Genomic DNA, 72,089 nt, shown 5'->3' on the forward strand with positions numbered 1-72,089 from the left:
GGGAAGGGAAGGGACCTGAGATATTATTTTGTGTCAGAATTACTGCAATCTACTACGAAAATATAAATATATATAATATATATAATATGTATATAAATATATATAAATCCTTCTGCATCCGTTCACCACTATTAAAAAGGTGGCCAGTGCCAGAAAAGTAGTAAGATGAGATGTAGATTCATTGTACTTATGCAATGTTTTGAACATGATCCTATAAAGCATCACTTTTTGGCATAGATCGAGGAAGGCATTGATGCGTGCTCATGGCTATGTGACATTGAAACCATCTTATTTCGTGTCCGAAACTTTTCACATGCTTGCAATTACACATGTCCTCATTTGCTTTGCTGAATTAGGACCATTTACACGAAAAGTCAAACTACCTGTTTGCCTTGCCTGATCAAGGGAAAAGTAATGTGCTAGATCTGTATAATAAAATTTGGATGTAAAAAATCTAGATTCCAGATATGATAGTAGATGGATTCCTCAGGAGCAGGGACTAGTCCTAAGAGAGAATTTAAAGTATCATTCTTCTGATCTTATACCATTTTAAAAGAGCAACCATTTATTCCTGATATGTGCTCTCTGCCTTCCTGCTAAACTTTTATCATCCATTTCTCACTCTCTAATCCTCTATTTTCTTAATAACTTCTTGTGAGAAACTTTGCCTTGTCTAAATGCCATCTTTTTCATCTGCACAATTAAGATTTTATTACCAGATTTAATCACATATTACTCCCATTAGGCAGATTTGGATATCATTTACAGGAATCACAATCAAATCTAAAAACCCTACCAAAAGCAATGGACTTAGGATTTTTGTGTGCGATAACAGATGAGGCCACAGGCAATACTGATGGTGTGGAACAGCAGTAGGCATTGGCTGGCACTGTCTTTCCTGATGCATTCAGCTTCTGACCTTGTTCATCCCACTGCATTTTGACTAGCTGGCCAAATCAGGGCTTCTGCAATTAATGAGGCTATTAAATAGTAGGAGGTTGCTGGAAAAGCTGATGAATTTTCAGAATTTCAGACTTCAGAAAAATACTTTTCTAAATTTAAGAGACAGCTTAAGCTTCTGGGAAAAGATTTGTAACCAGCAAAACTTGGGTTGAGCCATGATCTGCACAACTCATTCTCTTTGTGACCTCTTTGAATTTCATCACTAGAATTACAGGAAGAGAGGTTTCATTGAATTCTGCTGCTCATAACAAATGGTTTTAAAGGCACAGAAATCACACTGAGAGAATTCCACTCTTAGATCTATAAATGTAATGAGAAAATCAAATCAGTAAAAAGTTTCTAATCTTAGCTGTTAGATCTGAGGACTGACTTTTTGCCCCTCTATTTCCTCCTCAAAGACTGAAAAACACTGAAAACAATTTTCCTGCATCTTCAAAGGACTGAGTTTGTTCACTTCTTAATCTTTCTTGTGTAACTGAAGAATAAACTTCATTTGCTGTATCAAGCTTTCGCATCTTAAAGAAAAGCAGCTAGATTTTCAAAAGGAGACTTATAAATACCATGTCTAAATTTATTTCTCAAGTTTTAATTTCCCCTTTTGAAATAAAATCAGTAATGACATCATTACTGTACTGTTGGACAAAAAGTGTTTCATCTTTTATACTGGTAGCATGGTGCACCAATGTGTCAATCTAAAATTAAGGACAAAGCAATTCCAAAGCATTTTATCCACACTTTCCTCCCTGCAGAGATTAGGAGAAAACAACATCGAATACGAACCCTACTTGGCCATTATAAATCCTTATTACATTTTAACATTTTTGTGTACATTTATTACAATTATACAGTTACAGTACTGACAGAAATGCAAGTCTGGTATCTGGTGAGATTATCCTCACCAGTCTTGAGCAATTTATACACAGTGCATTTTACGGCCTTTGAGGTACTAAATCCAACCTGAATTTCGGTTCTAGTTAGATTTGACGCATCACAGCAGACCAGCTGGCAGCAAAACACTACCTTAAACTATGTTTTTAGCAGTTTCACTTGCTGAAACAGTGTGAGATCAGATTTTTATTCTAAATTTATACACTCTCATCATTGTACTGTAGTCTGCGGTTAAAGGCTTAGTTTATGTATTTTATCTTCACTTCAATACAACAGCTTCCATCAGATTCAGAGGACAGGAATTCTTGCCCGCTAAGAGCAAAGCCTTTAGCTCTCAGATGAACTGGGAAATAGACCAAAAGGTAGCAGAGCTCTGCAATTATATCACCATGCCAGTAACAACTGACTACAATAAAACAAAGCTGAATTTTCAATTCATCGTCTCAGAAAGTCTATACAAGTTGACTATTCTTTTGTATTTTCTTTGAATTTTCATATTCTTAAAGAACGCTTTTCTGTACATTTTTTTCTAACATTGACAAGTCATGAGCTACTGGAAGCATCTCACGTTATATTCTCATGAAATTTCCATCTCAGTTTCCAATCTAAGTAATTTTGGATGAGTTCAAATGTATTAGCTTAGATATGACACAGCATACAAGTAGGTTGTTTAACCTTCTGATTGAAATGACTTAGACCTCCTCAAGACACAAATTAAAAATTTGATAAAACTATCACAGTTTGTCTTCCTGACCAAGCTCTTTTCTTCTGCTGTGTAAACTGTCTGGCTTTTTATGAAGTACTGTTCAAAATTCAAGATCCTTTCCAGTTCTCAGAGACATAAAATATTCTTTCATGTTTATTAAACACATCAAGAGTGCAAAAATATTGTTTGCCAGCTTTGTCCTTCCCCTCCAGCAAGCTCTATAAATTGACTGTTCATGTTTTGCCTTCACTGCTGCATCCTCCAATTCATTCCTACCAGAATGGATTTCTTAACTAACTTTACCAGAAGCAATACTGAGTCTTTGCGATGCAAGTATGTGATATGTGATTTGGCATTTGAGGTGCGACTGTATACACAAGTTCCCCCCACTCAAGACATATCAAATACAGAACTTTATGGAAGTTTGCTCCAAAAGTAATGCCTCCTTTCTACTTCCATGGAAACTACAACAGATACAAAGAACACAATACCACTATTTGAAAGAGCAGATTTTTGGCTACAAAACACTATTTTCCAACAGTCATCACTTTTAACTATGCATTTTTAAGTGCAAAGAAAAATAACCTGCATGCTGCGCTCATAAAAATAGAATCATAGAATCACCAAGGCTGGATCATCCAATCCAACTGTCCACCTACTACCCATACTTTCCCACTTAAACCATGTCCCTCAGCACAATGTTCAAATGTTTCTTGAATACCTCCAGGTATTCAAGTTGGTGATTCCACCACCTCCCTTGGCAGCTCATTCAGGCATCTAACCACTCTTTCAGAGAAGAAATTTTTCCAGATGTCCAACCTGAATCCCCCATAGTGCACCTTGAGGCCATTCCCTCTAGTCCTACTACTAGTTATGCAGAAGAGGTTGACCCCAACCTCAGCACAACCTCCCTTCATGTAGTTGTAGAGAGTAATACGGTCTCTCCTGAGACTCTTTCAGACAATCTGCACCAGTGAAGGTAACCCACTGTTTCACAGCATCGTTGCAAGGAAAACATTGCCCATTCAGTCCATCTTTCATTCTCAGAAGATGAGAACCAAAAGGCACCAAATCTGGTCGGTATGGTGGGTGTGATAGGACAATCCGGCCAAGATTGGCAATGTGCTCCATAGTCTTCAAATTGGTAGGGAGCCTGGCATGGTAGCAGTCAGAGCTGACAGTTTGTACAGGTTCCAGGAAACATCACCAAACTCCAACCCCCCCTGCCACAGGCAGGACCACCAATCTCCATATTTAATACTAGACCAGGCTGCCCAGGGCCCAACCAATCTGGCTTCAAATACCTCCAGGGACAGGTCATCCACAACCTCTCTGGGCAGCCTGTTCCAGCCCCTCGCCATATCGTTCCTTTCCTGTCTCTAAAGGCATTACACATCATCAAACTGAGAGATCAAATAGAAAAAAAGAAAATAAAGTTGTTTGAACTTTTCAATATTTACATCAAAACTAAATGGGCCATGCAATATAAAGAGAAATAATGCATGTGAGCATGTGTCAAAAAGTCTTTGAAGTGTTTCTAGTAAACCCCTGCAAAGGATATCAATACAAAGGAGTAGCAAGGATGGAGTTTTTAGTTTTATGAAAGATTTAAGTTGATAATCCATTTGTAGGTAAAGCATGTTTAAACTTCTAATTACGTAGCCCTCCTCTCCTGCTGTGTAGGACTGAGGGAGCAGCTGCCCATACCTTGAATGGACAGAAAACCTCGTATACTCCTGCGCGCTCAGGATTCTTGGAAATTTGTATTCTGCAAGTCAGACTTTTCTGTACTGCTTCAAATATATCCTTATAGAAGATACACTTCAGGGCTTGGGGATTTCATTTAAGAACACTGCAGTATTCTTTACAAAGAATTTTTTCCTCCAGGCCCTGGTGTAAATTTCCCCCATTTTAGAAGATGCTAGAAGCCAAAGCAGCAGAGGGCTTTCATGTTTGCACATGGCTAGAAAATTCAGATTGCAAGACTTCAGTGCTTTTCTGCCATTTCTGCTTACTGTTGCAGTTTAATGAGCATAAATACCCAGCCAGCCAGCTGGCAGAACTTTTCAATTTCTACCAGAATACCATGCTTTTTTCCTTCCTGCCTGGCTTTTCTTGAAAGTCACAGGGCCTCACTGAACTTTAATCCTTCACAAGTCTCTGTTTCTAAGCAGCCTGGCTGCCTTTCTCCCTTTGCCTATCCTACGCTGCAACAGTGGATGCACACGTTTCCTAGTGCAGCCTTCATTTTCATTGCTTCTGCCTGACTAGCCACCTTTCTCAGCACAGATCTTTTCTTTAACAAAACATATTACATTTATCTAGCTTCTTCCTTACAAAAAAGCCTGTAAGCAATCTGGCTGGGAATTTTTCTGTCAAGACTTTCCACCGCAAACACACAGACACAAAAGGAAATCATAGCTCTTTGAAAATTTCAGTTCCACTGGGATTTAGGATAAGCCAAACAGAACAAAACATTTTGCTCCTGTTTTCACAAAGGAAAATTGAAACAAAATTTATGATCTTCCTAAAATTGAAACATATTTGTTTTTCCTACCAAAGTGAGCAGTCTTGTCTGTCATTAAATCCGTGCTTATCCTCCTTTCTCTAGAGTTATTCCTCTTCCCAAGAGCAGCAGGTTGGTTGTCCAGGGCAAGCAGTCCTTGCCTTAGGTGGGACTTCCTATTTGGGCTGTGGCTTCTAATATAAATAGCATTGTCCTGTCTGCCCTTTGCAGTCAGTCAAATATTTTAACTGTAAAATTATTTAAACGCATTCATAACTATATTCAGTCCAACAAAACACTGAAAGATATCATTATCACAGCTTAGACACTAAATAGCAGGGGAGAAGCCTGTTTTTAAACTGTTATGCCAGCATGGTTACAGCCTACAATTATTATGCTTCTCCTGCATATAGTTAGGAAGGATACAGATATTTTTTGAGAGTAAAATGTCATTATTTCAAAAAATTTCCTATAAATCTCATGTCTGTAGGACAGGCTTTGAATGTCTTCTTGGGCAATTAGCTGGTCATCCCACCAAAGGAGATCTAAATTAACAGGAATTGAAGATCTGATTAATCACATTGCAGTTGTGATTTCTTTACTTCTAAATTACATAAATTTCTGATTATATTTTAATATTGACTGTCATATTTTTCCTGGTATTCACGTGAAAGTAACTATCAGTGAGCCCATGCAGAAATGAAGTATTTTTTGTTCCGCAGAAGTACATTATCCAAATACACGTGTTATCTTAAGATTCACAATAAAGTCTTGTAGTTTACACTCTTCAGGATAACTTTAGCTCAGCACAGTGCACAGGGCACTCCATGTGGACTTCCCAGATGTCTCCACCACCCCATATTTTTGAGCCAAGATGTGCCTGAATGCTTGACCTCCCTCATAGAGATTCTTTGAGCTAGCTAAGGCATTCATACACTCGTTTGCAACACAAATAGTGGAAGCAGTCTCACTGAGAGTGCTAATTCCTCCTGAGCATATTAGTCCTTTTCAACATAACAGTATAGACAAATTTAAAGATACTTAAAGCTCCACCAGAATTAGAATCCTTCCATAGAGTTCTACCTACAGAGAAGCTATGGTAGCTTTCAGTCTGTAGAAACACTGGGTTTGCTCAGGAGAGGCCAGTTCATGCAGCTATGCTGAGCCTGCTGAGATCAAATGCATTAGAGAATTCCATGGTGAAACATTGCTTCCCACTGCTCCATACAGCGGTTATGGTTATGAAACACCACAGAAAACAAATTGATTATTTATAAAGATGTCACCAATCTACTGAGCTTACCATTATTTAAGAGATAAAAACAATATGCTTATTTGCAACATGAATGACAATAATACAAACAACACTTTGTGAATATTTATTCACTAGGCTATCCACAAATGTACTTGACATCTTTTGGATGGAGCTACCATTAGCTGGGTGGTATAAAATATTCTGGTAATTTTTGTAGGGAAAATTCTATTTACAGTCAATCAGACTGTGTTGAAATAAATTTCAAATAAAGAATCTTCAAGGTAGGTAATCACTAATCAATTAACACTAGGAAAGAGTATCAATCTGATGCACTGAGGACCATCTCTAAAAGGCAACTTGTACTCTGTTGTAATCACAATTATACAACAGGTGTACAATTTAATGTACTTCCATCCAACTTCATGCATTCTTTTAAATCGTAAGATGTTTTTGATTGTCTTTCAAAAAATCTAACCAGACACCCATGTTAGCCAAACAAAAGGAAAATCACTAAATTATAGTAATTCCAAATTATGTATAAACATAGCACAAGATACTTTACACATAAGGGGCTGTGACTTCCCACTGTGGATCATATTTTCAGGGCTAAAAAAAATCCTTCACCTTAGCCAGGCAACTACATTGAGTGACAGCTGGAAACAGAGCTGGGTGACACATAACTGTTTCTCCTCCACTTGCTTAGAAATTCCTAATTTCCATTTCTACAACCATGGTGAGATTGCTCTGATTTCATGCAAGCCATGTCAAAGAAAGATTGGTCATTCTTCACATTCACCTGTCATATTTTGTGCCAACACAAGGCAAAGATGGAGTTCAGGTGGGAATGAGGTATCATCAAGAAACACCAACATTTATGACCAACACTGAAAAATATGCCAGATGCAAATCTGGTTTGGATTCTGCTTAAGACTCAACAGGCCTTTATATTAATGTACCTTCAGCATAGAGACAATTGTTAATATTTCACATTCTGGTTCCATTCCACTCTCTCACAGAAATTCATTTTCAAGCAAATACTGCAGGGTTTTATTTAAGTTGTACAGGTACATATATGTAGGCAGAGTGCAAATGCACTCACAAGAACTTTAAAAACACTGTCATGCATGAACATCTTCTGAATTGAAAGGAATGTATAGTAAAGGAATTAAAGATCCCCATTTGCTTCCTTTCACATTTACAAGCACAAAAATTAGAAGGTGGGCAAAATAATTTTCTCTTTTTTTTTTTCAGGAGTGGGATAAAAAACTGGATGACAGAACTCTCCCAGATAAACACTTACTAGCTAGGGCAAACCCTGACCTTGTGGAAAATCTGAATTCAGCTCTCACAGTATAGTGAAGCTGTTTAAGTGTTCATTATCCACTTTCCAAGAGGCTATTTTGTCCAATAACCTGTGGGATACGATAATTGTTTTTCAGTCTCCTGATGGACATTAAATGTATATGTCAACGTGAGAAAGAATGTCTCTCTCCGTCAGCTTGGTTAGTCTGCATTGCACGGGTAAGAACATTGGTTTTGGGGTTTTTGTCAAGAGGGGGAAGGATAAGCTTCAGTGAGGCAGAATGAGAGAAGGGCAATCTCCCCTCAGTGCCCTACATCCTCTTCCAGGAAATACAGGCTCAAAGCCTGTAAGGAAATGTGAACAGTGAAGCAAGGAGTCTTGCATAAATGATGAGAAATTGGTTGGCATAAAGGGACAAAGACAAGTACTGGATTCAAGCCCCTTGCTGCCTTCTTTACAAGAACATAGAAATATAGTAAACATTCCAATTCATATGAAATCATGGACTTTGACAAAACACAAAGTTAGCAACATTTTGTCCCTGCAAGAAAAACTGAAAACTATTGTATTTGATTTAATCATAACCGATTGTTCTAAGTTTTTTATTTTGGGCAGCTGAACAAACAAATCAATTATTGTTTTCTGTTTCGTGCAGTATGCTGCTGCACCACTCTGTCTTCTAACTTATGGCCCTCAGTTCCTAAGGTAGGTTTCCAAAAACTGGTTGTATTTTCCTTTCTAGGTCAATAAAATCCCAAGGGAAAGCAAGAATGCTTTACGTGACAGAAATTCCCAGACTGAAATCCCCAAACTTTTCCATGTTTTATCAACCAAGCAGAATTTATGAGGTGTCTAAATTGGAAATGAGATGTTGATCTTAATAGTCTGTCCCCTCCAGTAAGCAAATGAATAAATAAATAAATCACACGGCTATTGTGGACAAAAAGCAAAGTTATTTGCATCTTTCTATTTAAGCTTTAAACACTTGCAAATCATGACGTGAACACAATGTATAGAAGGATGATAGAAAATATGTGATATGCTCATGATGCTGTCTGCAAAAAAAAAAAAAAAGCAGTTGATAAAATAGAAAGCAATAAAGATCATTACATGAAAGAAACACACTTCCACTAACAAAATACGCATTTTAGAGACTCCTGTGTCTAAAGAAACAGAAAATATTACATAGCAGGTATAGAATCCTGCATATCTTCCACATTGCAACAGCAGAGTGATTCATTATTGTCATGGGAGTGCCAGGTCAAAATGTCTTGGTACATTAAGATTTTTATGAAAATAATTAATGAACGAAGTTAGAATTGAAATCCTGGGTTTACAGCAATGTGCAGATGACCTATTCAAAGAAAAAAAGATTGCAGGGATCTGGAGCAGGAAACTATTTCACACTTATATCCCCATAACTCAGAAGAATAAAGACGTCTCCTACTTTTACTGTGGTTACTATTCCAAAAGATTTGCTTTTTTGACTAGTGCTGACTTTGCATGACCTGAAGGTTTATTACTGTAGTTGACCAAAATGTAAATACATTTCTATAACTAGACTGATTGGAACCTGCTAAAAATCGACCTCCAACCTCTGCTTATGAAAACCGGACATGCTTGATTGCTCCACACCAACACAGAGCATGTTCAATTAATGCTTACATTATAACGATTGTGCTAACAACACAAATGGAAATTAAATCTTTTCACTATCCATCTGCATCTGAACATTTATAAATTGAAATAAGTACAGAATTGCTGCACTCAACCAACTTCAGCTCAAGCCCCAACCTGATTATGTTATAATGTCAATATACATATATTCTCTTAATTAAATATGGTTCAGCTAACATTAATAGTAGGAAAAAGGAGACTATAGTCTGCTTATTGCTACCCAAAATTTCACCTGGAAAATAATATAAATAATGGGGAAAATACCAGCTAAAGACAAACATATTATGTTATTTTAAGGCTCTCCTATGCTAAGAACCAAAGCAGGTAACTAAAACATCGTTATTTTTCCCTTGATGACCAACTGGGGTGTTTAACAACTGCACAGAAAAGTATAACATCTTCAAGGAAAATCAAACACTACACTTAACTGTTTATCACCAGTCATTTGCAGTTGCAGGCAACAGGAAGGTGCCTGCTAAACTGCAATTTAAGAAAGACAGAATAGCATTTGAACTTCAGGCTTCCTTCCACCTCTCAGCTGTCTCCATTTTATGTCAGCCCACTGTGGTTTTTAAACAACACAGCAGGTTTTGTGTTTTAGCTTGTTTTTAATTTTTTGCTTTCGTTCTTCTCCTCTTTTTCCAGTTTCCTGACCCCTCTCTACGTCTTCCCTACCCAGCCTGACAGAAACCATTCCGTAGCAGTTGTTGCCACACACAACATGTAAAAGGTTCCTACAGGGGAAAATATTCACCAATATGGTTTGATAAAAGAGGATCCCACACAAAGATCAAGTTTGCAAGGCTGCAAACTGCTGATAATGATGTCAGAGGGCATTAATTTTCTCATAAAAATAGCTTTTTACTCAGGGTACTGAAGGCCTTGGAGGAAAAAACATGATGGACTGGGACAGTCACAGAGCACTGACATAGAGACAGAATCATGATGAGAAAATATGCTCAGCTGGTGTGTGTTATTTCTACAGAACCTTTCCCTTCTTTTTCAGAGTCAGGCTATGGATTACACAGCATTTATGATTCAGAAGGAATAAAATATCCTCCAGAGTGCTAATGAGTATGTGTTGCAGTGCACAGATGGGATTTAGACGATCTCAAAAATCTATTCCCAACATTGCTGGATTCATGTGGTAGACAGCCTCTCATTTTAGACTACAGTGACGAGCTAATAAATTTTGGACCTGGGAATAATACTAAGAAAGAGACTAATTAAGTTCACCTTCATGTACAAAAGCAAATTAAAACAAACAAATCAAACATGTTGAAACAAGCTATTTGAAGCAGTTTACACTGGAACACAATCTGACAAATCTGAGCGTAGCACTAACAGTATCAAGTTTGCAGTGAGAAATAGAGTGACCTATTCTCCATGTCAACTGGCAGATAGCTTGCCAAATCCAAATAACTCTCTCTACCTCTTTTCCACCTGGGCTCCTGCCATCTAAAATCCATCAAGTCCAAAGAGATAGAGAGGTTTCTATTGAATGCATCTTTTGAAGCATTTTCTCATTTAGCTCCTCCCTTTTCCTCTGTTCATGAATGGTGTGCAGTCTACAATTGTTTCATATGTATTTGCTCAATAATTTCTGAAAATATTTATAGATTTGAGATTTTTCACATGTAGCGTGATTTTAACTGAATATCAAAGAACTAGAAACTATTTGCTTCTGAATGAAACTCAGAAAGATGGTCCCAGACTCAATTGGACAGAGGTGCAAAAGCCAATTCATGGCTAAGAAAACACAACATTGTCTCTAAAAGAAAAGCCACAGGCAGAAGAAAGTGAATGAGTAAAGCTTAGAGTTTACTTCTTTGCAATACAGAACTGTTGTGAAATGAAAGCTCGAGCAAATAAATGGGAAAATTAAAAAAAATTAAGCTATCATGGGAAAAGTTTCCCATTTACTTTAGCAATGACTGATCATTTTTACTCTGGTAGCATAAGGTAAGGACTAAAGGAGAAAGTTTCTATTTTCACCAGTTCAAATTTGACTGAACTCCTTTAATAAAGCATGTCAAGACATGCAGATACACAAACTGAGATTTGATAAATTCTGTCTTGACTAATTTGGCTTACTGTGGTAAAAAGCAAAACAAAACAAAACCAAAAACCAATGCTGGGCCTTCAATCTTACTTCTCTGAATTAGAGGAATGTTATGCAATGCTTACATATAACTAAAGTCCACGTCTGTACACTGTCCCTTTACCTGCACTGGGGAAAATATCAATGAAAAATTATCTCAGTTTTCACCAGTATCTCCCTTGTACAGGAATGTCACACATCTCTGAAGATTTCACAATGATCTATTTTTCCAGCAGCCCAATTCCTCACTGTAATATGGTATTTATTTTAATTTTCTTTCAAGGACTCACTGGGTGGATAGTTAGAGAGAGTTGTAAAGGTAGTAATGGAGACAGTCAAGGTCATTGTGTTGTTTACTAGTTCAGCAGGGTCTGTATTCTCACATTTCGGGTTATCTCAGTGTTTCTGGGTCAGGAAAGCAGCCTTATATGTACCTGCCTCACTGTACCATCATTGCTTTGGTATTGCCAGAGGCAAAATAATCATCAGCAAATAGAAGGTCTGCTCTGAAAGTAATGCCTCCTACTTTATGTTGGTCTATGACATCAAAAGCAGATGATGGTGTTATGGCAATAGAGGTTGAACCTTCCCACCAATATTCTGTTACATTTTGTTGTTGTGGCAGATGTCAGCAAAGGGGCACTCTGACAACACAGCGAGGCAGTGGGTGGTGTATTTCAGTAGTGATGACAGTGACAAAATGACAAAGATGAAAGACAACCACGTTCCAGATGGCCATACACAGCTGTCACACCAAGAAATGAAGTATGTCTCAATTAGCTAATCTGCGTGAATTGACTAATGGCAACAGTTGAAACCTGTGCCTTATAGTTGAGAATTTATCAAATAGTGTTACTGTGCTCTTTGCACACGTTGTAGTTTCCGTGGAACTAAAATAGAAGGCATTATTTTCAGAGAGATCTAGTATTAAGTATTTACCTCACACTAGCACTAGCTAAGAAGGCCATTTATTCAATTTTCAGTACTCAAATAAACACCTGATACATACAACTTGTCCCCACATCCTCAGGCAACAAAGTCATTTTTAACATTTTTCAATTTTAGAATTTTAGCATTTTTAGGTCACGTGCTCTCACCTAGTTTTCCTGCTCCATTCTTCATAATAAAATCTAAAACATCTACGTCTCAATCCCCTAAAACTGCCTACCTTTTCACACAAGATAAATCTCTTCCAAGGGCAGTTTATTAAGGGTAATATGTATGGTACTTCAGCCTTTGCTGATGTTGCCAACCAGGATGCTAATTAAAGCTATTTCTGGTGATAGCTTTTTTTTTTTTTTTTTTTTTTTTTTTTTTAATTTTCACTGCTTTTCCTTTCTTTCTTTCTTCCAGTCAGTCAGAGTCAACATTTAGTCACATAAAACCCAGACTAAAAGCAAACATTCTTAATCCAATGCTAATATAGAGGTCCTCTTCCACAGCAGCTTTTCAGGGACTCTGAATAGTAGGCAAGTTCCTAGAATTTTAATAGCTGCCATGGTAGTGCCTTTTCCAAAAACTTTCCCCACTTCCTCTGAGAGCTCTGCATGCACAGTACTCTCAGTATAATCAATGACTACTGTGATAATTGTAAAAATGTCAAGCTAGAACAGGAATGGTCATTTTTCCTTATTTTTAAAAGCAAGAAACTGTGCTTTTCCATTGACCTTTCCAGGTTAATCCAAACTCCCTGTTTGCAAGAACATTTGGAGGAAATTAAATGCAATAACAAATCTTGCTAAACGGTTTGAACTGAGGCTTCCATAAAATTCCTATTTCATTTATGATCCTAGATTTCCCCCCCCTTCTTTCCACTTTTTCACTGATTTAGGAACAATAAAAGATATTACTCACATTTATCAAAAGACTCTTAAGAACTTAAGAAATAGTATAAGTCTACCCTAGCCTGGTCTACATCGGTGAAGCAAAAAATCCTTAAGAAAATATCACATGTGACTTATATTCATAAACTGTTAGATTTTAATGCTCCAGATTGGCTCTGTGCCACACAGTCATATAAAGATCCTTTCACACAACCATCTCAACCTCATTCACATTATTTTTCTCTCCTACCATTTTTCTTACAGTTCTTCACGTGTATCAGTGAGCTCACTCATGACTTTCTCATCAGTTCAGTCTCCCATCCATCCTTTAATGTTTGTCTGCCTCAACTCATTTGCTCATTACGTCCAACCCTTTAGTGTTCTCATAGCCCAATTGTATTAAAAGGTTTGAAATTTAACCTAAAATAAGTGAAGTCCAATATTAAATGTATAGTGCTTCAACATCTACATTCCTGCTCATGTATTTACCTAAATTTGCAAATAAAACCTAAAAATTTAGAAACACAATTCATATAACAATCTAGAAGCAGTAATTTTTGTTCAATTTTTTTCTTCTTTAGCTTTGTGTGAGACACATTACAAAAACTATACACATAGGAACAAAGTTTGCATTTTGTCATTTGAAAAATTTGCCATTTCTTCCCGAGATAACAAATTCAGTATCTCTACTAGAACATTAGAGTAATTACCTATATTTCCCTTTCCCCCTCAGCCATCTTCCCTCAACACAGCATCTACAAGCTCCACCTGCAGTGTACAGGGAGGGTATTAGAATATGACAGATCAAGAACATCTCAATATTATAAATTTCTTATTTACTGGTTGATAGTGAAGCAGATGTCTGCAACTGATGGTTTCATATTTTGTCTTTAAGGGCCACTGAAGTGATAACCACAGAAAAACAGCCTTGCCGCTGTATTTTCATACACGTCATGTCATCTGGAACACAAGTCTGTTAATTTTATCCTTGGATAATACTCCCCAATGGCAATCTAATAAAAAAAATAGATAAATTACAATTATACACTTGTGCTAAAAGTCTATTAAAGGGATCTGATAGCTAAAATCAATCAAAAACAAAATACAAAATTTTGTGCGACACAATCACAAAGATCTTTCCATCCTTTCGCAAAAACATCTCAACCTTGCTCAAATTATTTTTTTCTCCTGCCATAAGTTTTTTTTCACAGTTCCTCACATGTACCAGTGAACTTGCTCATAACTCTCCCATTAGTTCAGTGTCTCAGTGGGAGAACAAGAGAAAGAAAATGTGGGAAAAAGTGGGAAAAGGGAAGAAATCATGGAGAAACCTGGGAAAACAAAATACAAAATTTTGCTTTGAATGACTAAGTTGCAAATCTCATTGTTCGCAATTAAAGGACAATTTTCAGGTTTCCCTTTTCTCCCACTTCAATATTACTAAGGATAAGGCCAAATACTTGAGCCTGAAGCTTCTATTTCCAGTGTGAGTCATGTGAATTTCCTGTTTTCATGACAGCAAGCTACATGCTTATCTGTAGACATGTGCACTGATGCACGTGTTCATGCTTACATGGAGAATTTCAGTCATAGTCTTCTATGAACAAGTTGAAGTAAATCCGTATCTTCATCAATGTTTCAAAAGTTCTTACAGTCTTTTCTCTGAAACATACTGCTAGCACAGCACATATTTCTGAGTAGGTAATATTCCTATTGGAAAAAGATAGCAGTACTGTCTAGGCAGGGTAGCACCTAATGGACTTCTTTGTTGTTGTCAAAACCAGTTTTTCACCAAATGAGTCCAGTTGGTATCATCCCAAAATAAAAGCTCTTTCAGATACATTTTCCACTCAAAATTTCCTCAATTTTAGAGAATGGTATTTAAAAATATTCACAGAATCACAGAATTGTAGGGGTTGGAAGGGACCTCCAGAGATCATCGAGTCCAACCCCCGTTATATTTTTAAATCAATGTGTTAATATAACACAATGCACGAGTATATATACAGTAAAAAATGTATGATGAAGTTGAAAAATATAAACATATTAAAATCCTTATGTCATGCTACCTAGTACAAACAGAAACATTTTATCTTCTTTTCCGCAACAAAATTTGCTTTCTTCGGTACTAGGAAAAATTTGTCAGTTTGATACATTCACAATATTGCCACAAAAAAGTGTAAACTAGATGAACATTTTATCTGAAATTTCAAAGCATATATGTATCTGCTACAAATAAACTTCTCAGACTGTCAAAGATGCTTGTTTGCTAGCATTTTAACACTGAGTTTAACCATTCCTATAAAAAATACACTGAGTAAGAAAATGTAACATGATTTGTTCCAGTGAAAGTCCCTTCCTACCCTTTACTAGAGATTAGTATGGGCTGGAGATTAAAGTAAATATTAACTTGACTTTTTAAATGTCTTAGTTACAATAGTTCCATAAATGTTATTACCAATTCTTCTCATATTTTATTTGATTTTGGCCTCAATATTGTCACACCACAATCTTAGAGCTTTCTTGTATTGCCTTTATGGAATGATTTGTACACTTATTGAAACATGTTTATTTTGTCTCTAAATTTTCTGTTAAAGTTCTGATAACATTTGCATTTCAAGCATGTCATTTTTTAGGCTGATGGTCTAAGATTAGGACAGGAGGTAGAAACAAGAAAGCCAGCAGACATACATGAGATGTTATAGTCATGTATTCAGAAATGGATGGTCGCATTTTTGCTTTCTAAGACACACGGTTATACACTGAGAGTCTTCCTGAAGGGAAATATCAGTTTCACTTTTACATAATCAGTAAATATCAAATATGACAAAACTACATAATTCTGTAATTCTTTGAGTTTCATGGAAGTACCTGCTCTTTCCAAAGCTAGCAAGGACTTAAGTTCTACTTCTTAATACTTTAAAGAAGTTTTATCTCAATATATAAGAACTGCTTATGTAACATCTGCCACCATGGGAACAAAAACCCTGTGCAATTTCAATGCATTTCAATCTGAACTGAATTTAAATCCAAAATTAATCACAGTTTCTTTCCCCCCCCCCTCCTGAAAATATGTGCTTGAATAATCTTTCTTCATTTTGTAACACAAGCTGAAGCTCACTGAAATACAGCAGTACTGGAAAAAGAAAATATTTCAAACCTGAAAGAGTGAATTTTGTTACATATTGGGCACATAACTTAAAATTTCTGAAACCTTCCTTTATCTATAGTGCTTCAACAGGAAGAAGGCTTTAAGATTGTACATCACAATGTAATTTTTTGAAGAAATGGGGTGAGGACACAAATACACGCAGAGAATGTACAGTTAAAATTTGAGAGACAATGCCATCAATGTGTGCGTGTGGAATATTTAGATTCAGAAAGAGTTTAGAAGCCTTTCCTTACTTTTGATGCAGAAAAGCGTTTATCACATCTCATGACTTCTTTAATTAGTGTACTGCAAACTTATGTTACATTTTGATAGGAAAAATCCAAGCCAGAAATAACTTGAATGGAGTAAAACACTGCATTCTCCAGCTTTTCTGATACAAATCATCCATCATGCTCCAATAAATTCATAATAACCCAGTTTTCAGAACACGTTGCAGATTTTGTGGGGTCTTTTTTTTCCCAGACCTATTTATTATCATTAATAAATAGCTTATTGGGTATCAGAATTGCAATACCATGTTTATCGTCCCAGTACTAAATGGAGTAGAGCCTGGCAAATCTGTGAGCTATTATTTGTGAAAAGGCTGCAGTGAAACCCCCATCTCCAAAGCTTGAACAAATAAACAGAGCAAATAAAAAGTGGTTTTCTTGCTCCTCTGTGCACTCAGTGGAAATAAACTATCAAACTTTTGCACCCCAGTGCTCCAAGATGCATTAAAAATCTCCCTCTCAGTTGAGAGCAAAATGTGTCACCCACCATTGCTATTCTGGCTCAATTTAAGGGGAAAGAAATCTATTTTTGTAAAAGCTGTCAGTAAAAAATTTTCATCTAAACATTCATTCATGCTAGAGAGTGGCCATGTATTTCATGCTTAGTGGGCCAGCCTTGATACTGATAGCTAGCACTGACCCATGCTGTGTGCTGAGAAAAGGTACACTCACATGGCACATTTCTTCTACTAACACAAGAGTGCAACTTAATTTAGGGCATCTTCCAAACAGCTTTGGTTTTCTCTGCTCAACAGCTGTAGGGAGTGAGTACACAGTACTTGTCATATCAGATCAGATCACAGAAACCAGTGAGATCAGGGCTTTTCTAGGCTATTACTGGAGATTTCTGGAAGAGTTGCAAACTCCCAGTACTCAAAAAAGATCTCTCTGCAGGCCCAACAAAGCATACATGATGGACATGGGAATGGAAGGGGGGAAAGTGAGAGGCTAGATCTCCCCTGCAGTAATCAATTTACACTGGATTGAGAAGTTCCCTTTCTGCTGCTGCAGCACATAGCACTTACCTTTGTCACTCATGAGCCTCCAAATCCCCAAATCCCAGCCTAGACAGAAGCCTCATAGAGTTTCTCAATGATTACTGTCCCTACACGTGATGACTACATCTCAGATAATTTAGATGCAACAGGTAGGAATGATCATTAATATTTGAGAGAAAGATGATGGTAAAGAGAAATGAAGGAATGGAAGAAATGTAAGACTTCTGAAAAGAGCAAAGAGCAAAGCAAGTACCACATTGCCTCTATTTGTGTGGGCTGAGACAAAATCTGTTCCTTTTCGGATAACTCTTCTTTCTTCTGTTATAGTAATATACTGAAGATGAGCACTTGTGAGTAATATTTTGTGAGAAACTATGTTATTAATTTTGAGCAATAAACTAATAAGAAACACTGCCTGGGAGTACAGTAAATACTTATACATTCTCATCTAACCTTTTCCTACAAACCTTCAGTAGCAGTGGAAAGTGAATATTATGATTTCAGTCTAATGCCAATCTAAATGTTTTCTTGGTAAGAGTACTACATACAGGTTGCTTTTTTTCTTTTTTTCTCTGCCTCTCCACCCCCTCACCCCCACAGATATCGGCTTTTGTTGTGAGGTTAAAATAACGAGTCAAAGTTAAGGAACAAACCAACAGAATAGACATTTTGAGACCATAAACAGAAGTTAATAGACATTTTGAGACCATAAACAGAAGTTAATTTTGTACTCTTATCTATTCTTGTTGCTAGCTTACTTGGAACATTAAGTGGAGAACTTCCTTTGCTTTTAGAATTCATTCATTTTACAATATGATTGTGATAAGACATTCTGTTCTATCAGACAGAATTCAGTGATTTACATTTTAAATGAGAGTGACAAATTTACACTGATTTGCACAGCACATGCCAAAAGCTAGGGAATTAATTTTATTTGTCATTTAATCATTCTATTTCTAGTATTCAGGAAAGCAATATATGCTGGAGGATATTGCCTGCAAACAAGTGTATTTCAGAATGCCATTACCGTTAAACCAAAGCTCATCTGGGTTTGCAGTTGGAACACTGACACTTCTCATCATAATGACCTGAAATAAACATACAGAGAAATGTCCCTCAGCATTAAAGTGAAGTACAATCTGGACACTATATTAAAAATTGCCTAGGGATTATTCAATTCTATTAAAAAAAAAAAAAAGTAGTGTCCTTATTTTGTTTTCCTACATTTCTATTTTTGTGCACGTAGCCTCTCCTTCCCTGTTTGTTTGATTTCAACCTTTTAAATTTTTTATTTTCACCACCTGCCCCTTGCACTTTCTTCTTTGTCATAATCAAAAGATAATAACCCTGTTTTCAAGTGCCATTCATCCAAGCAACCACTTTTTATAGACACCAACAACATTGGCCTGCAGACTCCTGTTGAAGAGCTCTTCCCTGTAACCAATTGCATGTGAGACAGCATGCTAAGGGACTATTTGTTACCAGCAGTGCACTGTCCCTGCAGCTTTCCCTACCTTTTCCTTTTACTGTTCACCAAAATACCTGCGTCTAACCCAGTGCCCATCTGTTAAACCCTCAAACAAATGCCACTCAGTTTTCTCACAGACTGTCCTTAACATTCAGAGCAAACTCCTTAATAATGGTTTGTCAAGGTGAATTAGCTCATCGTTAACACGACCTAATATTCTGGGGACTCAATCCAGCTAATTACAGCTAACTTTATACATCATATGAATTAGAGAGATACCCAAGCAATGGAAAAATACCTCCAAATTCTCATGTTTATAAAAAATTTTTGTGACTTTGAATACAGAACTTGTCACCCCACTGGTCCTACTGACCATATACTATTTGTTTCTTTTGTTCCACAGATTTATTCTTCTCCTTTTTACATTTTTTTGTGTTATATGTATAGGTTGTAAAGTTCTCTAAGCTAGGAATCAGGATTACAGACTATAGAGACTGTGGGTACCGTAATACAACAAATAGTAATATAATTAAATATAGACATGTTTCCAGCAGTACGAGAAGGTAAATAGGGTAGTTAGATAGACAGGAGCGATACACATCCTTACCCAGATGATCTTTTTTTATGATCTCAATAGCTTAAATCCATAAACTCTAAGTCTACCTAAAGTCAAAAAGTGTTACTTAGAGATATCAAGCTGTCCGAATCTTCATCTGAGGAAAAATAAAGTTTTCCATACTTAAACTGCCTTGACAGATAGTCTTATGTATCATGCCATATACTTACTTATCTACTTAAATATACCCAGGGTCATCTCAGTCCCTCATATGAGTAGTGAGGGAGTCATTGATCCTTGCATCCATGCATGCAAAGAATAACAAAGTACAAATACTGAAGTAATTGTCTTCTATTTGAGATAAATACTTTTGCGTGAACACTTTCATGGCTTTAGCAGTTAATACGATGGACGCTACCAAACAAATCTTATAATTAAGCTACTTCAGCTGATTAAATAAGAGGGACAGGCATATCAGATGCAGTAACTTTAGAATGCTTTGTGGGAGCAATCACAGAAAATTATGGATGCATTAATGTTAGGGAGTAAAGATATATGAGAGCAAAGAAAAATTCCAACCTATCACACACCTAATCAGAGATTTTACATTACAGTTTGGCAACATTTCCCTTCTGAAAAATTGAATATGATTATTGGAATTGACTAAACAATTGTTTTCAGAAGAATAAAATGTCTGTGCACAGACACAACATCTCCTACATATATATGCTGCTTTGGAACTCCAAAGAAGAAACAACTTTAAAAAAGCAGCAACACTAGAAAAAATAGTATATCAGTGCACTTATCACCTCAGCAGGAAATGGAGAGTGGAAGCAGCACTACCAACAGCAAACATGTGCCTAATGGCTCAGCAGAAACATCCTCCTACGTCTGGTAGCTCTCCACACAGAGTTGCTCAGTGCCCTTTTAATATGCACTGTGTTTTCCGAACTAATTATGATGTTACCATATGGTACATTTATCAAGAAAGAAAAAGACAGACTTTTTAAAAGCACTGTCATGACCATTATGGTAGAGAAGAAGTTGGCCACTATTGCAGGATCAGAGCCAGCATTTATTTGAATCAGTGCAAAGACTTTCATTGACTACATAGTGGATTTCGGATTTGGTCCATAAATGGAGAATCTTACTGAGATTCCTGGCCTCACAGAGAGCCAGCCTCCTATAGTATCACCAAGGCCTGGATAAACAGAAACTGTTCTTATACAAAAGCCTATAAGGCATAACTAGGTGGAAAGCAAAAGGTTCCCTTGGAGTTCAAGAGGCTTCTGAAAATGAATTATGACATTCTCTCAGAATTCTAAATGAACCTGTGTTATCAATAAAGAAGTACAGATGTAGTGTAAAACTGTATTGACTAAAATTACCAAATATGATCTATAAGTACTCCCCAGTAAATGCTATGATAATTTTCCATGAAACTATAAAGATATAAAACAGCACCATCTTAAATCTTGCCTAAGTGATCCTGAGAGCAATTACAATTTGGTGCTTAATGCCATAGCAGGGGTTCAGTTTAGGGTCATTCCTGAAGCAACGTGCATTTACTGACTGGGCTGCAGTCTATTGCACACCTCTCATCTTGGTTGCCAATAGAGCTCACCTCAGAAGAGGTGCAGAGGCTGCAGAAGCCCCAAGGCTGACATCAGTTCTGGGTTTCCTCACCTCCAGCCTCTCCACTGCTGACTGCATTTTCACCCATCCTGCAAGCCTCCAACAAGGGAAACCAGTGAGCAGCAACCCCACAAGGCCATGTTTTGTCTTCCACTCTGCCAATCCTCTCTGATACTTCTGAACCCTCTGCTAGTTCTAGGCAGAGGCAAATTCATGGAAGCAAAAACACGTATTTTGTACTATTTTGGGCAATGCAGCACAGCTTGGAATGTACCTTAATACCATGCTAGAGGTGTAGTACAGATGACTTTGTTTAGGAGGAGTGGTGAATATGACACAACTCAAGCTTGTTGAGGACATCACTGAGACCAACAGCAAATATCACTGTGTACACAGCCTAAAATAGAGACCACTGATTCATTGGAGGCAAATGGAGACATTTAGAAAAAATTACTTTAACAAGTTTGCTGTCCGGGAACAAACTTCAGAAAACAGATTATGAAAGTGAATTAGCTTCTTTCTTCCTTATTTTAAATATTACAGATCAAGTCTTCAAATAAAAATATATATTATTATTCCAGGAATTTTCCACTACAACCCCAGTTTCCACTCCTAAACTGCAATTGATATGTTTCTTTTCATTCTTGGAGAGATTAAAAATGATGCAAAGTTCTACTTTCAAGTGAGTGTGTGGCTCTTGCTCTATGTAGCAACATTTTTCTGAACAGGTTTTAAGCTCTGTCATTGCAACCAAGTGTGAAAAAAAGCTGCCAGAAAAGAAAACCGTGATGGAAGCAAATCACAAGGTACCTGGGAAGTATAGGCAGTAAAAGCTGTGAAATAGCGGTAGCACCTGCTTAATCTTGTGCTGGTAGAGAGGCAGTGCAACATCACATATTCCCTAGGGTTGCTAGTACTTGCAGCATGCTTGCAACAACCTCTTAGTTTTTTTCAGAGATGCTTTTCTCCTGAAGTAAAATGATGCCTGAGAGTGTTTTGGATGAGCATAGAACATGGGAATGGCATTTATAAAATATGACCTTCTCAGAACAAGAACAAAGAAAGAAAAAAAGTAACTTTAAGAAAAAGCTGCTCTAAAACAACAAATACTTAAATATAATAACTCAAAGTGCTGTGAAATAGTAAGAATTATGAATCTTCTTCTAAACATTCATTCTGGACATTCTTATTTATATTTGATATCTATCCACATTTTTGTCACAAAATATGCTACAAAAGAAATTACAATCATTAACTGAGAACAAGAATGACAGAACAGTTTAGAAAACCAGAAGTTCATCAGCGCCAACAAATCTGACTGCACCCAGTGCAGTGCTTCTTACATCACTCAAGCATCAAGTGTTGCCAATAAAAGAATTTAGGGTACGTGGAATATATAACCTGGAATGACTGCACAGTAAAAATGAACGAGTGTTCAGAAATTTATATGGATTTCAAGAAAGCATTTGATATTGTATCAGTACAAGACGAAAGATAGAGTGGTAAAAAGACAGAAATATTATATTGACTTAAATGTTAGAAAACATATCAGCAGAAAATTGTACATGCACTGTCTATGATATTGTGTATTATCATCTTTAATGAACAAGCCAACTCTAGTGAGCAGAAAAATGAAATTCTGTCCTCTCATTCTGGGAAAATAAGCCCTGTCCTTTAGATCTGATGTGTCATCGATTACTTTAACTCTTAAATGCCTCAAAATCTTTAATGTCTTTATCCTCACACATCTTTGGAAATGAGGCTGTTCATGTTTCACAGATTATTAAGTTTCCTTAAAGGCTGAGTGCTTTTATCATCTGCTTCTGTTTAAGGAAACTGTAGGAGCTCAGGTCTCACTGATTGCAATGAGATTTAGGATCCTATTTGCATCACAAACAGTAACAATCATTTTGGGTAGTTGGCATAAAAGAGAAATGAAGCCAGACTCCCCTAATCCTAGACTAGTATCTTAACCTCTGAATGACCTTTTTTTCTATTGTTTAAATTAGGGAAGGCCCACAAGCATCCTATTAACAAGATGATAAACATTGATAACAGTGATAAACATTTAGCCAAAAGGTAAAAAGATATGGACACAGACCATATTCTTAAGAACTGAAAAAACAAAAGCTTTCTTTCTAGTTAAGCTCTCACAAGGTAATTACATGGCATATATTAGTTTGATCTAATTTTCTTGTCTTAATTTTAGAACTGGTGTTCTTTTATAACAGCGGGTTTAAGTTCTGGAGCTTAGGATTCATGTTCTCAGATATGAAGAAACACCTTCAGCTTTAATAATAATTATGAAAAGGAATACTGGAGATGATGAAAGAGAACACCCTAAGAATAAGCTCTGATATAGACAACAATGATTACACACTGCCAGTGAGACTCACATGGACCTGCATAGCCCACGCCCACCCCAAAGTCATTTCTTACTTAATTCCTATCACACCTCATCATATTCAGAGACAGCTCTGACAAGAATCAATAGCAAAGAGGTTTGATCTTTTAACTCGGCTGATTCTCTTAACTCATTAAAATTTATCACTTTGAATGAATATGCTTTATTTAGCAGGTTAATTCTTACAGCAAGTACCGTTCATATTTGAGGGGAATGAAGCAGGAAGAGACACAAATTCAGGATATACATTTTGAATAGAAAGCATGATCAACTGATCAATTGTACAGAATAAAGAGAATAAACTACATCCTATAATCCTACTCTCTTTTTCACTTTCAAAAAAATAATGAGAGAACTGAAGAAGCAGATACAGTCATAAGAATCGATTAGAGAGTCTCAGTCTTCACAGTGGTAATTCAGACGGGTTGAGTGAAGCAGAGATAATGCTGATATTCAGACATAGGATGCTGGCTGGATCATCTGCACCTTATCACCTGAACTTCCAGGACAGTATTAAGGGAAGACCTTTCTGATCTGGAAAGAAACTAGGAGAACCTAACAAAAGAAAACACTGTCTGCCTGGCCTTTCTACGCCACTGGTAACAGCGATAAAACATGCAAAGAGAGAGTGACAGCCCCTGAATAAGTCTGTAATTACTTCCATTTAAAGATGTTACAGATTTCAAGGCACAGTGCAAATGGTTCTGAAATGACTGACATTGCAGGCATCTGGCACAACAAGTGCAACGTTAGCCAGACAGAGGAGCTTAAGCTCTGAAAATGTCAATTTTGAGACTAAAATGGGTTTCAGTCTTTAATGTCAGTGATTTATTTAGATAACACCCGTGAACATTAAAAGGGCATAAAGTTATGCTCATGACTTCCCATGCGTCAAGAATGACAAGACTATCCCTCAGAGTCTGCTGAGAAGAGAAATCCATCAGAAGCAGATGGGAAATCAAATTTTCTTGAAAAACAAAAGATTCTGATCTTGCCAATAGAATCTTAAAATTACAGTACAAGCCCTATTAAAGTAAGAAAGACAATGAACAAAACCACAGTGAAAATACTCCATCATCAGGTGTGCACTTGAACTGCAGGTGGGTGGTTCACATTCCTCATCTTCTCTATGGCTGTGTCTGCACTTAAATTTATGAACCTTGCTGCCTATCACTAAAATAACTCTGTATCTCTTCTGCAAGAGGGGATTATGCTAGCGTGTGAGAGGGCTCAAGTACAGTTGGTCACATAGCACAGGCCAGGATGAATGTTGAACCTTGAATGTTTAAAAGCCAAAACATAAAGACAAGAATTATTGTACACGCTTAATTTGTGTGCACATTTGAACAGCCTCTGGTCAGCACAGCTGAATACTGTGTTGAGAGACCACCTGCACCTCTGAAATAAACAGGGAATCCTCAGGAAAGGGCAATTCCCTAAGATAAGATAAAAGAAAATTCCCCTGCACACTCACCCCACTTCAATCTTAACCAGTTCAGGATACAGTCATATCCTGATTATTGCAGATGGTAAGGTTCTTTGTGCAAGAACTCACTGCAAGATACTCTTTGCCTATTGCAAAAACACCTTCCTCCAGACTGTGCTACAGAGACTAACTTCCAAGTCATCCTAGGACTGCCTTTTCTCCCACTTTGATCAGAAAGAGGTTGTAAGACCACCTTTGAGCATTTAACCAGCTATAAGACACCATCTGTATGAAAAATACAGCTCTTTAAATTGATTAACCTCTCTTTTTATAGGACCTTGGTTTTTGTTGCTCATCAGTTTGCCAAATTTTACCTGTACTTACTGGTGAAGTGGTTAAAAAAAAATATCAGAAAATCCTCAAATAATTGTCTTTGCTATACAATTCTTTTAGAAAAGAGGAAACAGCAATAAAAGCAGATCATTTTCTAGAGGACAGATCATTTAACTTTATCCTTTCCCTTGTGCACACAAGTAGTCCCACTGAAACCAAAAGAAAATGATGGCATATTTATAAATGAATAGATTAAACATATGTACATATACTGAAGTTGTTTTCTATCAGTTGATCAGTTTATTTGCTTTCCTATCCATCTGTACCTGCTTCTGTCCTGTCCCTCAGAACTGTTCTACCAAACCTATTTTTTTTTTTAAATCATAAAATAGAAAGCACGCACAACACTGAAAAATGCATCTTCAACTCTTTCACAGGCAGTATATAGAGCAATAGTCAGCTCAACAAGCCTGCTTTGCTAACTTCTGAGTTAACAGATCCCCAGCTCACAGAGGAAGCAGAGGACTCGTTGCCTCTGAGGAAGAGCTGGAAAGGAAAATTAAATACAGTAGATTTGTATGAAAAAACAGTAGCTTTTGCATGGCCAGCTTAACTGGAATAGAAAAATCCCAATTTTGCATACGCTAGCTTTTTTCTCATCACAGCTACAGCAACACAACCACTGCTATGAAAACAGTATTACAAAGCAAAGCTCTTAGTTCCATCTATGACTAGCCTAACACAAAGAAAGAAAATGTGGTCTGTATCCAATAGCATGTTTAACCAGGCCAAGCCCTTTATAGTCTGTTTCCATACACTGGCATGAGTGTTCCTGGATTTCACCCCCATCTCTCCCACACAAAAGCAAAGTAGTTGCTGTTAGAAGAATTCATAATCTCACAGGTTGTTCACCAGTTTTTTTCTTCAAACATCATTTCTTAAGTACTACATCATGGGTTTCACTCTTTGAAACTGCTTTGCAGCTGCTGGTATGATATTACTGAGTAGATGCCATGCATGATTCAGAGCTGCTGGGAATTACCATCTGGCACAGTGGTGGGTAACAGGATAAGTATTGTCACAGACAGTTCCTAGTGTACAGAGTATAGCTTCCTTTAGTTAAAAATAAATACGTGTATTATAAACATTTATCCATCTTTGTATTTTCCATTTCCAGGATTTCTGAAACAGATCTTTATCATAGAGTCATAGAGTGGCCTGGGTTGAAAAGGATCACAGTGATCAATATTTCAACCCCCCTGCTATGTGCAGGGTTGCCTTGGTCATAAAATTCATAATTTGTCTTCTGTAAGCAATATTAGTAGACAACAACTACAGATGTTTTGCTGCTCTGTGTTTATATGCCTGACACTTCATTTGAAGTTCTGATGATCACAATGCTCAGATAGATTTGGAATTGATTGGTACAGTGTAACATATTCCAAATTCCTCCTACATTTAAAAATGCCACATGAGCTGTGCAGCATTATGTTGAATAAAGTGCAGTAATCTTGATTTCAACAGGAAGAATTTACAGTATCACAATCAGTACATATTGTCATAAAGCACTCATATTTGCTGGTTTACAAACAGTACAGATGGCAGCACAAGCTTTAATCCTGGCAAGCATGTATGAGATTAGATATTCTTTTCCTCATAATCTTTGTTAAGCTTGCCTCCTCACAGAAATAAAACTAGCAGAGGGCTATAGGAGAGTGTATGAATCAAGTCTTACAGGTAGTAAGAAATAAGGAGTTTTAAGATATAGTTTAATGCTATTCTCAGAAGACTTCTCCTCATGTCAAATTATATGTCAAATGTTTATGATATTTCTGAAGGGAGCGTTGTAGTTCTAAAAACACCATGTAATCTGGATGTACCAGCAGTGTACATGGGTCATCCAGTTTTAATAACATTTCCAACAAGACTTTGAGACTGTGAATCATGAATACCTCATAAGAAAAAAAAAAAAAAGTAGCAATAAGTCGTAGTACCATTATCTGTATGAGAAAGCCTCTTGATTAACAGTATCTCATTAGTGACTGTAGGATTTTATTAGTGAGAACAGATACTACTGTGGAAAGCTGTTTTTTGGTTTTGTTTTGTTTTTTTTTTCTTCCTTTTAAGTTGCTTGAATGTGGTTAGGAATCTAAACTCTGGATTTTCTGGCCTTTGTCGAGCTTAACTGAGAAGTTATTCAAGCAAAAGTAAAAACGGCTATTTAAACTGTAGTGGTGAGCTGATGAACATCACAGGAAGGATGCAGCACCAAGAGGATCATGCTAAGCAAAATTATGGTTAATAATAAGCAAATGCGAGCTGAAAAGCAGAAAAATATAACAAAATTATAAAGGAGGTCAGATATACACTTCATAATGACCTCATAATGAGATTTAACTAAACAGGTTGAGATGGTTTTTCTGGTATAAAAGAAAAGGAACAACACTTGTAGGAAAGCCATAATGCTTCATTTCTTCAAAATGATAGGGCAAAATCAGAGAAAAATTGGAGGTACTTAAAGAAATATGTATTGTGACATCAGGTACAGACTGTTAGTCTAGACAAATGGGTAAAAAGGATTTAAATTACTTATTCTTCATTATTGTGCTTATTCTTTTTTTTACCTTTTTTTTTTTTTTTTCTTTTCCCTTTTGCCCTACACTTGCCACAACTATCAAGCGTCTCTTAGCAAGTATAAAGGCCCTGAATTAATGCACTTATGTGTGCCTTATACTACTTCACATGCCTTAATTTGACAATTAGATGAGGGATAGTGGGGAAGAAACATTAAATTCCCCTTCGGGGCGCAGTTTTATGACAAAGCTAAATTATACTAATAGCATTTTCTGCCCATTCAGCTACCAAAACTGTCACACTAGGCAGAGTACCAGAGCCATCGCAAGTTAGGAGGAAAGAGGAGGGGGAAAGCCCTTTCCATCAGCAGCTAGTTACAGGATTTATGTGAATGTGATGTAAAATGCAGTGGTTTCTGGTGGAGGAGTGTTATTACGGTGGCTTTTTTCCTTCTCTAGATCAGCTCTATGATCTGTCACTTCTCATGGTTGTTACTGCTATTATCAGCATAAGTGGGGGAAGCAAGTAGGGTTGAGAGGAGAAATTAAATGAATGGAATGGGTGGTTTTTCAGTTCTTCTGCTTGCTGCGGAACTATCTGAAGCTCAGGAGATACCAAAGTCAGATATGGAGCAGGGAGTCTTCTCTTTTAGCAAATTCTTACAAGATATGGTTGAGAAATTTAGCTGAACAATTCACAGGTAGAACTAGTTTGCCATATTTGGTCAGGTCATTACTTAATTTAGCCTTTGCACTTCATAGTAGCTGAGTTTTCAAAGGAAAACAATTGGTCCATAATAAACTGACTAGTACTGGAAAACATTATATGCAAATATACGCATAAGAAAACTCCTGCTCCTTCAGTGGCTATTTCCCTTATTTCCCTATTTCCCAATGAAACTTGGTGCTTCAGTCATTGCCCTAGCTTACACAGCTACAAAAATTATTCCTGCCCCTATTGTTACCAAATGCAAGATTTGGCTGGCTGACCTCCTAAGGCTCTGCTTTCTGTAAGACAATATCTATCCTCTAGATAGAAAATGTATTTTCTTTTATTAGATTTACTGCCCTTTGATTTATTGCCTGTCTGCATTTTCCCACATCTCTGAGCAGGTGAAAATGAGAGGTTGATCTGTTTTCATTATTCTCATCATACTGCAATTATAAAAAAAAAAAGACAAAAACACAAAACAACATACAATAGTCAACAGAAAAAAAAACAAAAAAAACAAAAAAAACACTTTTGCTTATCTTCCATAGAGAAATTCCAAAGTCAGTTTCTCTGTGTTTAAATATATTTTAACACTAGATACATCAGTGGCAGATTTGGTTTTAATTATCAATCTCCCCAGGGCCTGCCATGCCATAAATTAAACAACACATGCTTGAAAATGCCTCCCTCAATTCTTGCCGCTAAACAATCCCACCTTCACATTTGAAATCCTGATGAAGGATCTCTCTGATGAAAACACTTGAACTATTCATTGGTAGAGATCTTCCACTTATCATACTCTCTCTCATGTCATGTGTCTTCACTTTGTATTGTAGGTAATAACAATATACTCCAGACACCAAATTACCTGATGTGCTGCATGCAGTCATATTCACTTGTTAGCTAAATTCCCTAAGATCCACAGTTCTATCTTCTGACAAATAAACAACATCACTGATCAGCATAGATGAGAGATTCTGAATCTATCACCTGTGGGGATATCAGACGTTACAAAGAAAGCAAGACAAATCTTAACTCAGCCAGACTAAATAGAATTCACCTCAGAAAAAAAAATCATTTAGCCTTCACAGACACATAATGTACTTCAATTTTAGTCAACAGAATTAGCATCCTCCTCATTTTAGTTGACACACAAAAAAAATAAAATTATTTGATGGAGTAGATCCAAGTGTATCTGTACACACTGTTCTTTAATTTGAAGCAATTTTTGATACAATAAGAACTCCAGTCACACTTTATTCCAATTCTGCACCATTAAGTAATGGATTTATTTCAGCTTGGTTTAAGCAAGAACATTGTGCTGCTGTTGGCAGAGCCATTCTTCCTCTTTTATGTCTCAAAAGCAGAATTTTTACCAGCCTAGAATGCCTCCCACAGATGAGCCAGGATATATAGTCAATAGTCTGAATTCCTCATGTTTTCCGCTCTTAAGATTGAAAGCAAGGACAATAGCCATTATTTGTTGATGCCCTTCATTCAGTAACAAAGTAATAGCTAGGATTAACAACTTTCAAAATACTGCCTTGTTTCCCATCACCTAGCTACAGAAACAGCTAGGTAAGAACACATTATTTTCTCCTGATTTCATCACTGATGAAATACAGAGTAAAAAAACAGTTTCCACTGAGCTTGGCAGAGCAACTGCCAAAAGGGAGCAAGTCAGACGTAGGTCATCTTCTGTCTTAATTACTGGAGTAGGACAGAAAGGACAGGGACAAAGTTCAGCTTTCAGCTGGAGCCAGATGCCTACAAAATGTGCTGAAATCTGCTGTAAACATGTTCATGCTTATAGGCTTTTTTGCCCTCTGTCTCTGAGTAGCTTCATTAGCGCAGCTACAAATATTTTGCAGTCTTGTGCAGGTGTGCTAAAAATGACCACCACCGTATGGGAAATATTGTAGCTTTCTATAGCTTCATGAAAACTCCTCTTACACCAACAGACATTAATAAATGAAAGTTGGTACATTTGTGTTCATTTGTTTCTATGGATTTTAATTTTCTGTTTCTTCAATTATCTAAAAAGAAAAAAGTCAACTCAGTTGTAAAAAAGATTAAGAAAAACATTCTTAAAATCAAAATTAGGGTTATTGGGAGAGTTTTGTTCTTTCCCAGCTTATGTTTGCCTGGAGATCACAACCTTCAAAAAGCATGGAAATAGATAATTAGTGCTAATGCAAATGTAACTCTGATCTCTACAACTAGCAATAGATATCATAAGGCTTTACTGAAGCTCAAGAAGGCAAAAATCCTCATTTTCCTCACCTTTCCTCCTTGTCATTCTATACCGTGCATATACACACAAGAGCAAATACATAGCTTGAGGAGACTTATGCTACTTCCTACTGAGCTCCTGAAGCAGAAACATACAGGGAGACTTCCCGTCATGGGGTTGTCAGCAACGTGGTAGAATAAGGGTTTCACAGAACATAAGTAAAATTCTGATGTTAGGTGCAATTCCACAAATGAGGACAGAGAAATTGTATTTGTAGATGGACCTTAGCACATGTGGCTGAGGTGGTATTGATGATTACCCAACATGATTTTTGTCATAATAAGAGGAAGAACTCTGGCTGCCAAAGAGCTCTATGCTTCCTTAAGTGGTGAGCATCCTGCACCATATTCAAATACATCATGCAAGTAAATGAGCGTGTTCAATCAAAGCATGTTCAATACAAAGCACTTGCTCAGAGTAGCAATAAGTTTAAGTCATTAGGTACCTCATCCAAGAGTTACAAGACTTTATTCGTGAATATTCTCTATGCGTACATTTGCTAACACAAAAAATGGCAGTCAGATAGTTCACGGTATAATTTATCACATCCACTTAGGCATATCCCATGCAGTTACTTTATAAACAAGAGCACAATGCCTACCTGAAGCACAGGTGTTCATGTAACTGAATGTAGCTATACAGTCATTCTGATTGGTTACATATGGTAACTTACAGAATTTTCAAATACCCAGAAGTTGGATTGTCCTGCATCCAGTAACATACTGAAGACAAGAAGTCCTAAAATAAACCAGTTTCTTTCTAGGAAAGCCTGACACATGCAAGGATAGGGGTAAGATAAGGCAAGGATGGCCAAGCTCACATATGGCAGGGATCCGATTCTAACAGCTTGTGAACAGACACAAATTTCTCCAAATCCTTTCAGAATAAAAATCTGTTTCTAGAACTATGAACTGGATTTTCACTACTAAATACTATATATGGGCTAGATGACATTAGAAGTCTTTTCCAACCTTAATGATTCTATAATTCTATGATATATATGTATGAATGCAGACAAACACATACAATTTATACTTCATATAATGTTAAGACTACTCATTATTCCACTGAGAATAATGTTGACAATGGAGCATTTATCACACACCACCAGTGCACAGACTTGCTCAGTTTTAACAGAAAATGCACTGGAAGGCCTGATCTTGTGTTTGCATAGTTTGCACTAGATTGCATTTAAAGAATGGCACTGTATGATCATGGATCTCTGCCCCAAGCATTCCATCAAGCTGTCTGAAAGCATGAGCTCTAGAGAAAATCCTCTGAAATGAATTGTCGCTTTGTATCCCCTGCACAAGTAGCGTCAAGGAAGAAGTAGCATCAATAATGCTGTTGCACATATCCAGAAGAAGAATATTCACTAAATTCCTCTGTTGGACACAACTGACACCACAGTCTGTATGTGGTCTGACTGCATCAGTTTGCATTAATTTTACTACCATTTAAGCATCTCTAAGTGAGCTAGCAAGAACTTACAAAACAAAGGAGGACAAACGGACAAATGGAGAGATACCAGACTCTACACATGCTGTTGCCTTCCTTCTGCTGGTGTTCATCCTCTACTATCTTCTGGTGACTTCTGAACACTCTAAAGCGTGCATACCCCCACATCCCCCAAGGGCTAAGGGGAGAAATGTCAGAGCAGGCAATACTGATTCAGAGCAGTTGTGTCCAGAACAAGAAGTTGAAACATCACTGCATGAAAACATAAAAAAGATCAACTGTCTGTTATTACAAAGGAAGTTTACCAGAGTGGTCTATGTCCTATGGAAATGAAATACTCAACATTGTAAAAGTTTTATTTTTACTAGTTTGGGAAACAGAGAAATTCTGATAGGCTCTGGACTGACCCATGGATGCATGCAAGCCTGAATCTTCATTCTCTGGATCTCCTTATGAACCTAATAGAGCGCAGCATTAGCTTGCATGCCTGTTTTTTCCTTCTTTTGAACTTAAGAACTAAGGGGAAAATTGGGTGTGTAACAGTCTTTCACTAAGGGAGAAATAGTCTTTGCCTACAGCACACACACCTGGACTAAAGTAGTGCTCCCATATGTCTCAGTTTAGCTGCAGCCTTAAGTGACCTGCCTGAAATTAGTTAGCCTGTGATAAACATAACAAACTCAGATTTTCTTTTCAGAGCATCAACTGCAAGATCACCTTTTGTTTCCAAGTATCAGCAGGCACTACATTATGATAAGCATCTTTGTGAAAATCATGGACTCAATTCATTTAAAGTCTAGCATATTTCTCATTCACAGAAATTTAACAGTTAACAAGACAGAAAAGGTTCTCTTAAGGAAGAAAACATTTCAAATAGCAGATGCCAGACTTTGGTCAGGAACTAAGAACAAAAAAGCATTAACCTCTTCTAGCAGGTCTATTAATATATGAACCAAAAAAAAAAAATGTTTATAAGATCCCAGTCAAGAAAAAGTTTTTCCTGTAGTCTTCTCCAAATGTGTTGTGGAGATGAAGTAGACTTTTTCTTCCCCCATCCCTTAGTACACATTTATGAGGTGTGCATGCAACAATTTGCCTCTCAGTGAATCGCCTTATGCTTTGTTATTTCTTTCAACTGATGCCATTCCTGGAACAAAGCTAAATGCTTTATATTCTCATATTAGCACTCTAATTTGCACACACCTAGTTTAGAGAGAAAATATTTTATTTTCTATTATTTAGTAGCAATAAGACAAAGCTCTGACTATACTCATTTGTCTTAATTAAAGACAGGAAAGTCCTGACTGCAGAATATCAAGCTCAAGCATTTTTACCAACTTGAAATACTTTTTCCCATTAGAAATGTATTTATAGCTTCTTCTAAATGACTCATTACAGAAGATTACCCATCTCCTATATTTTTTCTCTCAAATTTTTGTGTGTCATCTCCTGGAAATAAAAAAACTTTACACTCTTGCCTCATTATTACTTAATCTATCAAGTAATTCTGAATGGTTGAAGCTCCTTCAAATCAGTAGCCCTGTAAGGTCTCAAGCAAAATAAAATGCCCTGAACAGATAGTTTTCCTTTACATGCTTTGGAGGTACAATAGGAAGGCAAGACCTCGGAGATCTTTTAAATCTGGGAAACACAAATTTAAGGAGGAATGAATGTGGGGAATCACTATAAAACTGGATACATAACTTCACAATAACACAGAGTTTTGAGAGAATAGGGATGGATAAGAGTTTTTCTTTTTCTTTTTTTTTTTTTTTTTTTTTTTTGTAATACAGATGCTTAGTGTGGATAGTAAAATTGTAACTGTTTTTGGAGTTTTTTGATAGTTTACTGAGTTTTTGTGCTTCACCAATGTCTTTCTCTGCAGATAGATGTCCTGCGTAATGGGTCTAGAAAGTCCTACATCAACTAGCTGCACACATATTTCTTGTGCATCCAACACTAACAATGTTCCACAAAGTTCCTTTTCCTCTGTGAGAGAGACTACAACTTTTCTTGTTCTTGCACGCCAGCAGTTCCAGGTAAATAATGAGTTTATGTTTTGCAAAACATAAATTTACCAAAATTTAGTTTAGCAAAATCAGTTTAGCAAAACTGATTAAATTTACCAGTGTTTGGTCATCCTACTGTTTCCCTTACTGCTTTGCTTCATTGCTATCCATACTACGTCACTCTCCTCCAAATGGCTGTAGATCTATGCTAACCACACTGAGGCAATATAGATTGGAACACTACTCATTTCCCTGAAAAAAAATCTTACTTTGCATAAAATTGTCATCAGCTATGGGATCTTTATTATTCCCTCAATTTTCACCACTATATACAGAAGAAATGTGTTAATCCAGAATTAGGTCTCAAGCAATTTTATATGGAGAGCTTTCTTAATCTACTCCTACTACTGTTTTCCTGTAGCGCAATCGAGCAGCTTTTCCTAGAATCTTAGAATGGTTTAGTTTGGAACAGACCCTAAATATCATCTAGTTCCAAACCTCTGCCATGTATAGGAAAACCTTCTGATAGAACTAGTTACCTACAGCCTCATCCAATCTGGCTTTGAACATTTCCAAGAAGGGGTCAGCCTTGGCTTCCCAGGGTAGCCTGTTTCAATGCCTTCCCACCTTCTGATTAAAAAGTTCATCTAACCTACATCTCCCCTTTTTTAATTGAAATTCATAATCCCCTGTTCTAGCACTTCATTCCCTGATAAAAAGAATCTCCAGAGCTTTCTAGGCCTTCTTTAGGTACTGGAAGGCCACAGAAAGATCTCTCAGGAGCCTTCTCTTCTCCAGCCTGAACCCCAGCTCTCTCAGCCTGCCTGCATAGGAGAGGTGCTCCAGCCCTCTAATCATCTGACCTTCCTCTGAACCTGCTTCAGTAGCTCCATGCAGTTCTTATCATGGGAGCTAAACGCAGTACCGCAATTAAGGTCTCATAAGAGAGTAGGAAGCATCATCTCCCTTGACTTCCTTACAGTTCTTTTGATGCAACACAGGATACCATTGGTTTTCTGGGTTGCAGGTTCATACTGTCAGCTCTTGTTGAATTTCTCATCACCCAACATCCCAAGATCAGAGTTGCTCTCAAACCATTCTCTACTTTGGCTGTATTTGTACTTGGGATTGACCCAACCCAGGTACAGGACCTTGCATTTGGCACTTGTTGAGCTTCAAGAGGTTTACATGGGCTCATCTCTCAGGCCTGTCCAGGTCTCTCTGGATAGCACCTCTTCCCTCCAGTATGTTGAATGCAAACTTGATGAATTTGCATTCAATCCCACTGCACACATTGTCAACAAAGATGTTAAACAGATGTGAAACAACAATAGTTAAATAGATTGAAAGAGTACTTTTCCAAGCCTAAGAAAATGTCATTTCAAGTGTGAAGAAGACTAAGTGAGCCAAAAACCTTACATAGTTTACGGTTGCTAGAACTAAACACAAAAGCCTATTTCAATCCTCTGTAAATCAATAGAGAGCCAGGATGCTAATCAAGTGTTCAGAATATCTTGCATCAGACCTGTAGCTGGGAGTACAGGCTACACTAGCTGATAGTTAAAGAATGTGTACTTGTTGATGTGTGTTGACTTTGAGGTTTGTTTTGTAAGGCTTTTTTTAAAAAACAAACAAACAAACAAACAAACAAAAAAAAAACGTAATAGGTGAAGAGCACATTTAATAACACATGCATTTGTCACTTTGTTTCTGACAACACTGCTGGATAAAAAGAATATTTAGTTTGAGACTCAACAATTTAGGTGCATACTTTCAGAAAGAACACTGCATAGAGCCTTCCCACAGCTCAGCTACCTGATTCACCTATTGAGCTAGAGTGAAAACCTAACAGTGTAAATGTCACATCTGTCTAAAAATCAGGTAAGCTAATTAAGTGTTGCAGAACTAGGCAAATCTATTTATGACACTGGGTGCCAGAGCAGGCATTCTTGTTCCACAGCTTCCAGAAATCAATTCCAAGTTCAGCAGACACTCACCTAGTAGCATCAGTAAATAATTATGTTATAGGTCATTCTGTAAGAAAAATGCCTATATACAAGGTACGGAAGTGCTATTTAACACTACAGAATGGTTTCTTGTTGCATGCCAAGTCACTTATCTTGTTAATGGCAGTCCAAGGATCCAGTTGTGAAAATGAGTAGTTCTGGAGCATTTCCTAATTTCTCTAGCACATGCTATTGCGTTTTCCCTGGTGTTTTCTCTATACAAGAGTGCACAGGCTTATGACCAAGAGGTCCAAAACTTGGTATCAGAATTGGTTTTGGCAGTTTACTCAGTATCTAGAACAGGGAAGGACAATTTCTGTACACCATCTAAACTGAAGTTATTAAATTGAAGCTATAAGCTTATAAAATAAGAAAGTTAATTCTCTGTGAATTTTAAATGCAGTAGAAATTTGCAAGCGAGTGCACAAAAATTAGAACTGCTCAGGAGTCTTAAGGCAAAATGGATTTCCATCAGAAATAAATATGGAAACATGTATGTAACAGTTTTCAAAAGCTTCTGCTGAAAATCCAGGACATTTCCATTGGTAACCTGCTAGGCTTCAAACCAGCTTACACAATTTACTTAAGAAACTCAAATCTCCAAAATCTCCAACTCTTTAGCAGCTTCACTTTGTTGCCTGTCTAGCAATGAATGTTCTCAAGGTTCCCAGTCCAGAGAACAGAAGCAAGGCATGAAATTCCTAACGTTTTTAGCCTCACTACTCCAGTAGGACATTTCTCTACCCAGAAGAATGGCTGTAAGTGGCTTATTACATGTTTTGATAAAAATAAATAAATACACTTCCATACACACATACAGTAGAATAAATAGATCTGTGACTATCAGTGTGTGTAGAAGACTCCATAAGTCATTTAAAAATTATAAACAGTCAAGACTCCTGGTTGTTCTGTGAATGACAGAAAAAGCAAAACATTAAATAAGGAAATATCCCTCACAATAAAAGGGGAAATAACATGGGAAAATAAATAAGTGCTCATACATAATACAAACAACAACAAAAAAAAGCTACATTTGGTCAGATGAGAAACATATTCAACTGAACCTCTACCTTACCATAAATAGGCAGGGTAGTGAAACATTCCATTTAATGTACTAGCAGAATAAGAAATACAACCATGTCGTCCAAAATGAAAGGCAGTTTCAGAAAAATCAGCCCACCACTGATGAAAGATGGATCATGATCTATTATTGTAGCTGGAGGGATAAATACATCATTTTTGTCTGGACACAGACTGGCCTAGTTTTTGTCCAGGTATAATTAATTATCTTTAAGCTAGACCTGAAACTTACTATAGCTTCTCTTATTTGCACTCACTGTTTTGGCAGAGTAAATAATAAGCTACAATCAACATTAGAACATTTATTCCAGTATTCTTTTGGTGAAGCTTTTTTTTTTTTTTTTTTTTTTTTAAATGAATATTGGGATACACCAAACCTCAGCAAATCTTGGATTCACATAAATCAGATGTTCTCTTTCCTGGCAATCATCTAACAACAGTGTTTCCTTGACGATTATTAATCTTGATGCTAGGGAAAACTTGTTTATTCTCCTTTTTTTCCTAAGTATATTTTTTGCCCAGAAACAGGAGTTATCACTCTGGGATGAAATTTAGCAAATATCAAAAGTGGAAAATGAATTTGCTTAATTTTGTCCTGATCACACAGTTAATTGGAGATCTCCAGTTAATTTCTGGTGATGCTTTCCTCAAGCGTCTTTAATATCATTCCTTTGGAAAATATTTTTAATAAAAAGGTATTGTAAAAACCAGAAATGGAGAACGTTAGAAATGAAATCTAGAAGTGAAATCTTTTATTTCACTTTCCTATTCTGAAAAAAATAAAAAATAATTTAAAAAAATTATGTAATTAGGAATATACACAATACCTTTCATGCCAACTCAGAATTTCATAAACACAAGCTGAAGGAATATGAGAGAGGAACACGAGACATGTATCCTTACATACCACTGTATGCACTCATCAGCCAAGGCACAGAGCACCCAGATGAATTATTTTACCTATGGTTGCTCAGGAGGCAAATAGGAAACGCCAGTCTTGAATCCTTGCTTGGGTTCCACCCACACACTGCTGCCACAAGAAACAGTAGGCAAATTAACGGCTTCAGTTGCCACAGAAGTCATAGCTTTCTTTTGACAAAGGCACTGATTTCATCAGCATCTTGGGTTCCACTGTCCTCAGGAAAATAGCTGTGGCTATTATTCACCAGTTACGTGGACACTCCCTGCATGTAATTTTTTCTGCAGCGATAGCAGAGGTCACCCTCTATATCTGGCAGTGTGACAACCATAAAAGGCTACACAAAAAAAAAAAAAAAACAAAAAAAAAAACACCCAACCATTAAACGCTTTGAATAAAATTACCATCTATATTCATAGCAATGATTTTTGGCAACAAACACACCATGCTTATATTTACCAAAGCTTCCAAATATCCCTTTACAAACAAAGCATTCCAACAGTCTTCCTACCAGCTCATAAAAGAAAGAGGAAACAATGAAAGAGATTTTAAACTTAAGCTCTTAGTTTTAAGACAGTTTATGACACTTGATTGATGGCCACAGAATCCTACAGTTTGGGAGTCTGCTGATTAGAAGTTCACATCACCTTGAGCATGGAAGCGAGCAGGAAGGAGAGTGAAATGCTCCGGTGGCATGAGCAAAAGCAAGGCAGAAAAAAAAAGTTTAGAAAGAAATAAAATTTGACTACAAAATAGCATTGATTGCCACAGTTTATAAAAAAAAAAATAAAAAAAACATGAGATGGAAAACAAAGCTCCTTTGTGCAAGGCACTGTACACACAGTGAGACAGTGCCTACAGTATCATACACAGAAGCAGTATGTATGAGAAGAACAAATAAAGAGAAAATGAAGAAAAGGATTGAGATACAGAATCTCTCCTCCTAACTGGAAGCACTTAATGAATCTTCTAAATTAGGAAGCTAGGAACTTGCACTTTCTCCACATCAATGCTGAAAGCAAGAAGGTATGAAGCAGTCCCTTCTTGGGCTACTTGAGACAACAGGCTAAAAGGAACATTTTTATGGTTTTTTTTTTTTTTCTTTTTTTCCAAAAGTCATCCCACAGATCTGAAGCTGTAACTTGATTCAGATCTCCACAGCTAGAAGGCCTGTATTCACATGCAATTTCTCTATAAATACATAGAATGGAAGAGCCAAAATACTACTGGTGCAGCTCCGTGGATGAATACATACCTCAGAAAGAGAATATTAATCTTTAAACTGGCTTAAGGCAAACTGAAGTGGTAAGCTAAATGGTAAAAAAAAAACCAACACTCCTGCACAAGAGGAAAAACATCTACATTATAATTATAGGGATTTTGATTCACGTCAGAACTTAAACTGGCAGTAACCTCCCAGCACAGCTGAGGTATGTTCTACTGCTTTATCCATAGGACTAATCTTCTTTTTAAGGTAGTTATGGGAAAGATGTCAAGTAGTTAAACCTAATTCCACAGTATAACAAAGCTATGGACATTGATTTAGATGGTAACTAAGCACAGGCATGGGTGCCTTGGTTTCCAACTCCTCCGTCTCTTGTACTGCTAGCAAAATGTATACTAAAACCCTTTGGATGGAAAGCAACCTCTGAACTTCTGTTTTGACTGCTGAGTCTGGATTGGAATACCCAGGAAATGCTGAATTTCTGTAACAGCAGAAAATCCCTCACAATGTTGTCTTAGAACAAGACATGGTCAGTGGCGAGGCTTTACAAGTGCCTACCTGCCAGAATGAAACAGACCAGCGCACATGGTGACAAAACCTACCATGCAAATGGCACCTGGTCTGAAGATTCCTTCTAGTTCACATAGCGTAATATAATCCATATTCACAATGTCCAAAATCTGGAGAGAAGGAAATATATTTCAAGCACCAGGACTCAGAAACACTGGCACTTTCAGAGCACAGGTGTCATTTCAGTGCTAGTTCCCTCTTGCCTGCTTTAGGCTGGGACATCTGCATTTAGTTCCCAGGCTCCTGGTGCCTGAGGGAGCCCACATCTCACCAACCAAAACAGTGGCTGGTTTTTGGTCTGCCAGCACTGCAGGAGCCAGTGCCCTGTCCACCCCCAAGGAAGACACACAGAAGGCCTGCATGAGCTCCTTAAACAGGTAGAAGCCAGATGGAGCCACCAGGAAACTCACATCTGGATCTATCTATAGAATAAGCCACGCTTGCTGTGAACCAGCTAGGATGGGAGAAGGGTGATGATGAGGGCCAAGAGCCCATTTGTTGCCTATAAATAACTTAGCAGGATATTAATATGTCCATGAGAAGCAGAAGAACATAACTTTCCAGTGGGAAGGAATTATTCTTTATTGTCTCTTCAAATTCTGTCTCAGACAGAAGAAAAGAGTTAACTAAGATTAAAAAACAAACAAACAAACAAAAAAACACCACTTCTTTTAGAATTCCCCTATGTAATTCCCACAAAGGTAGAGATTAATCAAACTTCAGATCACTGTTCCAGCCTATGCTTCCAGTCAAAGAAACAAATTGAGTGCTTATCAGTAGGACCAACATGCTTTGGGGAAGGCTGGTGAGACTTCATCAGGGAAAGCACTCTGGGGAGAAGGAAGGGCAGCTGCTTTAGCCCATAGAAAAGTGGGAGCCCCAATTACCTCTCTTTAGAAAATGGGACAGACCTCAGCTTGCCAAAAGTTTTAATTTAACTAATGTTTTTAAACTATTTTTTACTTGTAAACATTCAGGCTAAATTCCAAAGCAAATGCTATATTGTTTGCAGTACTTTAAAGGTTAACTAGTCAAGATTTCATTTAAAATAGTTTTCCAACAATGAGATCATTATATAATACCAAAATACAGTGTATGTTTATGATCTTTTAAGACTGTGGTTTGTTTTGATTACATTCAACAGCATCTGCTCTGTTTTCTCTTTACCCAAAGCACCAAGAATATGCCTAATCACACTAGTACTCTGTATTTTGGAATTTGAGAGTCTTTCTGCACATATTGTTAGAGGGAAGACTTCCAAGGCAAACTTGAAAATATGTAATGCAACATGAGGATAAAACACCTGTCAAGAATACTGCATATTTGCATTTCTTTCACTAGAGACATTAATGTCTGAGAAAAAAATTTACTTTGTTGTACCTCAGATTCTATTTCAACTGTAGAGAAATCATAATCTTACATTTATGTTATGCATTGGTGCAGTCAGGCATTTGCTATGATCACCACAGTGTACAATTTTTAATTTCCTAGGGACAACAATTTTTATAGCAACTGGCACGTTGCTTATAGTTGCTGTTTTGAGCTGCTCTTTGTTGATCTTCTTCAGGTCTTTTATTAACATACTGCTAGACATCGCTCTATGACAGCCCATGCTGGGTTAGTGATAATGCTGTCTGCAGTGGCAGGCCTATCTTGGCAGATTATTGGTATAAAATGGGCAGGGGGCGACTGGCTTGTCAGAATAATGACAAATTTCAAATTGTTATCTGCACCTCTTAATAACTTGCACAATGGAAAAGACTGCAACGTCACCATATCTGCACTGCAAGATGCATAGTAACAGAGAAGACAGAATGGGAGGGAGACAGCCCTCATTAAAAACGAGTAGCTGTAATTTATATAGACTGAAGGGAAAAAAAAGTAAACATTAACACGTAAGTGGCTTTATTAGAGAGCTTACTGAACCAAAATGACTTGCTAGTCCTACATATACTGTACTGCAGAAATAAGTATGAGACTGAGCCCAATAGGTTTTATCCCCAAAGGTATCTCCATCTCTTCACCAGCTACACTCATTCAAAAAAAACTGCCTGCAATTTGGAAAGACCACATAGCTTGCTTGTTTTACATTCCATTATTCTGTAACATATCAAGCAAAGCTATGCAATAACTTTCCTTTAAATGTAACCCACTGAACCTCATATGCTTTTTTGTTGCATTGTCCTGTTTCTGACTTCCAGTTTTTTCCCTCTACTCCTTCCCTCAGATCATGGAATAGCCCATTTCCTGATTTCTTGAGTGGCTTCCAATATATTAAATATATTTGGCCAGCTAATATGAATAAGAAAAAAGACAAAACCATCCTTCCCCATCTCCTCCTTCTCCCCTTCCCTTCTTCTCTCTGTTTCCCCAACTTAAAATCAATCTTTTCTTAGGCTGAGAGTCACAAATATGACAAATTCCCTCTCAAGTCACCTGCCCTTGCTCTAAGGTCCCACTCCAGTCTGGGACTCCTACTATCAGTCTTGAGACTAAGCCTAGGGCAAAAGCACCAACCTTACTCCTGCCAAAACCAAATATTTAAAGCATGAGTTTAAACACAGTATCCAAAGAACATGAATAGCAGGCACCTCCATAATAGAGATCTGAAACTAAGCACAGAAGCCCTTTTCTACAAGAGGCCTTGAATTTTGCTCAGGAGCTCCCTAATAATAAGGATTGACAAACTCAGAATATGTGCAGTGTTATGAAAGCAATTGCTTCAGCAATTTAATTCCTCTGTTGGTACTAACACAGATTCAACGTACAGGAAAGAAAAACAAGAATTAGAAGTCCAACATCCTGATCTTACCTGCTCATAAAGCCTACTCGTTGGTAGGATCCAGAAAACACAAACCAGAGACTAGGGAAACTAGGGTAGCAGAAGTTCAGAATCTGGTTCATGTGTAGAGTACCCCTCATCTTCTAAAGATTCCTAATATACCACTGGGAACTAAGGCAGGATGAGCTCCCTGCCAGGCAAGAAGGTATGCTGGTGATGGCAGAGACTTCTGCTATTCTTAGTGACTCACCTCTTTCCGTGAATCAGCTTCATAGTCCACAGTAATCACCCAAGAGGACCATCTTGTCAGGGATAGTGAAGGTCATTTGCTCCCAAGGGACATACAAACCAAACCGTGAAGCGACCCCAGCACAGACCAAGTTTTCACTCACAGGCTCTATCCTGCAGGGCTTGCACACAAGAAGCAGAGACTGGGTTGGTGTCAAGATCTATCAACAGCCCCAGGCATAGCCAGAGAACGAGTCAGGTTCAGAAAGCCCAGCCATAAGCAGCAAAAGACAAGGATACAGCACGGTTCCATCTAGGAGGTAGGACTGTAGGAGGGTCTGGGTGTGGGCACACCCTTAGCACCCAGCTGAGGCTGTTCAGGGTGATTAGGACTATTAATAACATCTGAGACCTGACTCAGTCTTGTTGCAAAAATTAACACAGGAGCTTACAGAAATTCAATGCAGTTCAACAGCTGCTACCTGATTGTTCTTTCAGAATACAAAGCCACTGACTGTGCATTTCTCCATCACGTATCAGTGCTTTGACTTTAAGAGCTCTAAATTTCCTAGGATACCTCAACTTTTATTGCTATCCTCCTCAAGCTAAGGGAGGAGGAAAAAAGTCTTAGTCATATTGAAGAAAGCAATAAGTATAAAAGTTTTATTTCAGCTGTTGTACAAACTGAATTACACTTTTTTTTATTGCTCATCATCTGTGCCCTCCTGTGGAACCAACTGCTGAGTGCCCCATCAGTATCCCTGTTAATGACTCCCTCCATTCAGCCCTCCTACCTCTTCAGAGGTTTCAGTATGCTTGCCAGAAGCCAAGCACAAGAAAGAGCACGACCTCATGCCTGCCTAAGGTCACTTAAGTAGCATAATGATTAAATATGTAACTGCTACATATCACACTTTCATCTGTAGTAGCCTAAGTACTTTGGTAAAACAGTAAGTATCACGTGAGATCACTGCTTCAGATGCCACATGGAGGAAGAAGTTGTTGCTCTAACAAAAACAGTAGATCTGGTGATAATAGAACTGAATCTCCTACATACCAAACTTGTTCTTTATCCACCAACCTATGATTTCTTCCTTAAGTGTTTTTCTACACAACAGATTTACGAACATTTTTGATAGTATCAGGATTTTGCAGATAACTTTATAATTACAAATGCAAAATGAACTGTTTGAAAGGTGCTGCCTAAAATACCATCATTTATTTCTTGTTTCAGCATTGTTTACCAGAACCATTTTTTATAATTTTGAAAACATTAAAAAAAAAGGGGGGAGGGGGGGGGAGAAAGGGGAGAGATGACAACTCCAGCATCTGCTTTTTCATAAAAAGAAACATGTTCTCTTAAAAATGAAAGATTTACAAATGTTTTTAACATTTCTATGGAAACAAAAAAATCACAGATTACTTATGTCAGAGCTGTTAACATAAGAATGACACATATTTTCTCCATATAGATGTAAAAACATATCTCCATTGAGAAAGCCTGTTTTCATCTTAAAGCTAATCAAAGTGATGGCAAAATCTTTTGAAATCCAGAACCATTCCTCAGTCATGGATGAACAATAACACAAAACTAATATCATTAAATACCATCAACATCCATTACAAGATGGGTGTCCAACCTTTTGGCTTGCCTTCTATTTAGTGAATAGAAATTGTCTTGGGCTGCATATATGTAAATTGCTCCAGAAGTAATGCCTTCTATTTATTGCCATGGAAACTACAACAGTTTCTACAAAGAAGACAATAACTACTTGACTACTTGATAGAGCAAATTCTCAGCTACGAAACACTATTTTTCAATGTAGTAATCAGAATTATCTCTGTGTTTTTGCAAGTGATGAACAAAAGCCTGCATGCCATGCTCAAACAATCTGCACCAGAGAAGGTGACTCACTGCCACAACTGCTGAAATGCACCACCCACCACCTCACTTTGCCAACATTTACTGTTTGGTTTCCATAAACATTCAATAAGCATCAGTGAATGTCAGTGGATGCAATTTTTTCCACACGGAGGAATTCATCGACACACCTTTGCTTCATACACACTTCCATGTCAGATGCCATTTTTCAGACTGTCCCCTGCTGCCAGGGGGCAGCAACATAGCAACATAGCAATAATGGAATATTGCAATAGCAACAAAAAGTAATGGAATATTGGTGGGAAAGCTCTATTGCCATAGGAACACCTCTGATGTTACAGGCCAATATAATGAAACATCATTAATTTCAGAGCAGCCATCACAAAATATACAATGCTGTTAATATAGAAGTAACAAAACATTTTTTTTTTTTTCTTTAAACATTTAAAAAAATAGAGAGTGGCACAAAAACCATAAAACTTGTTTTTTTGAGACTAACACACCAGTCTGGTTTGATGGCAGCAGTTGCAATTCTTAGTGAGGTCTCAAGGTGTTTGTCAGAGATTTTTGATGAAATTTTACATTTCCTGTACTTCATTCTTGAAAATATTTGCTCAAAACATGAATAGTACTGCCAAAAAAGCGATGACATGTATAAGGTGTGATTGTGCACCAAAGCATATTTTTATCTGCTAAGATAGGGATTATGGAAGTTTGGTAAAGAGACATGATCAGATTTTTAGTTGAGTATCTGATTGCAACTCTATATATTCCACTTAAAAATTTGTGGGTCATATATTTATATCAACTAAAAATAGTCTCACAAATGTAAATTGATGATTTTTTTTTTTTGCTATCTTGAAATCCCATGCTGTGGGATGCAGTCAACACGCCCAAAGGACGGGATGCCATCCAGAGAGACCTAGAGATACTTGAGCAGTAGGTCCAGGAGAACTTCATGAGGTTCAACAAAATTAAGTGCAAGATATGCACGTGGGTTGAGGCATCCCCCACTATCAATACAAACTGGGGGATGAAAGGACTGAGCACAAAAGGACTGCCAGAAAGTACTTGGGGGTATTGGCAGATAAGAAGTTGGACATGAGCCAGCAATGTGCCCTCACAGCCCAGAAGACTAACTGTATCCTGGGCTGCATCATAAGAGGCATGGTCAGCAAGGTGAGGAGGGTGATCCTGCCCTTCTACTCTGCACTAGTGAGGCCTCACCTGGAGTAATGCATCCTGATGTGGAGATCTCAGTACAGAAGAGACACGGATTTGTTGGAGCAGGTCCAGAGAAGGACCTCAAAAATAATCAGTAGAAAAGAAAACCCCTCCTATAAGGACAGGCTGAGAGAGCTGGGCTGTTCAGCCTGGAGAAGATTGTGAGGTGACCTTATAGCCTTTCAGTATCCAAAGTGGAGCCACAGGAAAGAAGGGGACAGAACTTTAGCACGATCTGTGGTCTTAGCACAAGGGGAAATGGTTTCAAACTTAAAGAGGAGAGTTTTAGGTTAGTCATAAGGAAAATGTATTTTACAGTGAGGGTGAGGCACTGGAACAGCTTGCCCAGGGAGGTGGTGGAAGCTCCATCCCTGGAGACATTCAAGGTCAGACTGGAGGGGGCTCTGAGCACCCGACTGAGCTGTGCATTTCCCTGTTCATTGAAGGGGAGCTGGACTAGATAACCTTTACGGGTCCCTTCCAACTCTAAGGATTCTGTGATTCTTTGATTCTATTTTCAAATTTCTTTATCACAACGGAAAGCATAGCTGTGTATTCTTCATTGTCCAGAGCCCTGCGTTTAGGCAATGTGTCAAAATGCATACAGTTATGTGCCATCACTTGAACCAGCACTGCACAGCACTGGTCTCCCCATGCCTTGCTTTCAGTCAACACAGCGTTAATAGTGCACTGATGGTTCTCTTATTGATGAGTGATAGGTGTGTGCCTGGGGCCAATCTGCGAGGAAGAGTTGCCATCCTTGAATTACCAGGATGGAGTTGGCCACATTACCAGCTGGCCAGGCCATATGTGCCTACAGGTTGAATATGCCTGCATTATAGTCTGAAACTATAGTTTCTTCTTGGTGTTCTATTTCTTAAATTTACTATCTAACAAGACATCACAGAAAAAGAACTTGAAGATGTAAGACTGCTTCTTACAAACTACCTTACCTTTATCTGCCAAAAAAGCAGAAAACAAGTCTCTTTTTTTTTCCCGTTCTCTCTTTTTAAGTGATCAATACATGTTTAGCAATTGGGTGCATTTGCTTCAGAAAAAGTCCTTATGAAGAAGTTTGGTTCAACTAACATGGCTAGAGTTTATAATTATACATGTAAAGGAAAAAAAAATCACAATCAAGAAGCCACTATGTGCATAAAATTGTACTTGTAGAACCATACTCTAGACTGAATTCCTTGTACTTCTGGGATACTGCTACATGATCATACCCTAGAGACAAATAAAGGCACCTCCACAGTTCAGTAATTAAAGGGAATGAATAAGCATTTGATTGTGATCACCTCTCTCTTCTGATGATAAAAGGAGTTTGGAATAGCCACATCCTTAGTTCAGACTCATCAAAACAGAGGGGATGAAAATGTAGGCCTCCAGGTAGGTTATCACTTATGCTAACAGGAATCATAAGTAAAATGGATCAGACCTTGAACAAGCTTACTCAAAAAGAAAAAATAGCCAGTATATATAGTGGAATAAACTCCTTAGTAACTGGCATCCCTCAAGTAGTTTGTGAACTTGGAAGTAACTTTGTCATCTATAACTGATCTGTAACAGATCTGTAACTTTGGATCTGACATGGAGAAACAGCTGAACTCACCAGAGTGTCAAGCGAGGCTAATGGGAGAGCAACATCTCCTGCAGCTTAAAGAATCTTTTTATAAATATTTAGGGAAATAAATACAGATGGCAAGTTCAGTTAATAAGTTTTGTCCTAGATGTATAAAATCATTCATTTTGATCAATTTTACATCAAGATTTAGAGCTCCTTTTTTCTCTTTGCTTTGCTTTCTCGATCTCTAATGCAAAATTCACAAGCATTACTTGTATTTTTGAATATACTCAAGAAAGAGCAATCTAAGGAGATCTTCCAATAGTGATATTTCAGATGGCTTAAGAGAATATCATCCAGACATAAACAGGCCCTAAGTTTTTTTATGCATCTTTGGAAAAGAAAATAATTAGCTGTCTAGCCTGTTTTAAGTAAGATGAGAAAGAGATCAAAATCTAGATACTATAAATGAAGTAACTTGTATATTTAATTATCTCACAGGGTGTTGTCAGAAACAGCTTTTATTTCCTAGTATCCTCCAAACTGTCACATCTAAGTTTAAAATAAATTAGAATAAATTGCACTTAAAAGGAAACATCCTCTAGACGAGACTAGATGAATAGACAATTTCTGGGTGGATAATGTTAGGTAAGATTAATTCTTTTCTATCATTCCGCCTCAGCTGGATATCAAATGCTGCACTGACAAAAGATTGAAGAGCCTTACATATAATAAATTTCTGTTAATCCTGTGTTTTCACTAGCATAGTAGGTAGCAGCATTGGTTTAGTTACTAAAGTCTTTATGGAACTTCAGCAGTAAATCTGGTGATTAAGAGCCCAGTCCAGTCATGTGGACACTGGAAAAGTATAGCTATTCTGGAGAGCTAGAATTTGCATTTCATTGATTGAGTTAGTCCTGCTAAAAAAAGCAACTAGCTCAACTAAAGATATTTCACAGTGATCTCATAATACATATCAGAACGTGTTTCTAAGACAGGTTGGGCATTCATTTATTATACATATATGAATAAATGCATACTCTCTTCCTGAAAACAGTGCATAGTAATGCAAACAAATGCTAGCTAAAATAAGTCATCTACAGTGTGACACATGAAGGTTGCCACTTATCAGTGAGAGTCCTTGCAAAAGGCAAGGTTGAGCATGTAGCCTTCCTTCAGTTTCCATGGTTATTTTAAAGTCTATAAATGACCACTCTAAAGAAATGAAATTAAACTTTTTCTTTTAAACACAGCAAACAAACAGTGCTCCAGGATAGAAATGTGCTATCTGTAACTTCATTCCACACTAATTTGCCTACTCTCCTTGCATAAAACAGGTTTACAAAACATCATACTGACCTCCTACTCCCTAATGTTTAGAACTATAATTTTATTAGTCGTCACCCAATACAATATCTCTCGACTCCCAGTGAATCTCTGCTATATCAGAAACAGTAAATAAAAAAAAAAATAGTGCTGTAAAATTAAGGAAGAGACTATGCCACACCTTAAAATTGGGATACAAAAGTACCAGGATTTAATACTGTCTCTTCTATCCAAAGATATGGCAAGATTGATGTCTAATCAGCACAGCTTTCAGATTAACAGTAACATACTGAAATTCCTTACTTTTATTTCTTTGCATATTCATGAATACTGCCATTAGTACCAGAAACCTGCCCTTTACAACATACAAGTGACAGGACAATTGATCATTTTACTTACCTAAAAAAAACCAAAAACCCTGCTTCAGGACAAAAGTGAAAACTGAAGTAAAATATTCCAAAAACAAAACAAAACAAAACTCAAAAGAACCAACCAAAACTATTCAAGTTGCTTTCAGGTCTGTGGATATTTTCTACTTCTATTTTCTCTTCTCATTAAGGATGTTGTCCTTTGTTATTAATTAAATGGAAAATATCCATAGCTACTGATTGAATTACCCCAAAGTACCTGCTTAAAATGATCGATATTGATCAAACTAAAGAGTAGAAAGTACCACTAGTCTTAATGTAAGTGATTTGGCTCAAGAAACGTTTTGATCAAATTAAGTGGAGGATCTAATTAACCTGTGATTAAACTAAGTGGAGGGCAAGTTGTATAGGCATAAATCCCATATACATTGAGATGAAATGAATAGTAATGCACATATTTACAGAATATGCCAGGGAAAAGCATGCAATAAATTAAGCAAAGAGAAAAGGTTACAAAAGAAAGGGAAAATAAAGCATGAAGGGATTAGAATACAGAAAGAAGATAAATACAGCTACAGATAATGATTACCATTGGAAGAGCATTAGCCAAGGCTGAGAGATTAAAGGCTGTGAATAAACTGGAATATGAAAAAGTTCTTCCAGATTAAAAATCTAATTCACTGCAAAACTCACTGATTCAAATTGAAATGGAATTTCAGCTGCTATAAAACAGTCTCTTAGGAAAGTTTAAATACACATTTTGTAGCTAGCACCTAATCAACATAAGATAGAGTCAAGTTGTGAACCCTCAACCCAAATAAACAGTCTCAGTGTCTTTCCTGCACGTGGAGGCAGGGTGTTAAGATATTTCTAACTCTTCACTCACTGAAGGGCCATTTTCAACAACTGAAAAAGATAGATACTCCTCCTTTTATGGTCTACCCTTACAAGACCATTATCTTATTACTATCACAGGGCTCTGAATAGAATTAAGACAACCACTCCCAAAGAAGCCTGTATATTTTCTACTCACCACAGCCATCCTAACACAATATGGTTGGAACATTAAGAGTAAGGGCTCTTCATGATTCTACACTAGCAAATGTTCAAATAGAATAATCTGTCTCCAAAATAACTTGTTTCAGAATTGATATTTCACATAAAGGAATGAAGAAATTAAAAACCGGATGGTAAATCAAGTAGAGATCTTAACAAGGGTTTATATATCACAATCTCATAAAGATTTCCTTTTATTCTAGTTTCCAGAATTAACTGTTGACACTAGCGCTAGTTAGGCTACAGCAATATATTCATCTTGATCTTCATCAGCTGGCATTTTGAAACTCTACTACTACTCTGCAGTCTGAGGGGAGAGATGAAAACTTTCAAAGTTTTGGTACTTTTCTCAGATTAAAATAATGGAAAAAAAATCATTGGCTGTATTGCTGTGATGGTCTGGTGGTAATTTATGCTGAAAGATGCAGAAATAGTTTACAAAGTTCTAAATGGTACAAGGTACACTTTTCCTTTACTTTAGGAAATAAAGATTTCTTCATCTATGAAGTTGGTAGTGACTACTATAAAATTCATTTCTGAGATGATGTAGTGTTATTTAGTGGCAGTCATTTTAAGTGTTTGAGCATGTATTTCTTCATGTGATTTATGGAAAGCTGAATTAAACTTTCCTTCTGTCTTTGCTTCTAAATTCTTGTTCAAAGCGAAAGTTCAGAGTCATATTACTTGAAAGCATTTTTTCCTCCTCTATTCTATTTCATTCCTCAAGGAATGCCCAAATCACATCTGGAGGCAGAAATGCCACAACACCTTCTGACAACACATGTATTTTGGACATGTGCAGAAAGTTATTAAAAAAGAAATCCAGCCCTTCAGAAGGCTGAATATTGTTTCAGATGCTTCTTAGACTGATTCTATTGAGTCAGATAGATAAGAAAGTTCTGCTGATATCTAAATAGCTCCATGAACTTCTGCGCTTACACACAAGTCTAATGCTGACTTTGGAAAGCATTCCTAAGCATTAGAATTCCTTTTCCTTCTCTTTCCTCTCCTTTCTGTGAGATCTAACTATACTGAAATTATGTGTGTTAAAATTATGCTTCTCTGAGCAATGATAAAATAGATATTACAATCATAAAATTCATTAGTGTTAGCTGCTTAGAGGGGTTACAAGTACTATGGGGTACTTGTGGTATGGTAAAAGTAGAATTCAGAATGATTTTGGCACATTGGGAATAAGTTATGGAATCAACAAGACGAAACTCAAATCAGTGCAAGTACAAACTACTATTCTCAGGAACTGAAAAACAAGGCACACAATAAAATATGAACTAATATCCCTGGCAATTGGAAGACTTGAACAGAATTGGGAATGCTATAAAATGCCATAAGATGTGCAATGATCAGCACTCTGGTACAGCATAGGAACACACATTCTTCTAAAACCAGTGTCATGCATACTACCTAGGAAATCCTTTATTTATTTATTTTTTTTTTTTCAGCTCCTCTCAATGTTCAGTAGTTCAGATCAGCTTAGTATGCCTGATCAGGGAAACACAATTTCCAAACAGGAAACCTAAACTGGAGCAATGAGAGATTTGAAAAGAGTTGGACTTGATTTGTTTAAGAATAGAGAGGGAAGAAAGTAATAAATAATGATCTTCCAATAATTAAAATGTTGTTAAAATAGAGAGAGATATGTATGTCAGAAGGAGGTCCTCCTTAAGAGGATCTCCACATTTACTAAGGACTGGTAAAATTAATAAGGACATGAAAAAGTTACTGTACGCCCAGGGAAATTTGAACTGAATTTTAAGATATACAGCAGCAACTTCTCCACAGACCTTGAAGAACTTCCTTCAATGGGAGGTATTAAAAATAGTCTGAACAACAATCCAGCAGACAAAGGTAGACTAGATCATTCCTCATTTTGTGAAGATGAACAGTATGGATCTTTCTACACTGTAAAGAGTGATACCTCTATTAGTAGCGTTGTTTTAAATGACCTAAAAAAAGTATTATACATAGGAGCAGTTGGGATACCTCAGAACTTGAGCCACCCACCTTAAGACATCTCCTTAATGGATGCAGCTTCTTGTGGGCTGTTGCTTAGCACTTTCTGAGAATCAGAAAGTATTCATAAAGCAGGAAATTCAATGAGGCAGAGTCATCAAGTCTCAAAATTTGGCCAATTTTTTAAAGTTCCAATAGTTCATTACTATAGATTTTTGATGGATTACATTGTGTGCATAGTGATTATTTCTGCTATAAATTAGTTGGCAATAATGGTCACAGGAAGTATGTTTTCTCTTTTTCTTTTTCAGTCAAAGAAATTTACTCCTACACAAAATAACCTCTGTTTTGCAATCAATAGTAGCACTGAAAAATTGGACTGGAAATTATAGTGCATAATCAACTCCAAGACTCAAACAGCAGAATCCCTATTGTTCTTTCCTGAGCAGAAAAATCGAGGTCTCTGTTATCTTTTAAGTATCAACAAATGTGCAGAAAAGATATTAATTTTCCATTAATAGGCAACGAATTTACATATGACTGTTGTCAGCTGCTTTATGGTAGTGGAACAATGAATTAACCTTACACCATGCTGGCGACTCTACAAAATTATATATTATATCAAGAGCATCCCTTTCCCAACTCGGATGACTGCAATAACTTTGTAACATAAAACCTTATAAAGCAGTTTAATCTTCTTTTATGCATGAAGTAACTTAATCTTTTTATATAGTACCAGTTCATTTCTGAACATCTAACAGTAACAGTAGATTAATACAAGGTGTAGTAATATTTTTCACTTCATGTCTTCTGGATCTCAGAAATTGTTGCAGCATCTTCACTTTCCTGTGACAATTCTACTGGTTTTCCCTCTGTAATCTGTTACACCTCAAGTAAAATTGGCAGGTGCCCTTCTGACAATAAGGGACACTAGAAGGGCCCCCAAAAGACCTCTGGTTTTCCACTTCATTGCACATAATAATGGTTTCCATGACCTTCATGACACTTTACCACATGCCCTGAAACAAGACGAGAAACTAGATAACAAATCTAAATGACTAAAACTAAACACATTATTTATCTAGGATTTCATGACAGTCATAGGTTAATACACAAATGACTCCAGACAATTTCTTTGCTATTACTTTAACTTCTCAGGGTTTTGTTTGTTTGTTTGTTTGTTTGTTTGTTTTTTGTTCACACATACTGTATCTTAACTCCTTGTTTCTCAGAAGGTTACTTCTATAACTCCCCATCTAAAGAATATGCAGAATCATTCTTGCAATTACTTTCTGTTTATTCTCACTGGCAAAAGCGAGGTGTTAACATCTAAACTAGGACATTGAAAGAGGAGTCAATGAAGCATTGACTAATTCAGCACAGAGCGGTCCTTTGAATTTTCCTTATGCATTTATTAACTCCCATGTCTTACACCATTATCTACCTGTGGAGAATAATCAGCCCCTTATCCCTGTACATAATGTTATATACACTTTACACTTAACACTGTTAGACTTCAGTGAAAGTGATTTGATGTTTATTCCATAAGCAATTTTAACTCACCTTCCAGGATCATTTATTTTCCAAGTGTCTGTAAACAACTGCATAGTCATCACAGGCTGTGCCTGTGGCATTCTAATTTCTCATATATAGTACAGATTTCTTAGGGGGCAGGAGTTTTTGTTGTTGTTAAGGGACTAGAAGCATCAAAAGAAGGCAAATTTTGTGGAAATCATAATTCGGTTAAGATGCTGCTAAGCTGTAGCTCTCTTTGAAAATAATCTGTAATAGAAAAACCGTACAGACCACCTAACTTAGGGAAAACAGGAAGGAAACAATACCGAGTTTCAGAGTATGAATTCTTGGTCTTTCTATAACTCCTTCCCAATCATATCCCAACTCCCAATCTGAATCACAGCTCATAGTTGGTTGGTTTCCAAGCAAGACGTTGATAAAACTTGCATATTCCATTTTTTACCCTGCCACTAAGATTGGGAAGAAAACAAATCTTCAACTACAAATATAGTTCCTCTTTTCACTCATTCTAAAAATTACTTGACTTCCTGTAATCAAATGTAAGCAAAGTAAATATTCTATTCATTCATAAAAGAACATCAGTACATTTCTATTTTAAACAGAAAACGTCTTAAGCTTGAAGTCTGTTGCAGAATGCTGCCCTAAGGAATGCTGTGCATCTGACCTTGCTCTGTTCTTCCAGAATATTTCTGCCCATAAAAACCTGCATTTTTTCTCTCATTAAAACAGAATTGCTACATTGGTTGTCTGAGCACCAAGAAGATAAGTAAAGAATCTCCTCAGATGCATTTCGAGGACCCTAGATCTTTCTGCCAGGCAGGTAGAGGAGATGCATGGAAAAAACTATAGTAAAGGCTGAACTCCAGTGTGGCAGACAGAAGAAATTCCAGATTTACAGAGTCTTCCATCAACTACAAGGAAACAATGCTTCTTCTCTTGTTTGAGCTCTTAGATGTGAATAGATTTTAATTAAAACATCTGAGCCTCAAGCAAGATAAAACTTCTGACACTACATGCAGATCTAGTTCAGCTCTAAAAATGACTGCAAAACTGCTTCCCATCATTCCATGATGGAACAGTACTTTTTTTTTTTCACATTCTAAAGCAAAAACATTAAAAAGAAGTATCTCCGCCAATTCATTTTTTTTTTTTTTTTTTTTTTCCTTCTTTCTTTTCTTTTTTAGCATTTCTTTAAAAAAAAAAAAATGGTGGAAGAAGCCAGGAAAATTCTATATTTAGGAGGCTGAACAAATTTGTGAACAATGAAGAAACATAATGGCTTTCATAATAACTTCAAATAGGAAGCTATAATCCATTTGATATTAGTAACTCCAATCAAACCATTTCAGTACAAATTACTATACATAATATTGTAATAGTTTACCAAGAATTCCTTCTGTCTCTCATGTTGCAGCTCCTAGGCTATATATTCCCTTGGCTTTTGAGGTGGAAGTCAGTAGAAATTGCAAATGAAGAACTAGGACAGTGTGCTGCCCTCTGAGGAGTTTAGATGCTCCAGGCAACCTGGAAATCATCCATCTTCCCTTGTTTTCAATCTCCCACATGGCAGAGATACTAAACGTTACACAGCTTTTAATATGCTGGTTCACACATATCTCTAAAGAACATGAATATCATTGGCAATTGCTTGAGAAAACAAAAGAGACAAAAATACATCCAAACTTACAAAAAAAAAAAAAAAAAAAAAATCATGATAGAAAACATCAAATATTTGTTATACTTTCTAAACCTGTGCTTCAAGCAGAATTGTCAGATACCAAGCAGCATAGGAGAAATTCCACAAATTCTTTTGTCTTAAAAGCTTCATAAAAATACTGCATTTCTTTTTAATCTCAGTGAAGGATATGGTGGACCTGCAAGAAGTAAGAGGTCTCTTGCTATTATATCTCTTATGATGTAACCTCCCATGATCCAATTCAGTAAGCTCAATGCTTCGCTTAACATCTATTTACCTGGCAAAGTTCCATTCAGAAATACCTAAGATGCTACTTGAAGGAGGTGACTTGTGTGCTGGAAGCTAAAGTAGAAGTAGAAATAGAAGGAGCACACTGGGTTATATCAAAGGTTCATTTAGGCCACTGGCCTCTTTCTAGAAGCAGCCAGCAGTAAACTCAGGAAATACCATAGATGCATACTAATTCGCCTCCAGAACAGTTTCTTATCCATCATTAATTTGGGGCTCAGGGACTTTCAGAGCAGTGTGGCTTCTTTGCCTTCCAGTCCTTTGTGGTCTTTTCTCCCAAGAGTTTGTGCGTCTAATTTCTGTCTTACCACAAAACCAAGAAGCCAGAGATATTGTTATGAGCAGAATATTAATTAACAGTCCTTCACATAGCTACAACTGATAGCCTGTCACATGGGTACAGAGAGGTACGTAGGAGCCAGCTGGATATAAAATTCCTGTTTACTCAAATGTCTGATACCAAATTCCAGTTTTTTGAAAGAAAATGTTTATATGTACTGCTGTGAAAGACAAGGACAAGAAAAGCAAGTGACTGCTCTGGAAGAGGAGGATGAGTTCAATTCTTAAAAGGTGAGTTCAAGAGTCATGACTATAGCTTACAAACACATTTCATCATTTCCATATTCGGAAACCAGAATACAACAGCATCAAATTAGAGACAAAGAAATTTAAAATGGTTTCATTTAAGCATAATTATATCATTAAACATAATTTTTGTATTACACAGAAGTTTAATATCACAGAAACCTATTAGAAATATTTCCATGAAACTCATCAAGAAAGTTAATAATTTAGATGCAGTATGGAGTACAAGAAAAATCCCTGTTACATTTATCCGCATAAAGCAGCAGTTTTCAAGGTTATTCCTTTCATATGTCTTAATAGAGGTGAATGCTGCTAACTGGAAAACTAAATATTCTTTGAGATTTATTATTTCAGTAATTGCATTTCAGGTGCTAATTAAAAGCCAAACCAAGAAGAATATTTCAGAAGTGGACAAAAATTGACTTTTTCTGAATATACAGAAATATGTGGTGTATAATACACATACAACACCACTAGCTAGAGATTTCCCTCCAGTACCTGTACAAGCTTCCTGCAAAGGAACTATTTTTACAGCTGCCATTCCCCTGCCTGGTGAGCCTTCAGAACACCAGTAGAATCACTACGTAGTGCAGTATTCTGGATAGGACAAAGTACAATAAAGAAACAAAAAAACAAACAAACAAACAAGCAGAAGAGGATTCTTGATTTTTGGCTCATGAACTAAGGTAAAAATGCAAAGGTTGCTACTTGCAAGTTTTAGAGAGGCACTGGAATACATTTTTGGAAAAGTGAAATACTTCCAGAAGTATTTTTGTGCAGAAACATACTAGGAAGACCGCAAAATAGGATAACAACAGGATTTTAAAAAATCTGAGCATCAAGGAAAAAGGCATGGGATCCTTATTCTGGAGTTCTATAGGGGGCTTAAATCCCATTCTCTAGAGACATGATATTTATGTAGATTGCAATCAGAGCAGAAGGAGAGGAACTGGTGTACTTGCTCAGATAAGTTTCTTCCTGTGTTTGTAAGCCATGGTATCCATTTAACACTGTGATGCATCTGGAAAGTGTGCCTGAAGCTCCTTTTACCTGTCAAAGGTAGTTTGCAGCACTGATCAAGTGGAAGGGGAGAAGAGATACAAGGATGTCAGGATTCCAGGAATCACTGGAATATGGAATCTTGTTTAGAGGAATATTTTAATGTATGTCTCTCTTGCAATCATTCCTTACACTGTGGACACAAATTGTATGCCTTTTCTGCTCTTTTTCCTTTTCTTTCCTTATTGCTAGCTGTAATCACCTTCAGGAAATTGGAGTTATTATAGCAAACCTTTCATCCTTGTTGGTACTATGCTTAGATTTGAAAAAAATTGTTTTGAACTAGGACTAGTAATGGATGAAAGAGAAAAGTTAGATACAGGGAGAAAATAATCAGGTAGCAGGGAAGAAGAAAGCCAAATGGGAAGACAGTGTTGTGAGAATTGAGTTCTCATTTGTGAGAAAAACATTATGGATTATCTTTCATTCCTTCTTAGACACAAATTCCAAAAATAAATGTTTTTAATTTTATTTTCTCAGTTCAGATTTTTAGTGCCTGTATAATCATAGAGAACATTACAAACCTAAGTGGAACTTTTTGTTATTAAAAACAACAAAAATAATGAAAGAAAGCCCCAACCCCACAACATCAACAAAAAACCTTCTTCATTATCTTAATGGAAGAATAGTCTATTATCCATTTCCTGTTCCTTGTCCTTGAGAAACTGGTTTTTAAGCAACATGTCAGGATGTACAATTACCTTCAGTTGAAATATCAACATAAACAAGAGGGTAAAGGTATGAAAGAGCAAGGCCAAGAATAAGTCTTACATGCAAGAATATTGCAGTAGAAGGTGTTGCTGGAAGTCCTTATTCTAACTTTTCTTGACCTTTGCTACTGTTTAAAAACACATACTAAATCATCTTGCAGTTTATACACCTCTGTATCCATTCTAAAAGCAACAGGGTCAAATAGGCAGAGGAATATTAACTGACAGGCAACTGAAGTCAATGATATCTGTCATACAAGTATACAAAGCAGGATCAGGGCTCAACATCATGCAATTGCATGCTAAATGTACAGCAGATTTCCATATCAGTCTACTGCACACACTGAGGAGTATGATTGTTGCCTTGTGTTGGTTATGTTTCAGACATACAATCAGACATTACATTCTGCCATCTGGAAAGAAATAATAATTCCTACAGATCTCTTTATTATAATTACAATCTCATTTTCTACTATCTGCTACTGAAAATGTGAAGGAAAAAAAAAAGAACAAAGAGAAGGTCCATCCACAAAAAGAGCAAGGCCGTCTGGAACAGGAGTGAAATTCACTTTGTACAGGAAGGAGCTAAGTTAGTATATTTAGCTGCAAAATACACCACTGACAAAATTGTCTAGGGGTGTCTATCCCCTTCTGACTCAACTTAAGCCTCTTAAAGAATTAAAATAAAGCTTCTCAGATCATTTTATAATGGTATTTTCATGCTACGATGTACAGGGCATGAATTCCTTCCTTATGAGTAAGAACACTTTTTGTTTTTTCTTGGAGTCATTGATTTAATATTAAAGAGAATCAAAATTGTATTTTTGGAAATAACAGAAGCTTTCCTACAAGCAACAATGCTTTATTCTTGTTGTGGATGGTGAACTTTTCTTAAGAGACGTCACAAATTCCCCATGGTCCATTACAATTCTGACTTAACTGCACTATGCACTGGCTAATGAATATATACTTTGTTGTATGCCATTTATTTTGTTTGAGGAAAAAAAAAAAACAACAACAACTTTGGAAGAAGTATCTGTTGGAAGTGATTCCCTGCTTTTTGGATTCAAAGGGACTGTGTGTGTGTGTTTGTTTTTTTTTCTTTTCTCTTTTACACAATGGCAGCAACATCTGCAGCTGGCTCTGTCATGCATGAAAAGACATTATAAGAATATCCTAATGACAAGCTTAACTTTCTTATTTTAGCAGACAATTCACACTTAGGGAGTACATTTTCTTTGCAGAATCATTTTCAACTGCAGGAAGTACAACTAGTCGGGATTTTTATCATCAAGAATCAGAGAACTCAAGGATTTTCAAAAGGAGTTTTCTTTACAGAATCTGTCTGAAATGTGAAAATCATCTTTTCTGGTCTCAAAATCTTGTTTCAGTAGTTTTTTAAGATTCTTTTTAAGTCTTTTACAGTGAGGGAATGTGGAGAGGAAGAGTAGAAACTCTCTGAAACTGGCACCTCACGGCACTTTTCTGGAGATGGCAGGTAAATGTCAGGAAGTTGGTATACTCAGCCCACTGGAAATAAGTCCAAGGCAGAGACATTACACGCTTTTCATGACAAGCCTGGAGCAGTGGCAGTCCATTTTCCACACTATATCAAACCATGGGCCTGCCAAGCCCTGGCCAGTGGCAGCAGGCAGCACATGATGCAGCAGGCTGGAGGTGTGCAGTGCAGTATGCAAAAAAGGATTTTGGCTGTGCTAAATATTGCAGGTTGGTCCATAATGCTCTCTTAGGACAAGTGGGCTTTTAAAAAATATCTGTTTTCTCAAGTACCAGGGCAGCGCCAACTGCGAGATTTTCTACTGGGATTATTGGCAAGAAGCATATCAGGGTCATTTTATGATGTCAGTCTATTCACAGTATGATAATGTTATATTTAAAGAGAAACATGACAACAGCCTGAGAAAAAAGAAAGATAGAGTCATGATCCTGTCAACATGCAAATGCTTGGTTTAAGGCTTAGTGACAAGAGTGCTGGAAGTGGAAAAAAAAACAACACATGAAAGCTAAGGATGCAGAAGTAACTTGATTGAAATAAATTTTCTAGAGCCAAAGCCTTTCATAATCTATATTATACATTTGCACACAATCATCACTGTCACTTCATTTGCCCAGGATTTCTGTGGATTCATGGGGAAAGCCCACTCATCATTATAGCTGTCCCAAAACTCAGTCAGAATAAAAAGAGGCTGTGAAGTACTGTGAGTGAGGCATCATGTATTTTGTACTAGTTTAGACTGAAAAGAGGAAAGGTAAGCTTCAAGAAAACGCAGCAATTTCTCTCCCCCTCTGGCTACTCATGCAATACAGTATAATGACAGAGGAAATGACAACTAAGTCACTAAAACAACATTATTGGATTGACAGGGACTGAGACAGTCATATTTGACTCCAAAAGATTCTGTCTGGGTATATCTGACTGTGATGGGGCTGATAAATTTGGGTACCTGCAGGCCAACATCTGGTAACATTCTAATTTAAATTCCAATAAGGGTATTGATTCTGTTTGTATAAGAAGTCAGGTGAAATTGGTTGATCTTTACAAAGTAAATTGTTGCCTGAACCATGCTGTAAGTGACTGCTAGTGCCACAAGTAATTCTATATGCAGTCACTTATAGAATACAGCTATGCCCATTACAGATATTGCGTGCCCTGTGGAGATTAAGTGTTCTCCAGAACTGATTTCAGAAATTTATAACTCATGACAATTTTATGTCCCAACTTAAATTGTTGTCCTCTATTTAAAACAGGCAAACAAACAAACAAAAACTTAAAAACAAAAACTTAAAAACAAAAACCCAAACCAACAGCCTGTATCTAGAATAGGTTTCAGCTTTTTGTCAGAGATTTTACAAGAGCATGTGCCTCATTGTTTAGCACCAGGTACCAGCTGATGATTGACTCTGGGAGAGTTCCCAGGAAAAAAAAGAGTAGCAGAAGACAGACTGGTAATAACCTGTGCATAGAGGCTTCTTCTCTCTACTGTGTAAAAGATCAATAGGGCAGTTCCAGACAACACAGAAAAAGTCATCTGAATCTTTGCATGCATTTCTGCAGTTTTTCCATCATGATGATCTTGGAAGTTGTATTAAAAAAATAAAACAAAAACAAAAAACACAAACAAACAGAAAAAAAAAAAAAAAGAAATAATGTACTAACAAAAGATACTTTCCATAGGTCATTGTGGTTGCATAAGAACTATGCCCTTAAACTGCTTATTTTAATGCTTGCTGTTGAACATACTTTTTCCACAGCATCATAATGATGATGAGAATATAGCCTTAGTTACCTTTCTTGGGAACAGTGTTACAGCAGAGAGCTTTATAACAAGGGGAGGAAGGAAGAATGCTTATTCACCCTCTCCCATTCTTGAGCAGGGAAGTTTTGCATCTATGCAGTTGATTTACATTTCAGAAGTCATTCTCGCTGGTACTGATATTTGTGCTAACACCAGCACACACAGAAACCCAGGGATTGTACAATAAAACTAAGGTACAGGGGACAATGCCTGAACAAAAGTGATCATGTGAAACCAGATGCTGCAGTGTTTTTTTCTTTTCCAAATTTCATCTGAGGATTTTTATCTTTAACCACAAGCAGCACAGAAAATAGAGATGAAAAACAAGGCCAGTGGGCACAGGTTGGAGAGGTTGGGAAAAAAAAACAATTGAGTTTTTAAACTGAAGGAATATACTGGAATTTACAGAAGACCCATCTCAGGCTTTTCTTAGTACATCTCTTCATAGAAGTATGTGAGCAGTTTCTATTTAGAAGCTCATTATGAAGGAAATGGCTTTATTAAGTGGCTCCTTCATCCATCTAGTCTAGTTTGAAGTGCCTGGTATGATGCATACTGCCAGCCAGGCAGATATGCAACCCATTCATGCCCAGGCACAGGGCTTCAAGATAAAATCCTCAACCCTTACAGTTAGAATAAACACTAGGTAAAAGAAAGTAGAAAGATGTCAGAAGAGAACAGGTTTGCAGGTGTTCTTATGGCTTCATTTCCCTATGGGCATCAACTATTTTCACAGTACAAAGATTACAATAATGCAAAGCAATTGCAGTGAATTACTGTGAAGTAAACCAATTACATTAACTGGAGAGAAGACTTGGCACCAAGCTCATATCTAGCTACGAATTGGAAAACACAGCCACAGACCAGTACAGTACTTAACTTTGACATTACCCTCTCTGAGTAGAAATGCCATAATGACTGTTATGTATTAATATTAAAGAGTTTGGGAATATTTGTAAACTGAGCATTGTGCCTGAGTAATGTTCTTCTAACCTGGAATTCACAATGCTTATAGTACCACTATAAATCAGCACTTTGGTGAAAGATGATGATGGTGAAAACAAGGGTTTTGCAAAAACCTTTTCGCTTTATTTTTTTCCAATCAGGTAAAAATCAGCGAACATCTCAAAAGTTCTTATTACACTCTATACGGACTTGTTAGAATGCAGAGACTGCTCACATCTCTTCCATTCCACAGATGGTATGTGCAATCCGCAAAATTTAAAATCAAAGTTAGTAAAAAATAATGGCAATAAAAATGGTGAAGTATAACAAGATCTTTTGTTTGTTTGTTTTTTATTACTTTTTAATTATCCTTCTAGCAACATAGCATTTTTATTGAAATACTGTCACACACCCCAGGAAGCATCCAGAAATCTCAAAACTCACAGTTTACTAAAGAAACAGAGTCTTTTAGTTAATTAATCAAATGACACGCAGTCTTATGTACACATTAGGCTTTACTGGGACATTTCTCTACTACATAAAAATTCTTGGCTCTCCGGTGACAGAGAAAATCAGGCCACAAGAATACATTAACTATTGGAGCACTGTTTAGTTGGCCAAGAAGAGGCATTATATTTACAGAGATCTTGCTTTCAGTTGTCGGGTCATTGGTGTCAGTTTTAGAAAGTACCACACAGAAATAAATACCTTTCTAAATAAAATAATTTTAACAGCCCTTAAAACTTAAAACTAATTGAAAAATATTTTCTATATAACTTTCCAGAATTCTTCAGAAGACACACAGTGATTACAAGTCTTAGTCCTTGAAAATTAAGTACTTAATGGACTACAAGCACAGTTACTTCTCTGATGTTCATTTTCTTTTTTGAAAAACTGACTGGGCAGTTTCCAAGCACCTTCTAAAGGCAAACAGATTTTGTAATGCAAGATAAATGAACTTTTTATGTTAATACAACTAGAGTGGTACATGCCCTGTGCTCACTGAGCACAGAGGTGACAGAGGTGATGCAAAGTTCTCACTTCCTTCTTAGGAAGTGTGGCTTGGTGAATTACATGGAGGCCATCCAAATAAGTCTACTGTTCTCAGAAGTACACAAGCAGAAGTACACAGAGAATGGCCAGTCATATTTTCATTTATATCTGAGTAGAAACAGCTGAAACTGAACTCTCATCTGCTTCAAAAGAAAACAAATCACAGGCACCTCCTTACTTGTGAGATTTATTATAGTTTAACCTTTGATTCAGGGAGTACCTTAGGGGAAGAGCTTTGCCACCAGACAACTGTTGGAAACAGAGACAGTGAGTACGTTGCATGTCATGCAAAAAGTATAGCCACTCCAGGCAAAATCAACTGGGGTTTGAGGTCAATGCACACAATTAAAAATTAACCATCAGTGAATTAAGGCCACCACATTTTTTGGATGAAAACAATGCTTTAGGCATTTGTTTCTTGTTTCAAATCAACTGTCCTGTGATTTCATGAAGAAAAATCCTAGGAAAACTTGCAAATGATTAGTTTGTTCTTCTGCATTCATTAAAAAAAAAATCGTAATAGTTTACTGTTGATGTGTACAATTCACCAAAATCATACAGATAGAGCACAACAGAGAATCATAAATGAGAAAGACCAAGGAGAGGCTTTTCAGGCTATTCCCTATTTGCCCAGCCAGCAAAGAAAAACAGCAGCTCCAAGTGACAAAGCAGGTGAAAAGCTTGTAGATCTCTTCAGAATGGCCTATTATCTATCATCTCAGCAGCTCTCAAGCACACATATTTGATAGGCAAGGAAAAAAAAAACAGCTCTTGATGCCCAGGGCAAAAATCTTGTGAAAAAAAGATAAACAATTTGTGGCGTATAAAATCTGCAGGCACTTTGACTTTACTGATTAGGGTGGGGAAATAAGATGTGACAGGAAGAGAAAACAACATGGAATATCATTCTAAGGGAGGAGAGTAGGCCTTTAACAAGAGTCCTGTCAGCTGCATGTCTCAAGATGTTCCCCTGAGGTAACATAAAGACCCTTAGAGATGACATCTTTGTCAGAACAACACTGCAGCTGTTTGGTGCATTCCTGGTCTGGGGAGGCTGGGAGAAGTTTTGCTGCAGAGTAAAGCAGCAAATGCACTTTACTAACAGAGATGATGCCTGAAGATTTGGCAGTGTCTCCCCAAGTGATGTTAATTCCCCAGTGACAGTGTCAGTTTGCCAATGGTTTTCCTTCTTTCCTGAAAGCAGCACAGACAATACAGGTGATTCATTTATGACCTATACCACTAAGAATCACAGTGCAATGAGTTACTCTTTACATTCTCTTCTCTGAGCTACTCGAGGTGAAATAACTCATACACTGTATATATATATATATGACTGAGGACATCTCTGCAGAATGCAGAGATACCTGAGTCACTATTAAATGAACTAGTTCTGGATACAGAAGTGGTTTACCCTAAGCAGTGAGCTAACTCATTCTGCTGATGCTTTAAATAAGGAGATTGAGACATTGGAATTTTCAGTGGAATCAAAGCGGCTGAGGCCTCTCCACCCCCCCCCAACCAAACTAACCAAACAAAAAAGCAAAAAACTCCCCTCAAAATACCAACAAAATAAAAAAAAAAACCACAAAAAACATTAGCCAACACTTGCCTTATCTAATCATCTCTGCTATATTGGGGAGAAGCCAACATGTCTTTAGTCCAATCAGCAAAAGAAAGTGTGATGATTAATATTCAATGAAAGGGTTGAAAGAAATGCTTAAATTCTTTAAGTTTTTATCTATTCAAAACCTAGGTAAACATCCTGGAACAGAGATGGTTAAAAAGAACTCATATCCACTCATGTCTTACTGAAATTTTCAGCCTGCTATATTAACATAAAATATTACCAACCACAACCTGTGCTAACAGACCAAGGAGAAAACTGGAGTGGCACATGAGCGCACAGTGTTAAGTCTTCCCTGCTCTTGAAGACGTGGTGTAGGCAGACAATGACTGTAATTGCAGTGTGTGCCATGGTTAAACCTATCATTAAACATAAATCAGGACTCTAATTTAGGTGAACAGAAAAAATGCAGTTCTTCTAATCCTGGAACCATGCTACTGTCACTGTCCACACAGGAAGACGTTGAATTGACTCCTCAGGGAGATGGGCTAGATCTAGTGTCTTATCATTCAGGTACTCAACTCATTTTTTCCACAGCTCAATCAAAAAATTGTGTACCACTTCACATGTTCAGCCAGCTGATTAACAGGTTCTTCGGCCACACTCCAGTGTACAAGGCAGATATGCCCTCAATCAGAATAGAGACAATGAGCAAGGAAGAATACCTGATTACACATCACAGCTTCACTGCTTTGGATCTTTTCTATGATTTGATAAACAGGAAAAACACAGAATCTCTCCAAAGCAGATTTCCAGACAAAGCATGCACAGAACTAACAAACAAACAACATTTTTGAAAAATAATCACTTACTGGAAAGACACCAGGGTAGTGTACTTGATTAAATAGTGCAAGTGATCAAACTCCAGAATTACTGTCCCCCAGTACAGTACTTTCCTGAATTTCTCCCTTTGTTTTATTTTAGCCTAAAAATATTTTCAATACTATGCCGTATATACTTAAACTATGCCTATGAAACAATATATGTATTTGTTTTGTTTTAATCTGGCAGGCAGCTCAGCACCACACACTGTTCAATCACTGCACCTAACAGACACATGGGGGAGAAAACTGGAAAAAATTAAAATGCGTGAGTTAAGACAGTTAAGTAGAACAGAAAAGGAAAATATAATAATAAGGAGAATGATAAGAGTACACAAAGCACGGGATGCACAATGCAATTGCTTACCAGCAACCTATCAATGCCCAACAAGTCTCCAAAAAAGCAATTGCCCTCTGTGCCAACTCTGAAAATTTTATTGTTCAGTATGATGCCAAAATAGTACAGGACATTCCTTTGGCCAGTTTGGGTAAGCTGCTGTTGTTCTGCTCCCTCCCAGTTCCTTGCATACCTGCAGCCTCCTCTCTGACAGGGTAGCAAGAGATGATGAAACATCCTTGACTCAGTTCTGCAACAACTAAAACATAAGTGTGTTATCAACATTATTCTCATCCCAAATCCAAAACATGCCATCATAACTGCCACTATGAAGAAAATTATCTTAGCCAAAACCAGAACAAAATTCTGCTTCTTATGCTTACTGTTTTCCCAACCGAATTATATCTCACATGAGGTCCTGGCTATGGGTCACCTCTGATAAACTGCAGTGGAAGGAGCTTCAGAAAAGATACAGATGGGCTGAACGAGAAAAAGGGAAGAGTAGGTCACGATGGTTGAGCTGCCGAGAAGACATCTTTTAAATCCCTTAAGAAGAAGATATAATCACTTTCATTTCCCTAACTTCAAAGCATTGGAGGATGATTACCCCTGAAAGAAAAATTAACCTGCTAACACAGGCACCTTACACATACTGGCAAATATCACCAGATACCTTGAAATAGGCTGATAACTAACTAAGATGACTGCTGCAAGAACTTCTTAAGAATTTCTGAATTATATCTTAAAATAAAAACTGGCACTCAGAAAGAAATACCAGTCCTGACATTGCACCAACTGCCTACATTAGATGATTTGGTCAACAGAGGAGGACCATAGCTTCATAAAATCACAGAATGGTTTGGCTTGGAAGGACTTCACAGATCATCTACTTCCAGTTCCACGCTGTTGGCAAGAACACCTTCCATTATACTTGGATAACCCCACTTAGAGAACTTCCAGGGATGGGGTACCCACAATTTCTCCAGACAACCTGTTCCTGCACTTCAGAACCCTCATAGTGAAGAATTTCTTCCTAATATCTAATCTAAATCAACCCTTTCTTAGGTTAGACCCATTACAGCCTTTTCCTATCATCACACTCCCTAACAGTTTCTCTTCAGCTTTCTCGTAGGACTCTCTTTAGGTACTGGAAGGCTGCTATAAGGTCTCCCCAGAGTCTTCTCTGCTCTAGACTGAATAACACCAACTATCTCAGTCTGTCATCAGGGGAGAGGTGTTCCAACCCTCTGAAAAATCTCATGGCCCTCCTCTTAATCTTGATATCAAAGCCAAAATCTCCTTGAGCAAGAAAAATCTGAGCAAGAGAGAACAATCTCCTGAAGTAGAGTGAGGTTCACAGAAGTTCAATAGTGTATGGCAGATCCCGAAGGTAACAGAAATTCTTGCTTGATACTTATTAGGAAGTAGGTGATTAATTCAGCAGGCAAAAGAGATGTGAAATGAACTACAACACTACTATATTTACTCTGCTTATTATAACCCCATTTATTTAGCTACCAGTTGAAAATATATAGCTAAGAACAAAAATGTTTCTCTACCCTATTTGCCATCATTTTCACTTTTTGTTCAGTGCATTAATCTATTCTTCTAAACCAAGGCTTGGTCTGAATTTCCTTACAATTTAAAAGTCCAGTTATACTTGCAGTAAGGAAATCACAATGGGATGGACTCAGGCAAAAGGGGAATTAATTGTAATTACTGACTTTTCTGAGCATGCTTGAAGTAGTAACCACATGCTGCCTTATTCCATGAATCCAGGAGACTGTTTGAGTAGGCAGTGTTATATTACTCCAGGATGGGAGTGAAGTCATGTGGGAGAAACAAGAAAAGCTCATAGAGAAAAATTACCATTTTATACTTATTACTTTGGCTGGCTTAAGTGCCACAGGAATAGACTCTCTAATGCATTTGAGTGCAATTCCCCAACAATTTGACTCTGTTGCTCTGTAAACTGTTTTTAGGGAAAGTCTCAGAAGGCTGTTAAAGGCACAAGCCACTTGATTTTTAAAGGTTATTTTGGTGGTATATCAAAAGGATATAAATAGCACGATACATCTCTTCGGATTAGATTGTTGCTTTGAATTCAACTAGGAGATCAGAATTAGAGGAGAAAAATGCCCATTTTTAACTTGCGCATCATTTTTGTTCCGTAAGCTTGAGTACCCCTTTTCAGCAGGCTAGTCTTTTTGGTTATACATTGGTAACTGTACTGTGTGGATTCTTCATGCTGTTAAAACAACGTATTATTCTAATGAAGCTATGGGATTGAACATATACAACTCCATAATTATAATGTTTATGAGTTAATAACAAAAAAAAACAGCATAAAGAAATTCTTGTTCAGAGGTGTTGTTCATGGAGAAAAAAATGTAGACAGGCATAAGTCTGTCTGTAAAAGGATACCTCATCAAAATAACACTCTTCATGGAACATCAAGGTACTTTAAGGTTTACTTCCCTATGTGATATCTTCATTCATCCATAGAACATTCCCACTTGTCAGCATTCAGCTGTCCCTCATATTACACACTGGAAATCAAGTTATCCGGTATAAATGCATATATTTCAGCTGCTTGGACATACCACAGTTTAATGGACTTGCAACATGGGCCCATTAGTACCTTGAGGATATATATGCATTCTTCCAGCTTATGCCCTAATAGCCACATCCTGAATGAATCAGATGCTAAGACTGAAAACTTGCTCTGTTTACTGACTCATGAATTTACAGTAATAGCCCAGAGATGCTTTCTGTTTCACAGTCTTTTTAATTTTTGTTGCTGAATCTTGGGCTTCAGATATTCCATGGCAATATCAGAGGATGCTCTAAGTCTGAGACTCTAAACAGGTCTCTTTTCCTACCTGCCATTTCACTGAGTATCAGAAAGCATCTTTCAGCCCACTCATGGCAGCTGGCCATAACTGGTACATTGTACTCTATAAAAGATTTGTTTTGCTCCTTAAAGGACATGATATGCTCTCAAACAACTGAAAATAATTTCTCTGAGAAGCTTGTTTACTCCACTGGAAATAGTCCTTTTTTTTTTTTCTTTTTTTTTTTCTTTTTTTTTTTTTTTGCTATTATACTGGTAAATTTTAGCCCACAGTGACTGTAAACACATCTGCAACACTAGCCCACACTAATTCAACATAACTCATCAGTTTCAAGATCTGTTTCCTGTCTGGACATAATGAGCAATGGGCCCACCAAGTTCATCAGATAAGAATAGCCATATGAAATTGGCAATGTCATTAAACCCTACAGAATCCGATGGGAACTTCATGGTCCATGACAGCCTGCAGAGGTCTTAAGACCACAGCTGCCTTCTCTACAACAAGACATTAAGACAGCTGTGGCCTCTCCTAACTTTTGGTCTGGAATTGATTCAGGGGTCAGATAAAGGCAGACAATTTTTACTTCAGTATAACACAGCACCATGTACACTTGAATAATAGTACTAGAGCAGTTCTGTGGTAGAGAGGGGACTGCAAATCAACCATTTGGAACCACACATGATCTGCAGGCACTCCTGCCTTCCCAGGTGAGCAGCCCACACCTCTGGCCAAGGCTTTCATGTCTTGGGACCTATATACATGCTGCTGTCCTGGGAAAGTCAATCAGACCCTACACATTGTATCTTTTTCCTCAAATGAAAAAGGAAAAAAAACAAAACACATAACAATAGGAACAGACCGGAAAGAGCTCACAATCAGTCATTTAGAACAAATCAGTGTAGACAAAATGACTTCAGAGAGCTACATTGATTTAAGTCAACTGTAACACACCAAACTACACAACAAAAACAGGAATTGCATTATTCTAGTATTCTTATTTTAATCAAAGCTCTCCCTGTTTTGTGACATCTACTAAGCAATTATTCCTTTTTTTCTTTTTTAACATAAAGATACATGTAAACTATCCTATAACAAGATTAAACTATGTGTTAAAAGCTTTCAAATCAACACTATATATAGATCTGTCTGGATGAGGAGATACAATATATGATTTATCCCATAGAAGTAGCTTGTGGTAGTAATGGTAATGGGAGGATGGTTGGACTAGAAGATCTTGTAGGTCCTTTCCAACCTTGTGATTCTATGATCAGTGGATGGTAAAACTTAGTGCTTTACAGCAGGTCAAACCATTCTTCCACTGTTCACTGTTCATTGCTTCAGTCTGTTTAATTAAATTATTCCTTATGGAATGGAGAGGAGACTTTGGCTTAATCTCTTAAATCTAAAAGTATTTAAACAAAACAGTCTCTTCTTCCACTGAACTTCTCACTTTTTATTTTCCTGATCATTAAATGTCTTGTTCTCATTTAATGTCAGGTTCATCCCATTCTTAGATGGAAGATGTCCCAGCACTGTCATTTAAATAGAAACTTCAAGAGAGTGACACATTAATTGTTTCATGGTCATTAATTCCAGAGATTTTGCAGCATTTATGAACTATAAATCTGATTTATCTTCCCATCCCCCAGCCTTCCAGAACATTTTCTAAACCTCTCTTCACCACCAGTGTCTTCAAAACTGCATGAAGTTAGCAACAACAAGAAAGAATAAGATCTTCCAGATGTTGTTCTTCAATCCACTGAGATTTACAGTTATATGGCAATGTCTAAGCAAATAAATCAAATATAATGAGAGACAGTATCTGAAGGTCTTACTGTAGGTCTTATGCTAGTGCTGAGGTGATGCATGTGGTCTGAACGAGTAGCAGCAAGGAGAGGCTGATGACAAAAAAGAGAGATGTCAGATGACCTACCAAGGCCTTATATCTGTCCCCCTGAGCAGAAATGATAACAACACAGCAAACAGTCTTCTGGGAAATGTAGTTCTTCTCTTCTGGGACAGGTACCTGGAACTGGAACTGGAACATTAACACTTTAACTCTCAGTGTGCTACATGATGTTATGATGTGGAATACCGATAACCAAAAATCATAAAACCATGACAGGTAAAAATTCCACCACTTATAACATCAATGATTTTGTTATTGTTGCCTGACATACAACTGGCTATAAGGGAGAGGCATGGCAGATAATTGAAAAGAAGTTCAAAAAAATTAAAACTGCTTCTCACTAAGAAAAAACATGCAGAACACATTGAAGCAGTAATTTCAGGCCCCCATTGAAAACCTCAAATGAATAAAGAAAGTCATTTTTAAATTTAGTGTTCTCCTTTCATTTCCTCTTCCCTTCCCCCAGATCTGTCCCAGATCATACATATTCAGAAAACGTATTCAGACCATCTCACGGAAACAATAGTTTACAAACAAGAAAAACAAAGAATAATGCAAAGATCAACAGGTGATCTTGCTTCTAGAAAACTTCTCTACTTCCAGACTACTTTCAGAAGCT

This window comes from Tympanuchus pallidicinctus, unplaced genomic scaffold (genome assembly GCF_026119805.1).
Source record: "Tympanuchus pallidicinctus isolate F22 unplaced genomic scaffold, pur_lepc_1.0 scaffold1, whole genome shotgun sequence".
NCBI lineage: Eukaryota > Metazoa > Chordata > Aves > Galliformes > Phasianidae > Tympanuchus > Tympanuchus pallidicinctus.